Below are 72,089 nucleotides of genomic sequence, written 5' to 3'. Positions count from 1 at the left end.
CGCTTAGTGTGACAGGGCCTTAAGTGCCAGAAAATGCGCATCTTACAGCTGCGCCTTTTGAATCTACAGTACACAGACCTGTAAGTGACACATTGCTGGAATCAGTGTCTCAGCCCCTATCTCATGCTGCCCTCAAAGAGAGGTTGGTAACTAAGCAGATTGCAGACCCCTGATCCTATCCACACAACTAGCAGTAGCCGTGGAGTGTACCAATAATGATCCTAGACGCCTCGTCACAGCCGGAGAACTAAATAAGCCTAAAGCAAGAAAAGGGGAAATCTAAACTGCCCCAGAGCAGACCCCAAAGCAATAGACAGCCTCCAAACATGTATTGTCGGTGAGACAAGATGAAAACACAATCACAGACAGAAAAATAGGCTGAGCAAACGATGGGGCCCACACTAACTGGTAAGCAGCTTTTTTATATATATAAAATTGTTTTTAGATGATATGTGGGCGTTTTCACAGGAAATGATGTCAAAGGAAGGTGTATTTGCAATGATTTGTGTCTGTATATATATCTAAAACTTGTGATTATTCCTAAGGCCATGATGAAGTGGCTGGTTTAAGCCACGAAACGCGTAGGCTCATTAAAGGATTTTTTCTGTTACCTCTGCTGCGGAAGGTGTGTTTCTGGTCAGCGCGGTTTTAAGAAGCCCGGCTTTTTTTTCCATTCCTTTGGATTTTTTCAATGAGAAAGAAAGAACATAGGAAGAAAGAAACAGAGAGAAAGAAATAAAGAAAGATTCTATAAAGATACTATAGCAGCCCGGCTGCCATTGTAGCGCCCACCTGAGCCTCCAGGTACAGGACATATCATGATCCGCTCACATGGCCGGCATCCCCGATTCAAAGACGATCCTGCTATCTGCGCTGTCGGAGGACATGGTGATGGATCTGAAGCATTCCTATTTCCGTTACAATCTCCTCATGAAATTATCTCATTTCCGGTCAGCTTCCAGCACATCACTTCCGGTGGAACATCATGTGCGAATTTTAAAATGCTCATCGGGGATCTGCCATGTACTCCTGAGTCCGTGGCAAATGCCCACTTTGTATGCCTCGTACACACTTGGCTCCGCTCCATACATCCCGCACACATATGGCTCCACTCTGTACACACACGGCTCCGCTCCGCATATCCCATATACACGCGGCTCCACTCCGTACACCTCGTACACGCGGCTCCGCTCCGTACACCTTGTACACACATGGCTCCGCTTCATTCACACACAGCTCCGCTCAATACCTCATACACACGTGACTCCGCTCCGTACACCTCGTACACACGTGGCTCTGCTCCGTACACCTCATACACACATGACTCTGCTCCGTACACCTCGTACACACATGACTCTGCTCCGTACACCTCGTACACACATTGCTCCGCTCCGTACACCTTGTACACATGTGGCTCCACTCCGTACACCTCATACACATGCGGCTCCGCTACGTACACCTCGTACACACGCGGCTCTACTACGTACACCTCGTACACACACAGCTCCGCTCCATACACTTCGTAAATGGCTGCACATCCAGTTGGAAGAATGTCTCAAGTGGGGTACCACAGGGCTCTGTCCTGGGCCCTGTATTGTTCAACATCTTTATCAACGATTTAGATAAAGGAATTGAGGGTAAACTGATTAAATTTTCTGATGACACAAAACTAGGAGGGATAGCTAATACTAGAGAAGAGAGAGAGAGGATTCAAAAAGATATAAATAAACTGGAGAAGTGGGTAGCAACTAACAGAATGGTTTTTAACAGGGAGAAATGCAAAGTACTACATCTGGGCAATAAAAATGAAAAAAACATATACAGAATGGGAGGAATAGGGCTAAGTGACAGCACATGTGAAAAAGACTTGGGTATACTAATAGATCACAGACTGAATATGAGTCAACAGTGTGATGCAGCAGCAAAAAAGGCAAATGCAATTCTAGGATGTATTAACAGAAGCATACAGTCTAGATCACGTGAAGTCATTATTTCCCTCTACTCCTCTTTGGTCAGACCTCATCTGGAATATTGTGTCCAGTTTTGGGCACCACATTTTAAAAAAGACATCAACAAACTGGATCAAGTTCAGAAAAGAGCGACCAGAATGGTGACTGGTCTGCAAACCCTGTCTTATGAGGAAAGGTTGCAGGATTTGGGAATGTTTAGTTTGCAAAAGAGAAGACTGAGAGGAGACTTAATAGCTGTCTACAAATATCTAAAGGGCTGTCACATTGTAGAAGGATCAACTTTATTCTCATTTGCACAAGGAAAGACTAGAAGCAATGGGATGAAACTGAATGGGAGGAGACAGATTAGATATTAGAAAAAACTTTTTGACAGTTAGAGTGATCAATGAGTGGAACAGGCTTCCACGAGAAGTGGTGAGTTCTCCTTCAATGGAAGTCTTCAAACAGAGGCTGGACAGACATCTGAATGGGATGATTTAGCGAATCCTGCTTTGAGCAGGGAGTTGGACCAGATGGCCCAGGAGGTCCCTTCCAACTCTACGATTCTATGATTCTATGATTCTAAACACGGCTCTGCTCCATACACCTTGTATGCACATGGCCCTACTACACCCACCCTGTAAACCCCTCCTGACCCCACACATAAACTTTACCTCATCCAGCAGTGCACCATGACAACCAGGTCGCCAGAGTCCTGCATACACTGAAGCCCCTGATCATGTGACCCTTGACTCCTCCCTTCCTGTGACCTGCGCACAGAGCAGCCAATTGCAGCCTGAGAACGGACTCCAGAGCTGCCTGCGGGGGGGGGGTGTCAGAAGCACTGCAGGGCAGGCACAGCCTTCTCTCTGATGAATAGATCATGTGACCTCCGTCCCTGCTGGTATTCTGATCCCACCCACACATTGATCATATGGTCATGATGTCACAGAAGGTCCTTTTGCTTTCACTCATATTTAGCTATTACCGGCTTCCTGCAGCTTCCATAACAACAAGAAAGGATCGAGCGGCCCACTACAGGCACCGGCCCTTCTGGCATTTGCCAGAAGCGCCCCATGCTCAGTCCGGCCCTGGCTGAGAGGCATCTGGGCAGAGTAGAGCATGGGATGGCAGAGCGCTTTGACAGGAGACCGTCGACTGAGTACCGCTCAGACACCGCTGTCCCAGCCGACATCACTGCCCTCGCTGAGACCACTGACACAGCCCACAATGCTGCCACTGCTGCCCCTGCTGGCAGTACTGACCGTGAGAGACAAGGTCTGTGAACAGGACTTAGGCATGTGTCGATTCGGCACAGCGAACCAGGCTGCCCATAGTAAACTTTGTTTGGGCAGTGCTGCAAATCTCTGTAGTGTTGGGATACTCACCACTGAGGATAAGGACGTAACCCTCTTCATCACCTGATCTGCTGGACCCAAGACCCGCATCAGCATCGCGAGGATTCGCCTCCATCTTCAGGACTATGGGAGGACACCGCCAACGTCAAAAGATACTACAGTTGTGGCCAAAAGTATTGACACTCCTGCATTTCTGTCAGATAATACTCAGTTTCTTCCTGAAAATGATTGCAAACACAAATTCTTTGGTATTATTATCTTCATTTAATTTGTCTTAAATGAAAAAACACAAAAAGAATTGTCCTAAAGCCAAATTGGATATAATTCCACACCAAACATAAAAAAGAGGGTGGACAAAAGTATTGGCACTGTTTGAAAAATCATGTGATGCTTCTCTAATTTGTGTAATTAACAGCACCTGTAACTTACCTGTGGCTCCTAACTAGAGTTGAGCGATACCGTCCGATACTTCAAAGTATCGTATCGGATGGTATCGGCCGATCTTTAAAAAAAGTATCGGTATCGCCGATTCCGATACCGGAAGTCCCATTCAAGTCTATGGGACTTCCGGTATCGGAATAAGAAAAACCCTTTCCTGCCCTTGTACAGCCTCTCTGGGGTCTGTACGGGCCTTTCGGGGGGCTGTGCCGGCCTGCCAGGGGGTCTGTGCAGGCTCCGGTGGTCTGTGCCGGCCTGCCGGTGGTCTGTGCAGGCTCCGGGGGGCTGTGCCGGCCTGCCGGGGGGCTGTGCCGGCCTGCCGGGGGGCTGTGCAGGCTCCGGGGGGGCTGTGCCGGCCTGCCGGGGGGCTGTGCCGGCCTGCCGGGGGGCTGTGCCGGCCTGCCGGTGGTCTGTGCAGGCTCCGGGGGTCTGTGCAGGCATCGTCCGATGGGACTACAAGTCCCATCGGGCGATGCCTGCTACCATGACAGTGATTGACACATTAGCCAATGATGGGACAGTAGTAGTCCCATCATCCGGCTAATGTGTTAAATGTAAAAAAAAAAAAAAAAAAAAAAAAAAAAAAAAATTACATGCTACATACATACAACATGCATACTACATACATGCTACATTCATACTACATACTACATACATGCTACATTCATACTACATAAATACTACATGCAACATACATACTACATATATACTACATGCATGCTACATACATACTGCATGCTACATACATACCACATATATACTACATACATACTACATGCATGCTACATGCATGCTACATGCTACATACATAACACATATATACTACATGCATGCTACATACATACTACATGCTACATACTACATATATACTACATGCATGCTACATACTACATGCTACATGCATACTACATATATACTACATGCATGCTACATACATACTGCATGCTACATGCATGCTACATACATACTACATACATACTACATGCTACATACATACTACATATATACTACATACATACTACATACATACTACATGCATGCTACATGCATGCTACATACATACCACATACATAACACATATATACTACATGCATGCTACATACATACTACATGCTACATACATACCATATACATACTACATGCATGCTACATACATACTACATGCATGCTACATACATACTACATGCTACATACATACTACATATATACTACATGCATGCTACATACATACTACATGCTACATACATACTACATATATACTACATGCATGCTACATACTACATGCTACATACATACTACATATATACTACATGCATTCTACATACATACTACATGCATTCTACATACATACTACATGCTACATACATACCACATACATACTACACACAGTATATACTACATGCATGCTACATACATACTGCATGCTACATGCATGCTACATACATACTACATACATACTACATGCTACATACATACCACATATATACTACATACATACAATACATTCATACAATACATACATAGACATACAGTACATATAACATAGAGTAACATACTTACCAATACTTGTCACATTGTTCCCCGAAGCCATTGTCTTTTCCGGAATAAATATTAACATAACAAACCACAAAAATACTCACCCACGATCCGAAGCAGTCCACGAGTGTGTCCCACGACGATCTTGGGTAGAGAACTGCAGCATCAGCTGTTGCTGCCGTTCTCTACGGGCTGCAGGAATCCAATGACGGAAGGTAGGTATCCTTCCGCACTGTATTCCTCCGCCACTTAAAAAAAAAAAAAGTCCCTAGTCTCACTTTATGCCATTGCTGTGTGGGAAATTCCCACGCAGCAATGGCATAAAGTGAGACTAGGGACTTTTTTTTTTTTAAGTGGCGGAGGAATACAGTGCGGAAGGATACCTACCTTCCGTCATTGGATTCCTGCAGCCCGTAGAGAACGGCAGCATCATCTGATGCTGCAGTTCTCTACCCAAGATCGTCGTGGGACACACTCGTGGACTGCTTCGGATCGTGGGTGAGTATTTTTGTGGTTTGTTATGTTAATATTTATTCCGGAAAAGACAATGGCTTCGGGGAACAATGTGACAAGTATTGGTAAGTATGTTACTCTATGTTATATGTACTGTATGTCTATGTATGTATTGTATGAATGTATTGTATGTATGTAGTATATATGTGGTATGTATGTAGCATGTAGTATGTATGTAGTATGTATGTAGCGTAGCATGTAGTATGTATGTAGCATGCATGTAGTATATATGTAGTATGTATGTAGCATGCATGTAGTATATATGTAGCATGTATGTAGTATGTATGTGGTATGTATGTAGCATGTAGTATGTATGTAGCATGCATGTAGTATATATGTAGTATGTATGTAGCATGTAGTATGTATGTAGTATGTATGTAGTATGTATGTGGTATGTATGTAGCATGTAGTATGTATGTAGCATGCATGTAGTATATATGTAGTATGTATGTAGCATGTAGTATGTATGTAGTATGTATGTAGTATGTATGTGGTATGTATGTAGCATGTAGTATGTATGTAGCATGCATGTAGTATATATGTAGTATGTAGTATGTATGTAGTATGTATGTGGTATGTATGTAGCATGTAGTATGTATGTAGCATGCATGTAGCATGCATGTAGTATGTATGTAGCATGCATGTAGTATGTATGTAGCATGCATGTAGTATGTATGTAGTATGTATGTAGTATGTATGTAGCATGCAGTATGTATGTAGCATGTATGTAGTATGTATGTAGTATATATGTAGTATGTATGTAGCATGTAGTATGTATGTAGCATGCATGTAGTATATATGTAGTATGTATGTAGCATGCATGTAGTATGTATGTAGTATGTATGTAGTATGTATGTAGCATGCAGTATGTATGTAGCATGTATGTAGTATGTATGTAGTATATATGTAGTATGTATGTAGCATGCATGTAGTATGTATGTAGCATGTAGTATGTATGTAGCATGCATGTAGTATGTATGTAGCATGTATGTAGTATGTATGTAGTATATATGTAGTATGTATGTAGCATGTAGTATGTATGTAGCATGCATGTAGTATGTATGTAGTATTTTTTTTTTTTTTTTTTTTTTTTAACATTTAACACATTAGCCGGATGATGGGACTACTACTGTCCCATCATTGGCTAATGTGTCAATCACTGTCATGGTAGCAGGCATCGCCCGATGGGACTTGTAGTCCCATCGGACGATGCTTGCACAGACCCCCGGACATCAGCACAGCCCCCCGGCAGGCCGGCACAGCCCCCCGGCAGGCCGGTACAGACCCCCACAGGGTGCACAGACCACCGGCAGGCCGGCACAGCCCCCCGGCAGGCCGGTACAGACCCCGGGCAGTCCACACAGCCCCCCGGCAGGCCGGCACAGCCCCCCGGCAGGCAGGCAGAGACCCCCGGAAGGCCCGAAATGACGGAGCATCATGATGCGCACACACCGCGCATCATGATGACGTCAGGCCGTCAATCAACTGAACTTCCGATTCCGATGCCGAATTCCGATATTGAAAAAATATTGGAAGTCGGTATCGGAATTCCGATACAGCAAGTATCGGCCGATACCCGATACTTGCGGTATCGGAATGCTCAACACTACTCCTAACAGGTGTTGGCAATAACTAAATCACACTTGCAGCCAGTTGACATGGATTAAAGTTGACTCAGCCTCTGTCCTGTGTCCTTGTGTGTACCACATTGAGCATGGAGAAAAGAAAGAAGACCAAAGAACTGTCTGAGGACTTGAGAAACCAATTTGTGAGGAAGCATGAGCAATCTCAAGGCTACAAGTCCATCTCCAAAGACCAGAATGTTCCTGCGTCTACCGTGCGCAGTGTCATCAAGAAGTTTAAAGCCCATGGCACTGTGGCTAACCTCCCTAGATGTGGACGGAAAAGAAAAATTGACAAGAGATTTCAACGCAAGATTGTGCGGATGTTGGATAAAGAACCTCGAGTAACATCCAAACAAGTTCAAGCTGCCCTGCAGTCCGAGGGTACAACAGTGTCAACCCGTACTATCCGTCGGCGTCTGAATGAAAAGGGACTGTATGGTAGGAGACCCAGGAAGACCCCACTTCTTACCTCGAGACATAAAAAAGCCAGGCTGGAGTTTGCCAAAACTTTCCTGAAAAAGCCTAAAATGTTTTGGAAGAATGTTCTCTGGTCAGATGAGACAAAAGTAGAGCTTTTTGGGCAAAGGCATCAATATACAGTCATGGCCAAAAGTTTAGAGAATGACACAAATATTAATTTTTACAAAGTCTACTGCTTCATTTTTTCTAATGGCAATTTGCATATACTCCAGAATGTTATAAAGAGTGATCAGCTTAACAGCAATTACTTGCAAAGTCAATATTTGCCTAGAAAATGAACTTTATCCCCCAAAACACATTTCAACATCATTGCAGCCCTGCCTTAAAAGGACCAGCTAACATCGTTTCAGTGATTGCTCCATTAACACAGGTGTGGGTGTTGATGAGGACAGGGCTGGAGATCAATCTGTCATGATTAAGTAAGAATGACACCACTGGACACTTTAAAAGGAGGCTGGTGCTTGGCATCATTGTTTCTCTTCTGTTAACCGTGGTTATCTCTAAAGAATCACGTGCAGTCATCATTGCACTGCACAAAAATGGCCTAACAGGGAAGAGTATCGCAGCTAGAAAGATTGCACCTCAGTCAACAATCTATCGCATCATCAAGAACTTCAAGGAGAGAGGTTCCCTTGTTGCCAAAAAGGCTCCAGGGCGCCCAAGAAAGACCAGCAAGCGCCAGGACCGTCTCTTAAAAGTGTTTTAGCTGCGGGATCGGGCTACCAGCAGTGCAGAGCTTACTCAGGAATGGCAGCAGGCAGGTGTGAGTGCATCTGCACGCACTGTGAGGCGGAGACTCTTGGAGCAAGGCCTGGTCTCAAGGAGGGCAGCAAAGAAGCCACTTCTCTCCAGAAAAAACATCATGGACAGACTGATATTCTGCAAGAGGTACAGGGAGTGGACTGCTGAGGACTGGGGTAAAGTCATTTTCTCTGATGAATCCCCTTTTCGATTGTTTGGGACATCTGGAAAACGCCTTATTCGGAGAAGACCAGGTGAGCGCTACCACCAGTCTTGTCTCATGCCAGCTGTCAAGCATCCTGAAACCATTCATGTGTGGGATTGCTTCTCAGCCAAGGGAATGGGTTCTCTCTCAGTCTTGCCTAAAAACACAGCCATGAATAAAGAATGGTACCAGAATGTCCTCCAAGAGCAACTTCTCCCAACCGTCCAAGAGCAGTTTGGCGATCAACAATGCCTTTTTCAACATGATGGAGCACCTTGCCATAAAGCAAAGGTGATAACTAAATGGCTCAGGGAACAAAACATAGAGATTTTGGGACCATGGCCTGGAAACTCCCCAGATCTTAATCCCATTGAGAACTTGTGGTCAATCATCAAGAGACGGGTGGACAAACAAAAACCTTCAAATTCAGACAAAATAAAAGCATTGATTTTGCAAGAATGGACTGCTATCAGTCAGGATTTGATCCAGAAGTTGATTGAGAGCATGCCAGGGAGAATTGCAGAGGTCCTGAAGAAGAAGGGTCAACACTGCAAATATTGACTTGCTGCAATAACTCATTCTAACTGTCAATATAACCTTTTGCTACTCAAAATATGATTGCAATTATATTTCTGTATGTGATAAAAACATCTGACAAACACACATAAAAACCAGAGGCCAGCAGATCATGTGAAAATATAATATTTGTGTCATTCTCTAAACTTTTGGCCATGACTGTAGAGTTTACAGGAGAAAAAAGAGGCATTCAAAGAAAAGAACACGGTCCCTACAGTCAAACATGGCGGAGGTTCCCTGATGTTTTGGGGTTGCTTTGCTGCCTCTAGCACTGGACTGCTTGACCGTATGCATGGCATTATGAAGTCTGAAGACTACCAGAAAATTTTGCAGCATAATGTAGGGCCCAGTGTGAGAAAGCTGGGTCTCCCTCAGAGGTCATGGGTCTTCCAGCAGGACAATGACCCAAAACACACTTCAAAAAGCACTAGAAAATGGTTTGAGAGAAAGCACTGGAGACTTCTAAGGTGGCCAGCAATGAGTCCAGACCTGAATCCCATAGAACACCTGTGGCAAGATCTAAAAATGGCAGTTTGGAGAAGGCACCCTTCTAATATCAGGGACCTGGAGCAGTTTGCCAAATAAGAATGGTCTACAATTCCAGCAGAGCATTGTAAGAAACTCATTGATGGTTACCGGAAGCGGTTGGTCGCAGTTATTTTGGCTAAAGGTAGTGCAACCAAGTATTAGGCTGAGGGTGCCAATACTTTTGTCTGGCCCATTTTTGGAGTTTTGTGTGAAATGAGCAATGTTTTGCTTTTTGCTTCATTCTCTTTTGTGTTTTTTCATTTAAGACAAATTAAATGAAGCTAATAATACCAAAGAATTTGTGTTTGCAATCATTTTCAGGAAGAAACTAAGTATTATCTGACAGAATTGCAGGGGTGTCAATACTTTTGGCCACAACTGTACGTCATTTACCTCCGGATTGTGACAGTCCCCCACTGCGACACAATCTATGCAGCACCAGTCACAGACAGAAGTTCTACCGTGACTTGCTCTGAAGTGATAAGTTATATTTTATTGTATTGTTGGCTTTACTTGTTCCTTAAGTTATCCCCACTAGCCTTTGCTGTATTAGGGAATATTATCCCTCCATTTTCTCCCTGCGTGGAGTCTCTACTGTATAATAAACCTCTTTCACCCTTGGTCTGTGTACAGTCCGTTACTGCATCCTACGTGCCTGCAGTCTCCTCACATCTACATGCACATATCTTTCTAAAATGACCAGGACTGGTGAAAAAACTTCAGAACAGTTATTAAGGCAAGAAATTTAGCAATGAAAAAAATGCCATTACATGTGAAATCTGGGTGTATTTCGAATCCCTATACATTTTCTGAAAGCTGAATATCTGACAATTGCATTAGTCATGACATGATGCTGGCAGCTGTGTTTTAAAAATAATTTTACATATCTAAGGGAAACTCATTTAACCCCCTTCAGCCCCAGCCTCTGTTCATCTTCCTGACCAGGCCCATATTTCTTTAATTCTGACTAGTGCCACTTTATGAGGTAGTAACCCTGGAACGCTTCAACAAATCCTAATAATTTTGAGGATGTATTTTTGTGACGTTATACTACATGGTCGTGGGAATTTTTGGTCAATATGGTTTGTGTTTATTTATGAAAATATAGAAAATTTGATGAAAAATTTAAATATTTGCAATTTTCAAACTTTTAATTTTTATACCATTAATACAGATAATTATACCACATAAAATAGTTAATAAATAACATTTACCACATGTCTTCTTCACAGCAGCAACATTTTTTAAATATAATTTTTTTTGTTAGGAAGTTAGAAAGGTTAAAATTTTATCAGCAATTTCTAGTTTTTCTACCAAGATTTACAAAATCAATTTTTTTATGGGTCACAAATAGAGTTGAGCGATACCGTCCGATACTTCAAAGTATCGTATCGGATGGTATCGGCCGATCTTTAAAAAAAGTATCGGTATCGCCGATTCCGATACCGGAAGTCCCATTCAAGTCTATGGGACTTCCGGTATCGGAATAAGAAAAACCCTTTCCTGCCCTTGTACAGCCTCTCTGGGGTCTGTACGGGCCTTTCGGGGGGCTGTGCCGGCCTGCCAGGGGGTCTGTGCAGGCTCCGGTGGTCTGTGCCGGCCTGCCGGTGGTCTGTGCAGGCTCCGGGGGGCTGTGCCGGCCTGCCGGGGGGCTGTGCCGGCCTGCCGGGGGGCTGTGCAGGCTCCGGGGGGCTGTGCCGGCCTGCCGGGGGGCTGTGCCGGCCTGCCGGTGGTCTGTGCAGGCTCCGGGGGTCTGTGCAGGCATCGTCCGATGGGACTACAAGTCCCATCGGGCGATGCCTGCTACCATGACAGTGATTGACACATTAGCCAATGATGGGACAGTAGTAGTCCCATCATCCGGCTAATGTGTTAAATGTAAAAAAAAAAAAAAAAAAAAAAATTACATGCTACATACATACAACATGCATACTACATACATGCTACATTCATACTACATACTACATACATGCTACATTCATACTACATAAATACTACATGCAACATACATACTACATATATACTACATGCATGCTACATACATACTGCATGCTACATACATACCACATATATACTACATACATACTACATGCATGCTACATGCATGCTACATGCTACATACATAACACATATATACTACATGCATGCTACATACATACTACATGCTACATACTACATATATACTACATGCATGCTACATACTACATGCTACATACATACTACATATATACTACATGCATGCTACATACATACTGCATGCTACATGCATGCTACATACATACTACATACATACTACATGCTACATACATACTACATATATACTACATACATACTACATACATACTACATGCATGCTACATACATACCACATACATAACACATATATACTACATGCATGCTACATACATACTACATGCTACATACATACCATATACATACTACATGCATGCTACATACATACTACATGCATGCTACATACATACTACATGCTACATACATACTACATATATACTACATGCATGCTACATACATACTACATGCTACATACATACTACATATATACTACATGCATGCTACATACTACATGCTACATACATACTACATATATACTACATGCATGCTACATACATACTACATGCATGCTACATACATACTACATGCTACATACATACCACATACATACTACATATATACTACATGCATGCTACATACATACTGCATGCTACATGCATGCTACATACATACTACATACATACTACATGCTACATACATACCACATATATACTACATACATACAATACATTCATACAATACATACATAGACATACAGTACATATAACATAGAGTAACATACTTACCAATACTTGTCACATTGTTCCCCGAAGCCATTGTCTTTTCCGGAATAAATATTAACATAACAAACCACAAAAATACTCACCCACGATCCGAAGCAGTCCACGAGTGTGTCCCACGACGATCTTGGGTAGAGAACTGCAGCATCAGCTGTTGCTGCCGTTCTCTACGGGCTGCAGGAATCCAATGACGGAAGGTAGGTATCCTTCCGCACTGTATTCCTCCGCCACTTAAAAAAAAAAAAAGTCCCTAGTCTCACTTTATGCCATTGCTGTGTGGGAAATTCCCACGCAGCAATGGCATAAAGTGAGACTAGGGACTTTTTTTTTTTTTAAGTGGCGGAGGAATACAGTGCGGAAGGATACCTACCTTCCGTCATTGGATTCCTGCAGCCCGTAGAGAACGGCAGCATCATCTGATGCTGCAGTTCTCTACCCAAGATCGTCGTGGGACACACTCGTGGACTGCTTCGGATCGTGGGTGAGTATTTTTGTGGTTTGTTATGTTAATATTTATTCCGGAAAAGACAATGGCTTCGGGGAACAATGTGACAAGTATTGGTAAGTATGTTACTCTATGTTATATGTACTGTATGTCTATGTATGTATTGTATGAATGTATTGTATGTATGTAGTATATATGTGGTATGTATGTAGCATGTAGTATGTATGTAGTATGTATGTAGCATGCATGTAGCATGTAGTATGTATGTAGCATGCATGTAGTATATATGTAGTATGTATGTAGCATGCATGTAGTATATATGTAGCATGTATGTAGTATGTATGTGGTATGTATGTAGCATGTAGTATGTATGTAGCATGCATGTAGTATATATGTAGTATGTATGTAGCATGTAGTATGTATGTAGTATGTATGTAGTATGTATGTGGTATGTATGTAGCATGTAGTATGTATGTAGCATGCATGTAGTATATATGTAGTATGTATGTAGCATGTAGTATGTATGTAGTATGTATGTGGTATGTATGTAGCATGTAGTATGTATGTAGCATGCATGTAGTATATATGTAGTATGTAGTATGTATGTAGTATGTATGTGGTATGTATGTAGCATGTAGTATGTATGTAGCATGCATGTAGCATGCATGTAGTATGTATGTAGCATGCATGTAGTATGTATGTAGCATGCATGTAGTATGTATGTAGTATGTATGTAGTATGTATGTAGCATGCAGTATGTATGTAGCATGTATGTAGTATGTATGTAGTATATATGTAGTATGTATGTAGCATGTAGTATGTATGTAGCATGCATGTAGTATATATGTAGTATGTATGTAGCATGCATGTAGTATGTATGTAGTATGTATGTAGTATGTATGTAGCATGCAGTATGTATGTAGCATGTATGTAGTATGTATGTAGTATATATGTAGTATGTATGTAGCATGCATGTAGTATGTATGTAGCATGTAGTATGTATGTAGCATGCATGTAGTATGTATGTAGCATGTATGTAGTATGTATGTAGTATATATGTAGTATGTATGTAGCATGTAGTATGTATGTAGCATGCATGTAGTATGTATGTAGTATTTTTTTTTTTTTTTAACATTTAACACATTAGCCGGATGATGGGACTACTACTGTCCCATCATTGGCTAATGTGTCAATCACTGTCATGGTAGCAGGCATCGCCCGATGGGACTTGTAGTCCCATCGGACGATGCTTGCACAGACCCCCGGACATCAGCACAGCCCCCCGGCAGGCCGGCACAGCCCCCCGGCAGGCCGGTACAGACCCCCACAGGGTGCACAGACCACCGGCAGGCCGGCACAGCCCCCCGGCAGGCCGGTACAGACCCCGGGCAGTCCACACAGCCCCCCGGCAGGCCGGCAGAGACCCCCGGAAGGCCCGAAATGACGGCGCATCATGATGCGCACACACCGCGCATCATGATGACGTCAGGCCGTCAATCAACTGAACTTCCGATTCCGATGCCGAATTCCGATATTGAAAAAATATCGGAAGTCGGTATCGGAATTCCGATACAGCAAGTATCGGCCGATACCCGATACTTGCGGTATCGGAATGCTCAACACTAGTCACAAACCATTTGAATTGACTTTGAAGGGCCTATGTGACAGAAAATACAAAAAGTTAAACCATTTTAAAAACTAAACCCCTCAAAGTGCTTAAAGTCACATTCAGAAAGTTTATTAACCCTTAGGGACATCACAGGAATTAAAGCAATGTGCAAGAAATAAAATTTAAATTTTCCTTTTGTCCTACTGCACTGGAGTTCAAGTCCTCTTTCTCTCTGAAGACACAATCTGTATATTTAATTTCCCAGAGGAACATGCAAGGCATTTAATTCTCCTCATACTGAAGTGTCAAACATGGCATATCACTCCCTACAAGGCATAACCTTACCCTTTAAGTCCCAGTCTCAGCCCCTCTCTTAGACAAATTAGATCTCATACTTTGCACTGAAGAGGGGTAATAACCCAGAAACACCGTGTCTGCAAACTGAGATTCTGATTTGGCTTTTACCTTAAGTCATATTGTAAGACTCGTTAAAGGGACAATATAGACTTGTAAGATTGCTACTTCCAATAGATGGCATGAGAATTCAAGTCCTCTTCCTCTATGAACAGACAATTTGCATATTTAGTTCCCCAGAAGAGCATGCAATGCATTTAAGTCTCCTCATACTGGGAGTGCCAGACTTGGCATGTCAGTCTCCAGTCTCGAGAAACCATACTCGTTAGATCACACTTTTTCCTGCAAAATTATTACTTTTTGAAAACATTTAGAGGAGAAAATGGACCACACAATTTGTTGTGCAGTTTCTCCTGAGTACACCCAATATGTAGTGGAAAGCTACTGCTTGGGTGCATGTCAGGGCATGGAAAGGAAGGAGAACCATTCAATCTTTGGAGTGCAAAATTGACTGGAAAAGATAGCGGGCGCAAAGTTGCATTTGTAGAGCCCCTGATGTGCCTAAACAGTGGAAAATACCCACAAGAGACCCCATTTTGAAAACTACACCCCTCAAAGAATTTATCTAGAGATGTGATGAGCACTATGAACTCACAGGTGCTCCACATAATTGTATAATGTTGATCCAATGTTTAAGAGGGAAAAAGTGCCAATCGAATTTTGGAGAGCAATTTAGCTGGAATTGATTGGGGATGCAATGTCCCATTTGAAGAACCCCTGAAGTGCCAGAATAGCAGAAACCCCCACAAGTTATGCCATTTTGGATGCTACACCTTTCAATGAATTCATCTAAGGGTTCAGTAAGCATATTGACACCACATGTACCTTAGGCTAGATGCATATTGCGTTGCGGTCAATGCGCTGACGGCATCCATTACATAGCGGCACTAATGCTACATAACGGATGCGTTAATGCCGCCATTGCCAGCAATGATAAGTACTGTGGAACGCACCAAATAATATGAAAGGAGATATGAGGTGCGTTCGCAGTCCGGGGTCCACCGTGCAGAGATGGAACTTGCTGCTGAGTAATGGCGGAACAAGATGGTGGCTAAATGCTTGCTTACACGTGGGTTAACTTCACCCAGTGTGAATAGAGGCGAACTCTGTTACTCTACAGAGCCGCTGAAACAAATGCCGGAGCCTGTTGAACTCACAGAGCTCGGTTCAGTGAGCGCTAATTAGGGTTACAGAGCCCTGTCCTAGAGACACCAGACTAGAGCTCCTCTAGACCATCAGCGCTCGGCGCCGCGGCTGCGGTGTCAGCCAAAGGTAATAATATATTTAATCGCACAGATTGCACACAGTGCCGCTTCGGCGGTTGCCACTAACCACCCAGGACGGGGAGGACGGCGCTAGAGGTGCGCACGGTGACGCATGGTGGTCACAACTACCTGGTGCGGTACAACAGTGCCAGTAGCAGGGAGGCACAGTCGGACACTAGTGTGTGTAGACTACTGGGAGCACAGTGGCTTGAGCATAGCCACCCATTGGCGCTGATTCTCATTCTGAATCCCTAACCAACATGTGTATCAAAGGGAGGGGAGTTTTAAGGAGTCAGTCACCAGATACATGCATCCATCATCATACACACAAATCAGCATAAGAGTCTATACTAGCGCATGGCCGTGCGACCATGCGGCTCTTTTATAGCAACGTCCTTCCGGGACCTTCCTGACCTTCCTGATGGTTCAATCCGAGCTGGAGAAGGACCTGAGCATGTGACTACAGATCTCCAATGAGAGATCGTCCCAAGAGCATGTTCAGTGGACAGAAAGAAGGACTTAGTCCCTGGAGTAGCTCACTGCTGACCAGCATGCGTTGCTGTAGCTGGACCAGAGGTGGCAGCAGCAACCAAACCTACAGAGCTGGTCTGAGCAGAGTGCCTGGATCGATGAGTCTGCTGAGCAGCCTCCTCTGCGGCCAGAGAGGAATGGGAGACTGCCGAATGCAAGGCTTGGGATCTCTGTTGTGCAGCTACAGAAACCCGACGCCTAACACGCAATGATAGTAGTGCATCCTGACGCATGCCAAAATCAGCATACGTTAGCGATGATGCGTTACTTCATGACACACCCTCGAACACGGTCTGCAGCGTCTGAGAGTGTGTTGGGTTTAGTGCACAGCGAACAGACATGTTCGCTGTGCATAGTCCTGTATGGGCTAACGCATAGTAGCACATGGTAACGAAAAGCTGCCATGCGTTAGCACATATGTTAGCGCTAGTTCACAAAAGATGTCAGAAATGACATCTGTGTTAAATGGATGCCCCTAACACAATGTAAACCTATCCTTACAGAATTTTATACTGTTGAGTGATTAAAAAAGAATAATTATATTTTTACCACTAAAATGTTGTTATCTGATGCATAACGTGTAGCAGTGTTATAAATAATGTAAGGTGTAGCATTGTAGGATAGGTAATGTAGGATGTAGATAGTTGAAGATTAGGTAAATAGGAGTTAATGTTTGAGACTAGCCTATAATTACAAGGATTAGTGTTAGGGAGAGTGGCTGTTTCCTGTTAGGTAGGCAGATATGGTCTGGAGCGTGAAGTGAGCAGAACTGCATAAAAGGGGGAAACTGAGCGATGAGACTAAAGATGTAAGAATAGTGAGATCCTGAAATAAAGAGATAGAAAGAGGCAGAGTGGCCTTCTAGAGATGGTTCATTTGAGAACATGCTGAGTCATGACCCCGAGAGCTTTCAACGCAGAAAGTAATGGGCTTAACAAGACTAAGTACATAGGACTAGTAGAGGTACCGAGTGCAAGGGTTCCAGGGAGACAGTAGTGGAAGAAAAATAAGATGCGGAACCAATGAGCAAGTAAGGAGACTTACTGATCAGGACTGTAGAGTCAAAGCTGGGATATGACGAAGTAGGGAGAAACAGTGTGCGGCACTAGCACCGGAGTATACTACAGAGGAAGGATACTGTGTTGAAAATATTTCATACTGTAAAGGAAACATCCATAAGACTTTGTACCAACTCTTCCTTGAATATAACCCCTTACCATTCAGTAAAGAGTTTATGTGGTCTCCCTCATTGAACTGTGCAACATCTTGTCATGGCAGGCCCACAACACCAGCTACTTGGGGTCTACATGGGCATAAGGCCCGTACACACCCAGCCAGGACCCACACTTTCAAGTACTGTGCCGCGGCACTGAAGATGAGTGCCTTGCCCGCGGCACCAGCAAGGCTCTGTGCTGCACACAATCGCCATTATATAACTATATGTCATGGGTGGGGCTGGAGAAAACCCAGTGGTGATGGCAGACTTTGGTACCAATGACAAAGTTAGAGTGAGGTTTACAGGGAGCTAGGAGATAAGATGAAATACAGGACCTTTAAGGTGGTGTTTTCAGAAATACTGCCAGTGCCACTGGCATCACTAAAAAGACAGCGGGAGCTTAGGGAGATAAATATGGGGCTTAGAAATTTGTGCAGGAAGAAATACTTTGGGGTCATGGAGAAATGGGCTGACTTATCTGTTGGCTACAAGCCCTACAGTAGGGACAGGTTGCACCTCAATGGGGAGGGTGCAGCTGGGCTGGGAGAAAAAGGGTAGACAGAGAGTGAGACACTAGGGCCCAAAGAGGATTTAGGGGGGCTGGAACATGAAAGGAAAGTAGGAAGGTGAGTAGGAGTAATAAATGTGCTAATAGCATTAAATGTTTGCTGGCAAATGTAAGAAGTTTTGCAAACAAAACAAATGAATTGGAGACTCTTATGTCAGCCATAGATTACGATGTGGTGGGTATTGCAGAAACCCAACTTGATGGAAGCTATGACTGGGTGACAAATGTAAAGAGTTACACTGCATTCAGAAAGGACATGAAGAACAAAAAAGGTGGCAAGGTGTGTATTTTCAGTAAATCCAATTTAACCCCTTAATGTCTAATGATGGACATACCTCGTCATGGCAGGATGTCAGTTCCCGCTCCAGGATGGACTATACCCGTCATACATTTAAACACGCAGTTACAGTTCAGTACCAACAGCTGTCTGTGACAGCTGAGAGGCACGGGAAGAGGTATTAATGCCGTCAATGTACCAATGTGTACCCTGAGTGGCATATAGATGCTTCTATCAAATGTCTGATACTAGTGGAATATTATAACAGCAAGTGTTGCTACAGGATATTTTATATGATCTCATTATTCCTGATCTATAACTATTGTAATTATGTTGGACTTTATGTCTTGCGTCCTTCACATCGCTAATTTGTTTATATAACTTTTTATAATGTATTATGTAATCAATATTCATGAATATATTCAATAAATTTAATACGATTTATATATGGTGTTTGATACTCCTTAGGCCTCTTTCACACTTCAGTTTTTTACAATCAGTCACAATCCGCCAGGTTTTGAAAAAAAACGGATCCTCAATTTTCTTTTGAGGATCCGTTTTTTTCCCCATTGACTTTCATTAATGGCGGATTGTGACGGATTGCTGTCCGATGTATCCGTTTTTTTTGAGGATCCTCCAAAAGTTTCTGTCCGTCACCATCCTTTAAATTTCCTCATTTTCAGGTTCCGTCTGAAAACGGATCCTGTGGCATCCGTTCACATCAGTTGAGAACGGATCCGCTTGTCTGACTTTTTGGCGGATTTGAACTGATGCAAAAAACTGAAGTGTGAAAGAGGCCTTAGTTTCCTTCTTGTTTGCAAGTATTATTGGAGTATACCTGCTGATTGCTTTTATTGTAAATTTTAACCCCTTTTTTTTCTGGAACTTTTTATATAATGTTAGAGACAGCGGTAAGATAATCACTGATGTTTTCTAAAAAGGCAGGTGTGACATCAGGAGAAGAAGTCTATAATTGGGTGTCATCAGCATAGAGATGGTACTAGAAACCAAATCTACTGATTGTTTGACCAATAGTGGCAGTATACAAAGAGAAGAGGAGGGGGCCTAGGACTGATCCTTGAGGAACTCCAACAGTAAGTGGAAGATGAGAGGAGGAGGAGCCAGCAAAAGATACAGTGAAGGAGTGGTCAGAGAGATAGGAGGAGAACCAGGAGAGAACGGTGTCCTTGAAGCCGATGGTGCGGAGCATAGTGAGGAGGAGCTGATGATCCACAGTGTCGAATGTTGCAGAGAGATCCAAGAGAATTAGCATGGAGTAGTGACCATTAGATTTAGCTGTTAGGATATCATTAGAGACTTTAGTAAGTACACATGTTTGGTATGGCTGTATCCAAAGCAATCCGTTCTATAAAGTGTCACACTAGTTAACCCCTTCAGTGAACACAGTAAAAAAACACAAAAAAGAGGCAAATTATGCTTTTTCATCATACAGCTTGGAAAAAGTGGAATAAAATGCGATCAAAAAGACGAATGTAAATAAAAATAGTAGCACTGAAAACGCCATCTTGTCCTGCAAAAAACAAGCTGCCATTCAGCTCCATCAGTGGAAAAATAAAAAAGTTATAGCTCTCAGAAAAAAGCAATTCAAAAATAATTATATTTTCTATAAAAGTTTTTATTGTGAAAAAGTGGCAAAACATAAAAAACAATATTAATGTGGCATCACTGTGATCATACTGACCTGAAAAATAAAGGTGTCTTACCAATTTTACCACATGAAGAACGGAGAGAAAAAAAAAAAAAACAATTCCTGAATTGCTCGTTTTTATTAATTCTGCCTCCAGAAAAATCGGAATAGAAAGCGATCAAAAAAGTAATGGTGTCATTAAAAACCTCAGCTCGTCCCTCAAAAATCAAACCCTCACATGACTCAGTGGCCAAAGCAGGGCCACTTCCCCTCCACAGAGATATAGACTTCAGTCTAAACAGAGGATTTTTCATAGGTTCCTATTCAGATGGAGACTTCAGTCTTAGTGAGGATTGGCATAGACAGGGACCTGGAAAATGAGAAATGCCTTAACGTAGCTTCCAGGTACACATAACCTGGCCATTTTATGCGCTAAACTGTCTCAATTTTTCATATTTCTAATGCAGTAATGCAATTCATTTTTCATTTTTCATATTTGCATGTTATGGCGCTACAGTGTGCTTCCTTTTTTGCTTGAATTAACCTACAAAGTGGCTTGGTTCTTAAGGGGTTAAGACCTGTGCTCAATTGTGACATTGGAGGTAGCTTCAAAAATGTAGAGTCAGTATGGGTAAATATACACTCACTGGCCACTTTATTAGGTACACCATGCTAGTAAGGGGTTGGACCCCCTTTTGCCTTCAGAACTGCCTCAATTCTTCGTGGCAGAGATTCAACAAGGTGCTGGAAGCATTCCTCAGAGATTTTGGACCATATTGACATGATGGCATCACACAGTTGGCGCAGATTTGTCGGCTGCACATCCCTGATGCGAATCTCCCGTTCCACCACATCCCAAAGATGCTCTATTGGATTGAGATCTGGTGACTGAGGAGGCCATTTGAGTACAGTAAACTCATTGTCATGTTCAAGAAACCAATCTGAGATGATTCGAGCTTTATGACATGGCGCATTATCCTGCTGAAAGTAGCCATCAGATGTTGGGTACATTGTGGTCATAAAGGGATGGACATGGTCAGCAACAATACTCAGGTAGGCTGTGGCGTTGCAACGATGCTCAATTGGTACCAAGGGGCCCAAAGAGTGCCCAGAAAAAATTCCCCACACCATGACACCACCACCACCAGCCTGAACCATTGATACAAGGCAGGATGGATCCATGCTTTCATGTTGTTTACGCCAAATTCTGACCCTACCATCCGAATGTCGCAGCAGAAATCGAGACTCATCAGACCAGGCAACGTTTTTCCAATCTTCTACTGTCCAATTTCGATGAGCTTGTGCAAATTGTAGCCTCAGTTTCCTGTTCTTAGCTGAGAGGAGTGGTACCCAGTGTGGTCTTCTGCTGCTGTAGCCCATCTGCCTCAAAGTTCGACGCACTGTGCGTTCAGAGATGCTCTTCTGCCTACCTTGGTTGTAACGGGTGGCAATTTGAGTCACTGTTGCCTTTCTATCAGCTCGAACCAGTCTGCCCATTCTCCTCTGACCTCTGGCATCAACATGGCATTTCCGGCCACAGAACTGCCGCTCACTGGATTTTTTTTCTTTTTCGGACCATTCTCTGTAAACCCAAGAGATGGTTGTGCGTGAAAATCCCAGTAGATCAGCAGTTTCTGAAATTCTCAGACCAGCCCTTCTGGCACCAACAATCATGCCACGTTCAAAGGCACTCAAATCACCTTTCTTCCCCATACTGATGCTCGGTTTGAACTGCAGGAGATTGTCTTGACCATGTCTACATGCCTAAATGCACTGAGTTGCCGCCATGTGATTGGCTGATTAGAAATTAAGTCTTAACACACAGTTGGACAGGTGTACCTAATAAAGTGGCCAGTGAGTGTACATTGGGATGGCAATAATGGAAAAATGCTAAATGGAGTTTGCTATTAGCCTCCTAATATACAGTGGGGAAAAAAGTATTTAGTCAGCCACCAATTGTGCAAGTTCTCCCACTTTTTAGATGAGAGAGGCCTGTAATTGACATCATAGGTAGACCACAACTATGAGAGTCAAAATTAGAAAACAAATCCAGAAAATCACCTTGTCTGATTTGGCAAGATTTATTTTTCAAATTATGGTGGAAAATAAGTATTTGGTCACCTAAAACAAGCAAGATTTCTGGCTCTCACAGACCTGTAACTTCTTCTTTAAGAGGCTCCTCTGTCCTCCACTCATTACCTGAGCTAATGGCACCTGTTTGAACTTGTTATCAGTATAAAAGACACCTGTTCACAACCTCAAACAGTCACATTCCAAACTCCACTATGGTGAAGACCAAAGAGCTGTGGAAGAACACCAAAAACAAAATTGTAGCTCTGCACCAGGCTGGGAAGCCTGAATCTGCAATAGACAAGCAGCTTGGTATGATGAAATCAACTGTGGGAGCAATAATGAGAAAATGGAAGACATACAAGACCACTGATAATCTCTCTCGTTCTGGGGCTCCACGCAAGATCTCACCCCATGGGGTCAAAATGATCACAAGAACAGTGAGCAAAAATCCCAGAACCACACGGGGACCTGCATAGAGCTGGGACCAACGTAACAAAGGCTACCATCAGTGACACACTATGCTGCCAGAGACTCAGATCCTGCAGTGCCAGACATGTCCCCCTGCTTAAGCCAGTACATGTCCAGGCCCATCTGAAGTTTGCTTGAAAGCATTTGGATTATCCAGAAGAGTATTTGGAGAATGTCATATGGTCTGATGAAATCAAGGTAGATTTGTTTGGTAGAAACAAAACTTGTTGTGTTTGGAGGAGACAGAATGCTGAGTTGCATTCAAAGAACACCATATCTATTGTGAAGCATGGATGTGGCAACACCATGTTTTGGGGCTGTTTCTTTGCAAAGGGACCAGAACAACTGATCAGTGTACATGAAAGAATGAATGGGACCATGTATCGTGAAATTTTCAGTGCAAACTTCCTTCCATCAGCAAGAACATTGAAGATGAAACATGGATGTGTCTTTCAGCATGATAATGATCCCAAGCACACCACCAGGGCAATGAAGGAGTGGCTTCATAAGAAGCATATAAAGGTCCTGGAGTGGCCTAGTCAGTCTCCAGATCTCAATCCCATAGAAAACCTTTGGAGGGATTTGAAAGTCCGCATTGCCCAGCGACAGGCCCGAAACATCATTGCTCTATTGGAGATCTGCATGGAGGAATGGGCCAACATGCCACCAACAGTGTGTGCCAACCTTGTGAAGTCTTACAGAAAATGTTTGACCTCTGTCATTGCCAACAAAGGATATATAACAAAATATTGAGATGAACATTTGATAAATAACCAAATACTTATTTTCCACCATAATTTGCAAAATAAATCTTGCCAAATCAGACAAGGTGATTTTCTAAATTCTCATTTTGACTCTCCTAGTTGTGATCTACCTATGATATCAATTACAGACCTCTCATCTTTTTAAATGGGAGAAATTGCACAATTGGTGGCTGACTAAATACTTTTTTTTTACCTCTGTAGCTGAACATGTAGAGGATGAAATGCTACAATAAATAAGAAAGGCAGCAAATAATAATAGGGTCCTTATTATGAGGGATTTTAACTATCCAGACATTCAATGGGACATAGAATTTTCCAGTTGTACTAAAAACCACAAGTTCTTATCCAAATTTTAAGACAATTACCTCTCTCAGTTAGTAGATTAACCAACCAGGGGAGATCATTTTCTGAATCTGATCCTGTCAAATAGACCAGATGCGATTTCAGATCTACAGGTCCGGGAACATTTGGGATGCAGCGATCATAATATGGTAATTTTCAACAAAACTTTTCAAAGGGGAAAAGAAAAAACTGTAACTTTAGGAAAGCTGATTTCAACAATTAATGTAAGATCTTAATCGTGTAGACTGAGACCAGGTCATATTAACCAGAGATATCGATCATAAATGGGGCATGTTTAACGATATACTAGTAGAATCCTGTAGAAAACTTATATCCTCTTGTAATAAAATAGCTAGAAATAAAAGAAACCATTATGATAAATAAGACAGCAAAAAGTTTAATAAGACAAAACCAAACACCATTCAAAATTCTTAGGCCGAGATAAGAATACAGAAATACAGAAATAGCATTTCAGGAGTATAAAGATCTCAATAAGAAATGTAAGAAAAGAAATTAAGCTTGTGAAATTAGCCATAAATCAGCAGCAACACTAAAATAGATCCCCAAAATTTTTATAAATACGTACATCAATGCTAAAAAGGAAAAAAAAGTATGGTATCGGCCCCTTAAAAGATGGTGATAATTATAGAGGACAAAGAAAAGGATGAGATATTAAACAGGCACTTTTTATCCACATTCACCAATGAACTGACTTTTCCAGGAATCATTCAACAAGGTAAAAAACAAAGTTCACCACTTGATATAACTAGTTTAACACAAGAAAAAGTATACCTGCATCTGAGCAAATTAAACATTAACAAATCCCCCAGGCCAGAAGGCATTCACCTACGGATTTTGAGGGAATTTACCTCATATTCTTGGACTCTCTTGTAACAGTGTTGGTGCCACAAAATTGGAGGATGGCTGATGTGGTACTGATATTTAAGAAATGTAAGAAGGTGGATCCAGGCAACTACCATCCAGTAAGCCTGATATCAGTAGTGTGCAAAGTTTTTTAGATGACCTGCAAAGTTATATTGCAGAGAATGATATAATAACTGTCAGGCATCATGGATTCATGAATAATAACTTGTGTCTAACCAACATGTTTGATTTCTATGAGGAGGCAAGTGCAAATCTGGATGTTGGTAATGCGGCTGATGTGATTTATCTGGACTTTGCCAAGGCATTTGATATTGTATCACAGAACAGCCTTATACTGAAGCTTCAGAAGCAAGGACTGGGGGAACCTATGTCAAGATGGGTAAGGAATTGGCTAAAAGACAGAACACAAAGAGTCGTCGTAAATGGTACGTTCTCTAAATGGGATATAGTCAGCAGTGGGGACCGCAGGGATCTGTGCTAGAAGCGAATCTTTTTTAAGTAACGAGCTTAACAGGACCGAGTATATAGGACTAATAGGAGTACCGAGTGCAAGGGTTTCAGGGAGACAGTAGTGGAAGAAATAAGACGCGGAACCGATGAGCAAGTAGGAAACATGCTGATCAGGACTGTAGAGTTAAAGCTGGGATATGGCAAAGTAGGGAGAATCATTGTGCCGCACTAGCCCTGGAGTATACTACAGAGGAAGGATACTGTGTAGATAATGCTTCATACTGTAAAGGAAACATCCAAAAGACTTTGTACAAACTATTCCTTGTATATAAGCCCTACCAAGTTACCATTCAGTAAAGACTTTATTTTTGAATGGTGGTCTACCTCTTTGAACTGTGCAACATCTTGTCATGGCAAGTTTCTATTTTGGGTTTCTATGAGGAGGTAAGTGCAAATCTAGATGTTGGTAATGCGGCTGATGTGATTAATCTGGACTTTGCAAAGGTATTTGATACAGTTTCACATAACAGTATTATACTGAAGCTTCAGAAGCAAGGACTGGGGGAAACTATAGGCAGATGGGTAAGGAAATGGCTAAAAGGCAGAAAACAAAGAGTCGTCATACATGGTACATTCTCTATATGGGATATAGTCAGCAGAGGGCTACAGCAGGGATCTGTGCTAGGGCCGATTCTTTTGAACCTCTTTATTAATGACCTTGTGGATGGGATTGAGAGTAAAGTGTCAGTCTTTGCTGACAACCACAAACTTTGTAGGATACTAAAAACTGACCTTGGAAGCATAATATTACAAAACGATCTGGATAAGATGTCTTAATGGACAAACACTTGGCACATGAGGTTTAATGCTGATAAATGTAGAGTAAAGGCCCTGTCACACTAAGCGATATCGCTAGCAATATCGCTGTAACGTCACTGGTTTTGTGACGTAGTAGCGATATTGCTAGCGATATCGCTGTGTGTGATAATTACCTCCAACCGGCTTCCCCACTGATTATCGCTGATCGCGCGAGAACGTCCTGGACCATTTCTCGTCGTCAACTTCCTGCTGGGCTTCCTGTGGCGCCGACGAGTGATGCGTGGACGCGGGCGGGAGGACGTCAGGATCGCCACGTCTGACAGGTAAGTAGCGACCCCGACCGCTGCTACGTCGCTGGTGAGATCTGCCTGTGTGACAGCTCACTAGTGACCACTTAGCAATGCACCAGCAATCCTGACTGCATCATATCCCTGGTCGGGATCGCTGGTGCATCGCTAAGTGTGACAGCACCTTTATGTACCTAGGACAGAGTTAATACTACTGTTGCACAGGGCCGGCCTTTGGCTGAATGTTGCTAGGCTGAATGTTGCTATGTGCAAAAATGCTCTTCAGTGCCCCTCACCTCATTGTTTGTTTACTTAGAATACTAGAATACATGAACGTGCATGTTTGTATATGAGAGGAACCCCTACACAGTGTATGGAGCTCTGATTTGCTTCACTTCTGGCTGCAGAAAGATTTGTGTAAATCTGAACATGGGGTGTCAGACCCCAAATCATATGATAAGGATGACTTTGGATGAAAAGGTTCTGGCAACCACCCTTTGATTAGCATGCACAACATACATCTAAGAGTGAGTGGATGCAAAATATAGTCTGTTTCAATGAATAGCTGCTTAGTGTCAACCCAAATTGCAAGTGTGATATTGTTTGCAGAGACTTTGCGTATAAGGCTTTATGCACACAACATTTTTTGACACAAGCAAAAATGCCAATTTTTTTAGATGAAACTGCTTCAGGAAGCCATCCCACTTTGAGGAGTTATTAACTTATTGTTCTCCCGGAGATCAGCCGACATCCAACAAGTCACCTGGCTGTTTTATCATAGAAGGTATAGGAGTGACTGGCTGAGAGACAGCTTCTGTGTTTGAGAGAGTCATCTGAAATGACTGTTTGGCGGAAGCATCACTCGGCTGACTACCATCTAAGGTACACTGAGGCCTTTACTGTGCAGCTAGAGTGATAGTGTTTATTGTAACTCAGGAAGCGTTAAAAGTGTTGTACCAAGTATACATATTCACAGAATAGCGGATAACTTTATGATTGCTGAGGGGCCAACCATTAGAAGCCTCATTGATCCCGAGCATGTGTAAGGAAGGGACAGGACTGTAGTCGTGACCTGTATTCTGGTAGCAGCTGCGTCCAGTCCTTCCCCTACATGAAACAATACTCATTTCCTCGGCATACCTACATCTCCAGATTCAACTTCACCCGGGAACTTCCCAGGCCACAACGGTCCTTCTTCTAGGCGAACCCCATCAATGGAGACACAGTTCGAGACAAATTTAACACTTTCTTTACTTAGGATTTCGCACGTTACATCCACAATTGGTACATCATAACATTTGTTTGCTTCCTCATCTTTCCCTTGCTTGTTGTCCTTTCTGTGCCGTACACGCCCGGACTGGACCGTACTAGACTGTTTCCCAGTTCCTTCCTGGCCTGACCTCACTATAACGAAATTTCCTTCAGCCTGTTTCGCCCAGACTTGAATCCATCAATCACTAAGTTTGGTGGCCCCTGGTGAAGCACCAGGCCCGTCTGTACCGACCTCGTCGAAGCTCCAACTCCTTTCATTTCCTTAGTCCAGCCAACTTTTACCCTAAGAGCATTGGCCCAGGGGGTAAGACGCCACATCTTCCTTTTCCTGTTCTGACCCACTGTTAAGACATGCAGTGGCCGTGGGTAACGTGCGCTATAACTACTTAACGTTACGTGGCTGCCGAGCTGTCCGGGCCTATAGCCCATGTGGACACTTGGGCGCCCTGGACCAGCCTCACTAAACCACTGTTCAGCAATAACCTTAACTCTCAGCAGCCCCTCCTACAATTAACCCTCTATGAACATTCTATCAGGCCCCACTAGTATGCCCCATCTAGTGGCCCGCAACACAACTACACCTACCCGGTCTATGGGGAAACTATGTACTAAGCATGCCCTCCTCTACTGTCCCAAGAAGGATGCACTAACTTTCACTAATTGTACATATATAAAGGACACATAACATATATTCAATACTATAATACAGGAATACAATGCAATATATAACAGTCTTCTATATAATGGTTACACATTCAAGTAGCAATACCATAAGTAATGAGCGGTAATACATAGTTATACATGTAGCAGTACTGCAGGCAATTATCATAAAACACATCTGTAAACATCAAGAACCCGAAGACAATCAGAGGGAAGGTAGACATGAAAGACATTATATCTTACTCCCTTACACATGAACACCTCTACTCCATTTATTCTTACTGGAAGTGCTAAAAAGAGATTAGAGTAGCACTCACTTATCTCCTGCAGTCGTATTGGAAATGGATGTAGTGCTGGTGCTCATGCTCAACCTCAGTTCCATTCACACAGCTTTCTTTGGAGACCCATTCTCAAGATCAGTGAGTCCCAGTGGTCGGACATCCAACAATTGACAAGTTATTCAATATCCTATGAAAGAAAATAACTTTCAACCGATGTAAAACCCCTTTATTTCCCCCCGATAGACATTGGACAGCTATGGGATAAGTTTGTTTGGCCAAGCACTACTATGTTCTCTATGAAACATCTGCTGTGAGACACCTCTGTCCCCTCCAGATTGTTCTGGCAGTGGCTTATTGCCTGGGGAATAAAAGGAAATCTGACTTGCTGGATCTTTTTCTGGATGGTTCCTATTCACATTCGACTCTTGGCTGATCTAGTGTGTAAATAAATTTTTACGGATCTAAGAAAATGTCAACAGAAACAAAGTTTAATTTTTTTCTGCAAAGTTCTGATTTTTTTAACCACATAACTTGACATGACTTTGGGAGGCTTATGTGACAGAAAATACCCAAAAGTGACACCATTCTAAAAGCTGGACACCTCAAAGTTCTCAAAACTACATTCAAGAAGTCTATTAACCCTTGAATTGCTTCACAGGAACTAAAGCAATGTGAACAGAAAAAATAAAAGTTTTACTTTTTCTCACAAAAATTTTACTTTGGCCAAAAATTTAGTATTTTCACAAGGGTAGAAAATGGCCCATATAATTTGTTGCACAATTTCTCCTGAGTACACTAATACCCCATATGTGGTGGAAAACTACTGTTTGAGTATGCGGCAAGGCTCAGAAGGGAAGGTGCACCATTCGACTTTTGGAACTCAAATTTGGCTGGTATTGGTAGCAGATGCCATGTCGCGTTTGAAGAGCACTTGATGTGACCCCATTTTGGAAACTAGGCATCTCAAGGAATTTATATAGATATGTGTTGAGTACATTGAACCCCCAGATGCTTCACAGAAGTTTATAATGTTGAACCAAGAAAATAAAAAAATCATATTTTTCCCACAAAAATGTTGCTTTAGCCTCAAATTTTGCATCTTCACAAGAGTAAAAAGAGAAAATGCACCATACAATTTGTTGTGTAATTTCTCCCAAGTATGCCAGCACCCCATATGTGGTGGAAAACTACTGTTTGGGTGCTCCATTTGACTTTTAGAATGCAAAATTATCTGGAATCTGTAGTGGACACCATGTCGCGTTTGGAGAGCCCCTTGATGTGCCTAAAGAGTAGAAAACTCTACAACTGACGACCACATTTTAGAAACTACACTCATAACATTTTTTATCCATGTGCATAATGAGAATTTGAACCCACTAGTACTACATGCAATGTGATAACTGAAATTTTTTAGCGAAAATGTTGTTTTAGCCCTAAATTTTTCACTTTAGTAAGATATAACATGAAAAAATGAACTACACAGTTTCTTACTCACATGTGATCAAAAAACATTGTTTGAACAAATGGCAGGCCTCGGAAAGGATGGAGCACTATTTGAATTTTGGAACACAAATTTGGTTAAAATAAAGTTCTTTACATGTCAAAACAGCAGAAAATCCACAATTGTTTGCTAAACTGCACCAAAAAGCTGCCAAAACAGCTAATATTAGGAGCAGACACCAGGAAAAGTGGCATCTGTTGACCCATCAATTGCTCTATAAACAAATAATTTTAAAAAATTGATGTGGATTCCCCTTAATTTCTGATAACCAGCCAGGCAAAACTGACAGTTGTGGGCTCCAACCCTCAGCTGCCAGCATTAGCAAGGCTGGTTATCAAGAATAGAGGGGTTCCCATGCTATTTTTTTAATTATTTAACAACCATTTTTGACAACCATCCAAGCTAAAGCTGACAGCTGAGGGCTGGTATTTTCAGGATGGTAAGAAGCCAGGCTGAAAACCACTAAGGAATGAGCAGCATCAGTGATTAACGTTGATGTCATCAAGCTTTCCACCGTTCACTGAGGCTGCATTCCCAATGTGGCCCCTGGACTGTAGTTACCTCAGTAACATCACCTCTAGCACAGTGATAAAAAGTCTGATGGTGCAGCGCTGATCTCACCGAGGTCCCCGTAGTTCAGGGGCCCAGCTGCGAATGCTGTCTCAGTGACCAGCGGTAACCTCAATGACATCACTACTAGTCATAGAGGCTGAGCTTGCAGCAGCTCATGTATTAGTGGTTCTCAGCCTGGACGGTCACATTTTGGTATCGTCCAGGTTGAAAACTGTTTGTCCCCAGACATGGATTACGGCATGGGATAGAACGTCAGACAGGTGAGGGTTATGTTTTTTTTTATTTTTGTTTTGTTACAGAGGAACATTGCTTCAGTGGAATGGGGGATGACGTGAGATAATAGTGCAAGTGCAGGGTGCAGGCGTGGGATTATGGCACCACAGCTGCACGTCACAGGGCAGTGTGATGTGCATGGGAGGGAAGTGGTATGATAATGAAGAGAGGAGGCAGAGATTTCTTCCAGGCAGTGCACACGCCCTGAAGCCTGGAAGAAATCATAAACACAAAAGATTAAAACTCAATTTCTTTATAACTAGACCACAGTTATGAGGCATAGAGGAGAGACTATTTTAACCATTTTATTACTTGCATGCACATAGTAATAGCTTAAAAGTGTATCAGGGGTGACAGATTCCCTTTAAGACTTGCATTGTGCACACTAGTCTTAATGAAGGGGTGTTGTGGAGAAAGACCCACCTAATTCATTTAGAGGCATATGCCACTTAATAAATTAGATGCATTTTACAAATGCAGTGTGCAGTACATTTTTGGGAAAATGTAACAACACCTTTTCTGACCCAGATCTACCTATTTTGGCAAAACTGGTCTGAAAACACCAAAAGTCACAGTACATTTGTGCATCTTCTCGCTAAGGTGTTTTACACAAGAATTCTGACAAAACACCTTAATGAATTGGGCCCTCAGTTTTCCTATCATAGAGCTTCCCATCCCTTAAAGATCTGCAGGTCTGTAACAGAGAGCTACTATTAAAATACTTAGATAATAAGCAGAGACCAAAATTGATGTTCAAGAACAGATATTCAGGTCACTCTTTCTTTGCCAAGAATTTTGGTACATTTTGCATATATGGGAGCCTTAACAATTTTCAAACATTTTTGACATATACAAATAAAATCTTAAGTACAAAAAAGCAGCCTAAACCCCCATATCCATATATTTTATGAAAGTAGACATCTGGCACATTGTCAAAATGTCAATTAACACTTTATACACACAGATAACTTCATGCAGTTTTGCGTCAATTTCATATTTGTGGCTAAAAGTCTAACGCAAGCAGAAAATTAGATAAACATCACCTCCTAAACATGAAAATTTAATATGTGCAGCATTCATACGGACACCTAGACATGTCTATATACACATACTGTATCTTTATAAAGTTGGCAAAATCTTTTAGCAAATTCTGGGTGATTACAGGGCTATTTAGCCCTCTGACAAATTTCAGACCATTGCCAATTGTAGCTGTAACCACTATGCCATTGTCCAAGTAGAGCATGGAGGGGTGTGATTAGGTGAGCACTTGACATTTAAATAGATCCTCTGATGATGGGATTAGGCTTGGCTCCCGATGAACTCCAGGTGCTACTTCAGGAGAGAAAATGGACGCATAGCAGCTGACCCCCAATGGACTAGTAGCTGGAACGGCCAGGAAGGTGAGGACAGAAGATGCAGGCAGGCACTGGCAGGAGTAGACTGGTACAGATGATACACAGGTGGTTGGCAAGGCAAGTGCTTGTGAATCTGGCTGATGTTACGACTGGCACGGCAGGTGCAGGCGGGTCCGGCTGTTATACAGACTGGCATGGTAGGTGGATTCTGCTGATATACAGAATGACACGGCAGGTGTAGGTGGATCTGACTGATATATAGATTGGCACAGCAAGTGCAGGCGGGTCCGGCTGATATACAGACTGGCACGGCAAGTACTGAAGGATCCGGCTTATATACAGACTGGCATGTCAGGTGCTGGCGGATCCGGCTGTACTACAGACTGACAAGGCAAGCACTGGAAAGGGGGTTAGGGATGGACAAACACTAGCAGAAACTAGCACACTGGGATCTGAGAACTAGCAAGCGTGTTTGGGAACAGACTAACAACATTGCAGAGGCACCTCCATATAGATGGAGGTGCTTTAAATAATAAGTGTCTCCTTGCCATTGGATGGGGGCACTTTAGGATGTCGCACATGGCTCATTTAAGAAGGGAGAGTGTGCACAGTGATCTGTGCGCCAAACTCATGCCCCGAGCAGCAGCAAATGTGGAAGCAGAGCTGGATGGAAGGCGCCATGGTGAGTAAGTAAGCACCCCTGCTGGGGAGAGGGGCAGCGTACCAGGACACCAGTGCTACTGTAGCTTTGCTCAAGTGATGTGTGTGTCTGCTCTGTTCTTTAAGTTGCATTCTGATCTCTGTTGCTGACCTTAGATTTACCTTTGACAATCCGTTTGACTTACAGCTTTGTCTTGATCTGCTATCTTCCTAATACCTCAGACTGTTACCTGACTACACTTTTGTCTTTTCCTTTTGTCTATTACGAGCTCTCTTGGTACTGACCTTGGACCATTTGACTATCCTGTCTCACGGTAAGTCGCATTGAGCAGCAACTAGCGTCACATATCTCTAGTTCATATACACTTATCGTCCAACTTTGAATGATACAAAAGATGGACACACACTGTGATGTGCAGAGAGATCCATGTGATCTTTTATTAAGCCTGTACATTACCCCACAATGTCTGATGCTCCTCATGAGACTTATTCTCATGATGCAGCGCTGAGCTCAGTGAGTCATCACAGTTCATCGGCCCGGCTGGGAACACAGCCTCAGTGACCTGGGGTAATTTCAATGATGTCACTGCTAGTCACTGAGACTGAGCTCACAGCAGCTCATTCTCCAGTGGTTTTCAGCCTGGATGGTTGCATCTTGGCACCGTCCAGGTTGAAAATTATTTATCCCTGACATGGATTACGACATGGGACAGAATGTCGGACAGGTGAAGGGAATGTTTTTTTTGCTTTTTTTCAGGAAACCATGGCTTCAATGGAATGGGTGTTAGGTGAGTATAACTGTGTTTATTATTTTTAAATAAAAACTAAAAGTGTGTTTTTTTATTTTAAATGAAGGCCTTTATTCGGGCTGTGTGTTTATTTACAATATAACTATAGGATTAGTAATGGATTGGTGTCTTATAGACACCTCTCCATTACTAAGTCGTTGGCTTGATGTCACCAGACAATACAAAGGTGACATCAACCCTATCTATCTAATAGATGTGCCTTTTCTGGGGCAGCTGGGGGGGCAGTATCCATGGCCTCTCGATAGCCTGAGAATACCAGACCCCATTTGTCTGCTTTAGCTTGGCTGACTGTCAAAAAAGGGGGAATCCCATGCTGTTTTTTTTAATTATTTATCTAAATAATTTAAAAAAATGGCATGGAAGTCACTGTATTCTTGATCACCAGTCATGCTAAAGCTGACATCTCTGGGTTGCAGCCCACATCTGTCAGTTTTTCCTGGCTGGTTATCAAAAATACAGGGGAACCCATGCCATTTTTTAAAATTATTTATCACGCAGGTGCTGGCTGATGAATACTCCCATCAGCTGCCACCTGCTCTTGCTGGTATTAGCGGCAGCTGGCATAGGTTGATGTGAGTAGTAGTCTCATCAGCCGATGCTTGTGACCATAGGTAAACTTTTTACCTCCATTCACAGCTGCAGGGCAATGCTGTCATCTGACAGCAAGGGAGTCACAGGGCTCTGATTGATGGTAAAAATCTTACCGCTAATCAGAGGCAGTGTTTGCCACGCTGTCATGCACATGACAGCATGAGAAACACACGATGTTCAGGGGTCCAAACTTGAACAGTAACATGGACTTTCTTTTGAAATCCATGATTGGGTCCATGCTTAAACAGTAGGTGTGCAGTACGGATCCCAAACATTACTGTTCAGATTCGCCTATCTCTACTGCAGACAGCAGGGCTGAGGAGAGACACATGGAAGGAATTTGTAATCCATAAAGAAGCCAGGAGTTTGAGTTTGTAAGCTACGGCATTAATTTGTTTGAGAATCTCGAATGGACCAGTGAAGCAAGGACCCAATTTATTTGAGGGTAGCTTGAGATGAGCATACTTTGAAGAAAGCCAAACCTTATCCCCAAGATGAAAGAGAGGTGGGTCGACATGTCTCTTGATCTGTTTGGAGGATCTCATAAAAGTGGACTTGGTGTCTTCCCAGATCTTAGAAAAGCAGTTGATGAGAGTTTCAGCAGCAGAAATATGGGTGGTAGTAGACACAGGAAATGGAACATTGGGTTGTTGACCGTAGACTACGAAAAATGGGGTTTTGGCAGAGGATTCACTCACATAGTTGTTGTATGAGAATTCAGCCCAAGGCAGGAGTTCAGCCCAATTACTGTGGTGAGCATTGATGAAGTGCCACATGAAGTTGGTCAGAGTCTGGTTCATCCGCTCTACCTGGCCATTTGATTGAGGAAAGTAGGCTGGTGAGAATTCCAAGGTGACTCTTAGGAATTTGCGGTAGCTCTCCAGAAACGAGACGTAAACTGGACGCCTCTATCAGAGACTATATGGAGAGGTAAGCCATGGAAGCAAAAAATATGCTGGATGAACTTCTCGGCAAGCATAGGAGCAGACGGGAGACTGGGCAGCAGAATAAAATGGATCATCTCAGTGAAGTGATCCACAACTACTCAGATGACAGTACATCCGACTGTTACTGGAAGATTGGTAGTGAAGTCCATTGCGATGTGCTGCCAAGGGGCAGATGTTATGGGCAAGGCAAGTAACCAGCTAGTCAGAAGCTGCTTTCAGAGTCTTATTCTGCACACAGGAGGGACAGGCCAAGATGAAATCCACAATATCTTTGCGTAGGGACGGCCACTAATAATGCCGTGAGATGAGAAGAGCCATTTTCTTCTGTCCGGTATGACCAGCCAATTTAGAGGAATGACACCAGTGAAGATCCCGCTTCCTGTCCTGTTCAGTGACAAAGTTCTTTCTGGATGGGACCCAAGTCTCATCGAGTGGAGCGACAGTAACTATTTTGGAAGACTCAATAATGTGTTGAGGCTCTTCCACCTGGTCAGAAGCTAGAAAGGACCTCAAAAGTGCATCGGCCTTGACGTTCTTGTGTGCCTGCCAAAAAATTTCAGAATAAAATTGACAGCTGCAAAGAACAGAAAACACCTGGCTTGACATGGATTTAGCTGATTTGTGGACTGCAGATAGGCTAGTTTCTTGTGATCACTGTTAATTATATCACTTCCTCAAGCAAAAATTGCCACTCTTCCAGAGCCAGCTTTATCACCTATAGTTCTTAATTGCCTATTGAGTAGTTGCATTCTGGAGTTGAGAAGATTTTGGAAAAGAAATCACAGATCATCATATGGCTGGAAGGAGACTTCTGGGGGGAGGAGAGCTTCAGCTCCAGAGGAAGAAGCATCTACCTCCAAAAAGAATTGCTTATTATTGTCTGGTTGGTGCTGCACCGGAGCATAGGAGAAGCTCTGTTTTAAGGAGACAATGGTGCTTTCTGTTTCCAGAGTCCATAACTTTGAGTTAGCCCCTTTGTGGGACAGCGCAGAATTAGGAGTGATCCGAGAGAAGAAATGCAGAATGAACTGGCGGTAATAATTAGCGAATCTGAGAAATCACTGGATTGCTTTCAGGATGACAGAGCAGGGCCAATTCAGGAAACCAGACACCTTCTCAGGATTCATCCTCAGGCCGGTCTCAAAGATTATGTACCCTAGGAATGGAAGAGAGGCTTTCTCGTAGATGCACTTCTCAAACTTGGAGTATAAACAGTTCTTCCTCAATCTCTGCACAAACTGGTGATCATCCCATCCCTCTTGTGTGTGGGCAAATCACAAGAGAACATCAATATGTAGAGAATATATCATTCACAGTTCTTGGAAGACTGCTGGGGGATTACAGAGCCCAAATGGCATTACGCGATATTCATAAAGTCATCACAGATGTTAAAGGCAGTCTTCCACTCATACCTCTGGCAAATTTGGAACAGGCTATACACCCCCACAGGTCTAGTTTCATAAAGACTCCAGAACCCTTGAGATGATCAAACAACTCTGAAATGAGGGGTGGAGGATATTTATTCTTGATCATTATCTGGTTGACACCCTTAGAATTAATACAGGGTTGAAATGAGCAGTTTTTTTTCTTTGCAAAGAAGAATCCTGCTCCAGCTGCAGAGAATGAGTTCAGGATAAATCCCCTGACTAGATTCTCTTTGATATATGAGGACATAGTACAGGATGGGACAGGGGGGTAAATATGGCCTTGTGGAGGAGAAGAGACAGGAAGGAGGTCTATAGGACAGTCATACGGCATATGAGGTGGTAGCGTCTCCGCCTCCTTTTTATCAAAGTCATCAGTGAATGTTCAATAAGCAAGAGGTAAGCCAGGTAAATTTGTTGGAGTAGCCGGAGGTTGAGCAGGACAGATGGGAACTAGACATCTCTCATGACACACCTGACCCCAATGGAGTACTTCACTGGATCTCCAATCTAAGACAGGCTCATGTCTTCATAGCCATGGCAGACCTATCAGCAGAGGATGATACAAACCTCATAGCACATAAATAGGGATCTCCTTTGAGCACAGCATTCCTATCCAAATTTCCACCAGCTCGAAAACTAAAAGGCCGGTCTTGGATAGAGGTCTCCCATCCATGGACGATACCACCAAAGGATTCTCGAGACATTGCATGGGGATCTGATACTGTTCCACAATGGCCAATATAAAAAAAATAAAATTTCCTGGTGATCCAGATTCCACATAGACCGATTCAATGAAATGGATGTTGCCACTATGAATGGGCAGATGGGAGGAAAGGAGTAGTCATCACCCAGGGTAGCCTCTCCAACAAACCCTAGGCTTTGTAGACTCCCATTTTTTCAGGACAGGAATGGATTAATTGATCGGGATGGGTCCAAAGAGAAACACCTCCCCTCAGCACGATGGACCTTCTGACCATAGTAGCCAGCTTCACCTGATCGAGGTCTGTGGCATGATTGGTCTTTGAAAGGTAGGAACCAAGTTCATAGATCTTCTCTAGCGGGTCACCTGCTTGGAGCACTCCTGAAACCTGACATTGATCCTGGTATCCAAGGACACCAGGTCATCCAAAGAAGTGGGAATATCATGGCCAGTCAACTCATCCTTAATTCTTCCAGAAAGGCCCTCCCAGAAGGCGGCCACCAGCGCCTTGTTGTTACAGGTGAGTTTGACAGACAGGGCACTGAAACGTACAGCGTACTGCCCACTGTGGGGTTACAATGGCGTAGCCTGATAAGCAAAGATGCTGTGGTGGAGGAAACACGGCCAGACTCATCAAAGACCTTGCGGAAGTCTTTTAAGAAAGTCTGGAGATTGGAGGCAAGAGGATCCCCTCTCTCCAATATGGGATTGAGCCATGCCAGAGCTTCGTCATTGAGATGGGACATGATGAAAGCCACCTGATCTGAAGTGAACTGGTGTGCAAAGAGTTCAAGATGCAGCTTACATTGGCTCATGAACCCTCGACATAAAGCAGGATTACTGTCACGACATGGTGGACTCGACAGTTGGGGTCTGGAACCAGGAACATAACAGGCAGGCTGGAGGGGCATGGCTGAGGTTTTCGCAGTTTGGAGAGGAGTGGATATGGCAGCATATGTCAGTGTGTCCAGGTGGGTGGTAATTGTCCACATGTAAGAGAAGATCTTGTTCTGTTGTTCTTTCTGGCAGGAGACTTCCTGGTATAGGTCAGAGATAGAAGATGATTGAGAGCCTGCAGATTCCATGACCAAGAGCAAGTGCAGGTAGGTATGGCAGGTACTGGCAAACACAACTGGTACGCAGGCAGGCAGGTACTGATAGACACGGCTGATATGCAGGTCGGCAGATACTGGTACTTATGGCTGATATGCAGGCAGACAGGTGTTGGCAGGCATGGCTGATGTATGGACAGGCAGGTGTTCGCAAACACGGCTGATATGCAGGCAGGTGCTGGCGGGCAGGGTTGATATGCAAGCAGGACAGGTAAACTGACTGGCAGTAATTGTGACCTAAGCACTAGCAAGCAAGCAGATTACTGACATAACATGTTGCTCAGGCACCTGCCAACAGGTGGACATGACTTAAATAATAAGCATCTCCCAGCCAAATTCTCAATCACTGTAAACATCAAAAAATAAAGAGCCCAATTCATTAAACCCTTTATCAGCTTAAACGTTTCGATAAATCTAGTTTAGAAAGTACTCCCCACCTTGAACATATGGCTACATCATGGTGATTTTGCGTGCACAAAAGCTGTGTGCGCGCGATTGCCGCCGGGTGTTTAGCCGACATGATAGCTGACATCCGGCACTCACCCCTCCGACTGGTGTTGCTGCAATGTCATTGAGAGAGGCTAATTGTTGCTATGGTGACCTGATATTGGACAGTCACAAGAGCAAGCAAGCTTGTGTCAGTGCAGCAATGACAGTTTTAAAGCATAGCTATGCTTTATAAATGGAAAAAGAGATGGGAAAAGGAAAGTCCCATAGTGGAGCTATGTAAAAAAAATTGAAAAATTTTTAACAATATTTAAAAAAATCACAATATAATAATTATATTTATAAATATATAAATATTTGCGCTACAAAATGTGTCCTAAAGTCCAAAGATAAACGTCCTAAAATATAACATGCAAGGCCCATAAAAAATATAATAAAGATAGAGCACTAATGTGCCTAGAGAAATAGACTTAGGATAATTTAAAAAAAAATAAATAAATAACAAAAAAAAAAAAAAAAAGGAGCACACAATTATATTAACCAGACAAGTACCTTTCAACACCAGGATAGGGCCATGTTCAGACGGTGCTCTGTAGTCCCAATGCAAGGCTAAATGCGCAGAGTAGCTGCATCCACTGGGAGCCAAAGGTCCTTGTGCTGAAGAAATGTCCCGTTGTAATCCAAGTAAAAAATAAATCCAAAATCAGTATCGAGGGTTAATTGATGAAGTGCCCCTAATGTGATGGCAGGTAAAGGACTATCCCCCCGGCCAGTGACAATCGCCCACCTTGTTAGCAAAATCACACCGCTGCACAGCGACAGAAGCGTTGTGAAGGAGCTGAAAGCTGGCAAGGAACAGGACCTTGCGTGACGTCACAATCAAGTGATAGGTCACGTGATTGGCTAAGGAGCGCTAGAAGGACCAAATTTCCTACGCGTTTCAGAAGACTACAGCTTCCTTCGTCAGGGATGGTCCTTGTCTCAGAGATAGCGCTTAAATACCTGCCCCACATACAGAGGAATATTAACCATTAAAAGCAAATAATTCTATTTCACTATTTAGTCCATTTGGCATTAAAGTATTAATTTTAAATATCCACTCGCTTTCTTCTATGGACATTTGATTAATATAGTTCCCCTTTCTCCAACTTTTTTTTTAACAGTTTTGATCCCGATTACCTTAATGTCTCTAATAGAACCTCCATGGTATGTAAGAAAATGATTAGACAAAGGGTGACCAGTGAACTTCTTTGTAATATTTCACAGATGTTCAGCAATCCTTATGCACATTGGACGTATTGTTCTGCCAATATACAATTTCCCACATGGACATGTAATCCCATAGTTGACTCCTTTAGTTACACAAGTGATAAAGTCCATAATATTAAATTCAATATATTTATTGGCAATTACCATTTGTTTTTTTGTGCCCAATTTTTTGCACGGACCACATTTTTTACATGGAAAAAAGCCGCTAAGGGGTCTTAATTCACCTATATTCTTCCTTGTTGGATTTCTTGGAATTGGAGGCGCAATCAGATTCCCCAAATTATTGGCCTTTCTGAAAACAAACCTCGGATGTGTTGGTAATGTTTCACCCACAATCGAATCATTTTGTAAAATATTCCAGTGTTTCCTGACAAAATTTTTTAATTAATTTGACATTGGAATTATATTGGAGGATAATCGGAATTTCCTCTCTAGAGTAAAAATCATCCTTATCCTTTTCTTTAGGGTTCAAGAGTTCCTCCCTTTGCATTTTACCCACCAATTCTGTAGTTCTTATCAGGGAGTTCATATCATAACCCTTATGTTGGAACCTGATGTTAAGAGATTCAGCCTCTTTAATGAAATCCTGTTTCCTAGAACAATTTCTGTAAGCTCTTATGAGCTGACTCTTAGGGACATTAAGGAGCTAATTCGGGACATTAAGGAGCCAATTCAGAAGGTGGTAGCTATCTAGAGCAATAAAATTATTAGAGTCCGTGGGCTTATGGTACAATTGAGTCTGAATCGTGTTGTCTTCAATAAAAATTCTCAAGTCTAAAAAATTGACCTCCTTATAGCTGGTGGTGGCGGTAAAATTTAAAAAATAATGATTCTTATTTAACTCACTTAAAAACTCATTTAATAAAATGTCACCACTAGTGTTGAGCATTCCGATACCGCAAGTATCGGGTATCGGCCGATATTAGCGGTATCGGAATTCCGATACTTAATTCCGATACTTTTTTCATATCGGATTCCGGGATCGGAATCGGAATAGGAAGTTCCCATCATGCTATGAGCCTGCTTGCTTTGATTAAGCCAATGGGAATCCTCCGAAGTGTGGGCACATCCTGTTAGGCATGTAGGCATGTTAACTATTGGCATGGCTGTGATTGGCTGCCGAAATGATGTCATGATGCACTATAAAAGCCACCGCAGCCGCCATTTCTGGTCACTCTGCTGTGAATTCAGTTAGGGACAGGCTGCTGTAGAAGACTGTGAGGGACAGTTAGAAATAGCGATTCCACCAAACATCTAGTGCTTTACCCAGGCTACATAAACCACCACTGTAGCCTTCTTTGCCCTAGCAGCAGTGTTCACAGCTGTCTGCAAGGGCTGTGTGAGTGCAGCTCACGCTGTGGAGTGGGTCCTGCAGCCACGTCAGGCTGTAGGCCACCCAGTGTGATCACTGCTGCCTCATACATCTTTTATTTTTTGAGCTGCATTTTTTAAATAATTTCAATCTAGTGTGCTTCCATCCGTATCCATATACGTTGGTTGCAAACACTAGTAGTAGACAGCGGAGCCTTTCTGCAGCCTTTCAGTGCTAGTGTCCACTTTGCTGCACTGTTCACGGCTGTCTGAGAGGTCTCTGACTGTGTGTGAGTGCAGCTCACGCTGAGTAGTGTGTCCTGCAGCTACGTCTGGCTGTAGGACGCTCAGCGTGCGTCACTGCCTCACACATATTTTTATTTGAGTGCAGCTCATTTTTTCTTCTATTAGTGTGCATCCATCCGTCTCCATCTACGGTGGTTGCAAACACTATATAGGAGTACACAGCGGAGCCTTTCTGCAGCCTGTCAGTGCCAGTGCCCACTTAGCTGCACTGTTGACGGCTGTCTGAGAGGTCTCTGACTGTGTGTGAGTGCAGCTCACGCTGAGTAGAGTGTCCTGCAGCTACGTCTGGTTGTAGGACGCTCAACGTGCGTCACTGCCTCACACATATTTGTCTCTGAGTGCAGCTCATTTTTTCTTCTCCTATTAGTGTGCATCCATCCGTATCCATCAACATTGGTTGGTTGCAAACACTATATAGGAGTAGATAGAGGAGCCTTTTTTTCTGGCTTGTGCCCTGCCGGCGCAGCCAGATTAGTATTACCCAATTTTTTTGGAGCCTCATCTTTTGCATTGTAGGTTACCTGCCTGCATTGTAATAGCTCCAAAAAGTTGGTGATACTATCAGTTTCAATTCTTTGTTCTCATACTTTGAGTTTGTTTCAAACAAAGAAACCACATAAAAAGTTCACCAAACACTACATTTTGAACTTGTGTAGGCCACATCAGCTCCTATTAAAGTCTAGTCCACACACACACACTTCATAAAATTAGTGTTTCTTGTACCTGTAACCAGCTGTTCAGGAATAAGCACACTAAGGCCCCCCTTTGTACTTTTTTGCCTATCTTAAGCAGTCTTGCAAGATGAAGAAGGCAGGGAGTAAGGCGCGGGGGCGTGGGCGTGGGCGTGGAGTTTCAGCAGGGAGAGGACGTGGGGATTCTGCAGGGAGAGGACGTGGGGATTCTACAGGTAGAGGACGTGGGGATTCTGGGCCTGCTGCGGGCACCAGTGGATCAGCATCCCCCAGTTTTAGCAGGCAACAGTCCTTTATGCGCAGCTTTGTAGGACCTCAACGTACCCCACTGCTGCGGGAGGAACAAATTGAAGCCGTTGTCGGATGGATGGCAGCTAACGCATCGACTTCAATTACTTCCGCATCCTCTCAGGGTCAGAGCACCGAAGAGCAACCATCTGTCTCTTCACCACCTGCCAAAGTGCCCAGGCAGTCAGAGAGACATGGACAGGAGCCATCACAGTCTCTACTTCTGTTCTCGGAATCTGTTGGCTTGGAAAGAGGGGGCCAGCCAAGCAGCATTCCTGAATGTGAAGAAGAGGGAGTATGCAGTGATGCGCAACTTCTTTGTCCCTCTGAATCTGAAGAGGCGAGTGGGCCAGTGCCTATGGTCAGCACACCTCAGTACGCATCAGATGATGACGAGACTCAGTTGCCACTTTCTGGTGCGTACGGTGCTGGCGAGACAACCCCGGAGAAGCAGCTGTTTGAAGAGGGGAGGGAAGATGATGAGGTCCTTGACCCATCATGGCGTGAGCAACAGGAAGGTGGTGGGAGCAGCTCGGAGGAAGAGATTCCCCTACCGGCCAAAACAGGAGGCAGAGGGAGGGGGAAGACTTGGTTGCCTGTACCCTCCACTTCGGCACCCGTTAGGAGCATTCCTCCTTCCAAAGGCAAACCGGGCGCTCACAAGAGTTGCAGTGCGTGGTCCTTTTTTGACACAGTTGCAGATGACATTTGCTTTGTCAAATGCAAGCTGTGTCATCAGAGAGTCAAAAGAGGGAGAAATGTCAGCAACCTCAATACCACAAATATGTGGAAACATGTGCGCACCAAGCACGAGTTGGAGTTGCAGAGACACCCTGAAGACGTAGGCCAACGTACAGCACCACCTACCACCTCTTCAGTTCGTGTTGGGCCCTCTTCCTCCAGCTCACACACTGCTGGTTCGGCTTCCTCACAGGATCGCCAAGGAAGAACCTCTGCCACTGTTGTCCGGAGACCCTGTCAGATTCCACCCATAACAGCACGTTCCCATCCATCACAGCCATCGGTAGCACAGGCATGGGATAAAAGGCGCCCTTACTCGGCAAACCATCCCCGAGCACAGTCTCTGAATGCTGGCATTGCCAAACTTCTGGCAGTTGAAATGCTGTCATTCAGGCTGGTGGACACTGACACCTTCCGGGACTTAATGGCATTGGCAGTCCCCCAATACAACGTGCCCAGCCGCTTTTATTTCAGCAGGCGAGCCGTCCCTGCCCTGCAGAAACATGTTGAGGGCAAAATAAAACATGCGCTACTAAACGCCGTTAGTAGCAAGGTCCACCTGACCACCGATGCGTGGACCAGTAACCATGGACAGGGACGATACCTTTCCCTCACTGCCCACTGGGTCAATGTTGTGGAGCCGGGTACGGATCTGGAGAGTGGCGCTGTACGTGTTCTTCCAACGCCACGGATTGCAGGACTCCAGTCTGTACACATAGACTCCTCCTCCTACTCAAGTTCCTCAGAAACAGCAGAGCAGGAGCCTGTTACGACCGATATGAGCACAGCCGTGGCCAAACGTCAACAGGCTGTACTCAAATTAATTTCTTTGGGGAATCGAAGCCACACAGCGCAGGAGCTCTGGAATGCTATCAAGCTGGAGAGCGATGTGTGGTTTGGGCCAGCGAATCTCCAGCCGGGCTTGGTAGTGTGTGACAATGGCCGAAATCTGGTGGCAGCTCTTGGCCTAGGCAACCTCACACACATCCCATGTCTGGCACATGTTCTTAACTTGGTCGTGCAGAGCTTTCTGAGGGACTATCCGGATCTTGCTGCACTGTTGCACAAGGTCCGCATAGAGTGCGCTCACTTGCGACGTTCCAGCACGGCAAGATCGCGCCTCGCTGCTCTGCAGCGACGATTTGGCCTTCCGGAACATCGCATCATATGTGACCTACCCACCCGGTGGAATTCAACGTTACATATGTTGGAGCGGTTGTGTGAGCAGCAGGCAGCAGTCATGGAGTACCAGCTGCATCAGGCGCAAACAAGTCGCACTGTGCGCCGTTCACACTTCAGCACCATTGAGTGGGCCTCTATGAAGGACATCTGCCTCGTTTTGCGTGCCTTCGATGAATCCACGCGGATGGCGAGTGCAGACGATGCACTAGTCAGCATGACTGTCCCCCTTATCTGCCTGCTTCAACAAACACTGCAAGCACTAAGGGATGAGGTTTCAGAAGAGGTGGAGGATGAGGAGTCCCAAATGCCATCTGCTTCTGGACAGTCTGCGCTACGTGTTTCCTCACAAAGGCCTAGGCAGGGGACACTTTGTGAGGAGGATGAGGAGGAGTCGATGGAGGAGGAAGACATCTCTCCAGAGGAGGGAGGTACACAAACCTCTACTCAGTATGTACAGCGAGGGTGGGGTGATGCAGAGCAGGTCGAGGTCACGCCTCAAACAGGGGACAGCGGTTCTTTGGCAGTTGGGAGTCTGCAGCACATGGTTGATTTCATGCTGCAGTGCCTGAGAAACGACCGCCGCATCGCCCACATTCTCGTCTCGGCTGATTATTGGGTGTACACCCTCCTAGATCCTCGCTACCGGGACAGCGTACAAAGGCTCATACCAACGTTGAACCGGGAGCGTAAAATGCGGGAGTACGAAGAGTCACTGGTGCAGTCCATAATGTTTTCCATTCCACCCGACAGCATTGTTGCTAGTGCTTTACAAAGCAGCTCTGTGCGTCGAGGCAGTGGAGGAAACTCTGCACAAAGAGGGAGCAGAGGCAGTGCCGCAGCACAAGGCAAGACCACTATGGCCCAAATGTGGCAAAGTTTTGTGTGTCCACCACAATTGTCTACACCATCAGCGACGCCTCGAGTCAGCAGGAGGCAACGCTTCCGTCAGATGGTGTCAGACTACATGTCTTGCCCTGTCGCTGTACTCCCAGATGGCTCTTCCCCCTTCAAGTTTTGGGTCTCTAAGCTGGATACATGGCCAGAGCTTAGCCAGTATGCATTGGAGGTGCTGGCTTGCCCTGCTGCCAGTGTATTATCGGAACGTGTCTTTAGTGCCGCAGGTGGTGTACTAACAGACCGTCGCACGCGACTATCTTCCGATAATGTTGACCGGCTGACTTTTCTGAAAATGAACAAGGCCTGGATCTCCAAAGACTTTGCCATTCCTCTTACAGACTAAATTAGTGGTTGGCAACTGTATCCAGGTCTGCTGGTGTGTTCATTTTTCTACCACCTGAACTATAATCCCTGTGCTTCAACACAGCCAGTTGTCGCTCAGATGTGTCGTCTGCACAGAGAAACACACTAGCTCCTGTGTTACTGGGGTTCAGTAATGCCAGCTGATCCCCTGCTGTGTGGACGGCAGAGTCACCAGCTCCATCAACATTCAAACCACTACTGATTTTTAACCGTGCCCAACTTAGGTCTCTGGCTCCACTGTCTCTACTATTTCCCCTGACCTCCAACCCCGCCATCTACATCTCTGAAGTGGCGTCAGCACAATCTACACTTGTTCCTGTGTTCCTGTGGCTCAGTCCCATCAGTTTATCCCCTGATGTGTGTCCGGCAAGGTCTCCTGCTCTGTCCACATTCCCATAACCAGTAGTGGGAATGAGGACAGAGCTGGCGAACTTGCCGGACAAACATCAGGGGATCAACTGATGGGACTGAGCACCAGTAACACAGGAACAAGTGTAGATTGTGCTGACGCCACTTCAGAGATGTAGCTGGCGGGGTTGGAGGCCAGGGTAAATAGTAGAGACAGTGGAGCCAGAGGCCTAAGTGGAGCATGGTTAGAATCAGTAGTAGTCCACAACCTCCATAAAAACCGATGCCCATTGGCCTCTGCATGCGGCATGCGTAATCCTGGGCTCCAACAGCGTCAGTTGGTGTTCAGAAGTGTCGTCTCCACAGAGCCAAACACATTTGTTCAAGTGTTAGTGGGGTTCAGCACTGCCAGCTGTTCCCCTGCTGTGGAGATGGCAAGTCTCCTGCTGCATTCACCTGCCAAAATCCAGTAGGCCCCAGCCTGCTCCTCGCCTAATCCTGGGCTCCAACAGCGTCAGTTGGTGTTCAGAAGTGTCGTCTCCACAGAGCCAAACACATTCGTTCAAGTGTTAGTGGGGTTCAGCACTGCCAGCTGTTCCCCTGCTGTGGAGATGGCAAGTCTCCTGCTGCATTCACCTGCCAAAATCCAGTAGGCCCCAGCCTGCTCCTCGCCTAATCCTGGGCTCCAACAGCGTCAGTTGGTGTTCAGAAGTGTCGTCTCCACAGAGCCAAACACATTCGTTCAAGTGTTAGTGGGGTTCAGCACTGCCAGCTGTTCCCCTGCTGTGGAGATGGCAAGTCTCCTGCTGCATTCACCTGCCAAAATCCAGTAGGCCCCAGCCTGCTCCTCGCCTAATCCTGGGCTCCAACAGCGTCAGTTGGTGTTCAGAAGTGTCGTCTCCACAGAGCCAAACACATTCGTTCAAGTGTTAGTGGGGTTCAGCACTGCCAGCTGTTCCCCTGCTGTGGAGATGGCAAGTCTCCTGCTGCATTCACCTGCCAAAATCCAGTAGGCCCCAGCCTGCTCCTCGCCTAATCCTGGGCTCCAACAGCGTCAGTTGGTGTTCAGAAGTGTCGTCTCCACAGAGCCAAACACATTCGTTCAAGTGTTAGTGGGGTTCAGCACTGCCAGCTGTTCCCCTGCTGTGGAGATGGCAAGTCTCCTGCTGCATTCACCTGCCAAAATCCAGTAGGCCCCAGCCTGCTCCTCGCCTAATCCTGGGCTCCAACAACGTCAGTTGGTGTTCAGAAGTGTCATCTCCACAGAGCCAAACACATTCGTTCAAGTGTTAGTGGGGTTCAGCACTGCCAGCTGTTCCCCTGCTGTGGAGATGGCAAGTCTCCTGCTGCATTCACCTGCCAAAATCCAGTAGGCCCCAGCCTGCTCCTCGCCTAATCCTGGGCTCCAACAGCGTCAGTTGGTGTTCAGAAGTGTCGTCTCCACAGAGCCAAACACATTCGTTCAAGTGTTAGTGGGGTTCAGCACTGCCAGCTGTTCCCCTGCTGTGGAGATGGCAAGTCTCCTGCTGCATTCACCTGCCAAAATCCAGTAGGCCCCAGCCTGCTCCTCGCCTAATCCTGGGCTCCAACAACGTCAGTTGGTGTTCAGAAGTGTCGTCTCCACAGAGCCAAACACATTCGTTCAAGTGTTAGTGGGGTTCAGCACTGCCAGCTGTTCCCCTGCTGTGGAGATGGCAAGTCTCCTGCTGCATTCACCTGCCAAAATCCAGTAGGCCCCAGCCTGCTCCTCGCCTAATCCTGGGCTCCAACAACGTCAGTTGGTGTTCAGAAGTGTCGTCTCCACAGAGCCAAACACATTCGTTCAAGTGTTAGTGGGGTTCAGCACTGCCAGCTGTTCCCCTGCTGTGGAGATGGCAAGTCTCCTGCTGCATTCACCTGCCAAAATCCAGTAGGCCCCAGCCTGCTCCTCGCCTAATCCTGGGCTCCAACAGCGTCAGTTGGTGTTCAGAAGTGTCGTCTCCACAGAGCCAAACACATTCGTTCAAGTGTTAGTGGGGTTCAGCACTGCCAGCTGTTCCCCTGCTGTGGAGATGGCAAGTCTCCTGCTGCATTCACCTGCCAAAATCCAGTAGGCCCCAGCCTGCTCCTCGCCTAATCCTGGGCTCCAACAACGTCAGTTGGTGTTCAGAAGTGTCGTCTCCACAGAGCCAAACACATTCGTTCAAGTGTTAGTGGGGTTCAGCACTGCCAGCTGTTCCCCTGCTGTGGAGATGGCAAGTCTCCTGCTGCATTCACCTGCCAAAATCCAGTAGGCCCCAGCCTGCTCCTCGCCTAATCCTGGGCTCCAACAACGTCAGTTGGTGTTCAGAAGTGTCGTCTCCACAGAGCCAAACACATTCGTTCAAGTGTTAGTGGGGTTCAGCACTGCCAGCTGTTCCCCTGCTGTGGAGATGGCAGTCTCTCCTGCTGTCTCCGCATTACAAAGACAGTAGGCCTCTGCCTACACCCTCCTATTTCCTGGGCTTCAACACAGCCAGTTGTAGTTCGGAAGTGCCGTCCACACGGAAAGAGATACTTGCTCCCGTGTCTCAGTGGGGTTCAGTAACGTCAGCTGATCCCCTGCTGTGTGGATGGCAGTCTCTCCTGCTGTAAACTCATTCAAAATACAGTAGGCCTCTGCCTACACCCTCCTATTTCCTGGGCTTCAACACAGCCAGTTGTAGTTCGGAAGTGCCGTCCACACGGAAAGAGACACTTGCTCCCGTGTCTCAGTGGGGTTCAGTAACGTCAGCTGATCCCCTGCTGTGTGGATGGCAGTCTCTCCTGCTGTAAACTCATTCAAAATACAGTAGGCCTCTGCCTACACCCTCCTATTTCCTGGGCTTCAACACAGCCAGTTGTAGTTCGGAAGTGCCGTCCACACGGAAAGAGACACTTGCTCCCGTGTCTCAGTGGGGTTCAGTAACGTCAGCTGATCCCCTGCTGTGTGGATGGCAGTCTCTCCTGCTGTCACCTCATTCAAAATACAGTAGGCCTCTGCCTACACCCTCCTATTTCCTGGGCTTCAACACAGCCAGTTGTAGTTCGGAAGTGCCGTCCACACGGAAAGAGACACTTGCTCCCGTGTCTCAGTGGGGTTCAGTAACGTCAGCTGATCCCCTGCTGTGTGGATGGCAGTCTCTCCTGCTGTAAACTCATTCAAAATACAGTAGGCCTCTGCCTACACCCTCCTATTTCCTGGGCTTCAACACAGCCAGTTGTAGTTCGGAAGTGCCGTCCACACGGAAAGAGACACTTGCTCCCGTGTCTCAGTGGGGTTCAGTAACGTCAGCTGATCCCCTGCTGTGTGGATGGCAGTCTCTCCTGCTGTAAACTCATTCAAAATACAGTAGGCCTCTGCCTACACCCTCCTATTTCCTGGGCTTCAACACAGCCAGTTGTAGTTCGGAAGTGCCGTCCACACGGAAAGAGACACTTGCTCCCGTGTCTCAGTGGGGTTCAGTAACGTCAGCTGATCCCCTGCTGTGTGGATGGCAGTCTCTCCTGCTGTCACCTCATTCAAAATACAGTAGGCCTCTGCCTACACCCTCCTATTTCCTGGGCTTCAACACAGCCAGTTGTAGTTCGGAAGTGCCGTCCACACGGAAAGAGACACTTGCTCCCGTGTCTCAGTGGGGTTCAGTAACGTCAGCTGATCCCCTGCTGTGTGGATGGCAGTCTCTCCTGCTGTAAACTCATTCAAAATACAGTAGGCCTCTGCCTACACCCTCCTATTTCCTGGGCTTCAACACAGCCAGTTGTAGTTCGGAAGTGCCGTCCACACGGAAAGAGATACTTGCTCCCGTGTCTCAGTGGGGTTCAGTAACGTCAGCTGATCCCCTGCTGTGTGGATGGCAGTCTCTCCTGCTGTCACCTCATTCAAAATTCAGTAGGCCTCTGCCTACACCCTCCTATTTCCTGGGCTTCAACACAGCCAGTTGTAGTTCGGAAGTGCCGTCCACACGGAAAGAGATACTTGCTCCCGTGTCTCAGTGGGGTTCAGTAACGTCAGCTGATCCCCTGCTGTGTGGATGGCAGTCTCTCCTGCTGTCACCTCATTCAAAATTCAGTAGGCCTCTGCCTACACCCTCCTATTTCCTGGGCTTCAACACAGCCAGTTGTAGTTCGGAAGTGCCGTCCACACGGAAAGAGACACTTGCTCCCGTGTCTCAGTGGGGTTCAGTAACGTCAGCTGATCCCCTGCTGTGTGGATGGCAGTCTCTCCTGCTGTCACCTCATTCAAAATTCAGTAGGCCTCTGCCTACACCCTCCTATTTCCTGGGCTTCAACACAGCCAGTTGTAGTTCGGAAGTGCCGTCCACACGGAAAGAGATACTTGCTCCCGTGTCTCAGTGGGGTTCAGTAACGTCAGCTGATCCCCTGCTGTGTGGATGGCAGTCTCTCCTGCTGTCACCTCATTCAAAATTCAGTAGGCCTCTGCCTACACCCTCCTATTTCCTGGGCTTCAACACAGCCAGTTGTAGTTCGGAAGTGCCGTCCACACGGAAAGAGACACTTGCTCCCGTGTCTCAGTGGGGTTCAGTAACGTCAGCTGATCCCCTGCTGTGTGGATGGCAGTCTCTCCTGCTGTCACCTCATTCAAAATTCAGTAGGCCTCTGCCTACACCCTCCTATTTCCTGGGCTTCAACACAGCCAGTTGTAGTTCGGAAGTGCCGTCCACACGGAAAGAGACACTTGCTCCCGTGTCTCAGTGGGGTTCAGTAACGTCAGCTGATCCCCTGCTGTGTGGATGGCAGTCTCTCCTGCTGTCACCTCATTCAAAATTCAGTAGGCCTCTGCCTACACCCTCCTATTTCCTGGGCTTCAACACAGCCAGTTGTAGTTCGGAAGTGCCGTCCACACGGAAAGAGACACTTGCTCCCGTGTCTCAGTGGGGTTCAGTAACGTCAGCTGATCCCCTGCTGTGTGGATGGCAGTCTCTCCTGCTGTAAACTCATTCAAAATTCAGTAGGCCTCTGCCTACACCCTCCTATTTCCTGGGCTTCAACACAGCCAGTTGTAGTTTGGAAGTGCCGTCCACACGGAAAGAGATACTTGCTCCCGTGTCTCAGTGGGGTTCAGTAATGTCAGCTGATCCCCTGCTGTGTGGATGGCAGTCTCTCCTGCTGTCACCTCATTCAAAATACAGTAGGCCTCTGCCTACACCCTCCTATTTCCTGGGCTTCAACACAGCCAGTTGTAGTTCGGAAGTGCCGTCCACACGGAAAGAGACACTTGCTCCCGTGTCTCAGTGGGGTTCAGTAACGTCAGCTGATCCCCTGCTGTGTGGATGGCAGTCTCTCCTGCTGTAAACTCATTCAAAATACAGTAGGCCTCTGCCTACACCCTCCTATTTCCTGGGCTTCAACACAGCCAGTTATAGTTCGGAAGTGCCGTCCACACGGAAAGAGATACTTGCTCCCGTGTCTCAGTGGGGTTCAGTAACGTCAGCTGATCCCCTGCTGTGTGGATGGCAGTCTCTCCTGCTGTAAACTCATTCAAAATACAGTAGGCCTCTGCCTACACCCTCCTATTTCCTGGGCTTCAACACAGCCAGTTGTAGTTCGGAAGTGCCGTCCACACGGAAAGAGACACTTGCTCCCGTGTCTCAGTGGGGTCAGTAATGTCAGCTGATCCCCTGCTGTGTGGATGGCAAAGTCTCCTGCTGCCTACACAGTCGTACCACTACTGATTTTTAACCGTGCTCCAATTAGGCCTGTGGCTACACTGTCTCTCGTATTTCCCCTGTCCTCCAACCCCGCCAGTTACAGCTCCGAAGTGGCGTCTGCACAATCCACACTTGTTCCTGTGTTACAGGTGTTCAGTCCGGTCAGTTAATCCCCTGATGTGTGTCCGGCAATGTCGCCTGCTCTGTCCACATTCCCATTATCGGAATGTGGACAGAGCAGGCGACATTGCCGGACACACATCAGGGGATTAACTGACCGGACTGAACACCTGTAACACAGGAACAAGTGTGGATTGTGCAGACGCCACTTCGGAGCTGTAACTGGCGGGGTTGGAGGACAGGGGAAATACGAAAATCAGTGAAGCCACAGGCCTAAGTGGAGCTTGGTTCAAATTAGTAGTCTACAACCGATCTTAAAATTTCTTCAATGCAGCCTAAGCCTGCTCCGTGCTTGTCCCTGGGCTTCAACACAGCCAGTTGTTGCTCGGAAGTGCCGTCTTCACAGAGTAAAACACTAGCTCCTGTGTTTGTGGGGTTCAGTAACGTCAGCTGTTCCCCTGCTGTTTTGATGGCAATCTGTCCTGCTGCCTCCCAATTGACAGCACATCAGGCCTCAGCCTGCTAAGTGCTTGTCCTGGGCTCCAACATCGCCAGTTGCTGCTCATAACTGACTTTGGCACGGGTACTCCCTCCTGCCCAGCTTGGTTCCAGCCTTGCCTGCTGTTTCCGGGAAGTGTCAATGTCAGTTTGCCACCCCAAGTTGCCATGTCGTGTTGCGGTTGGGTTAGCCGAGGCTAGGGTGCCAGCAGTTTAGGTGCTTCCTATGTGGACTGCGGGTTCTGGTAAGAAAGGTTTGTTCCATAGTGCCAGTAGGACAAGCACCCCCTGTAGGACTGTGTGATTCGGTAACTGCGGCCAGCTTGCGGCATGCCAACTTTGCTTTTCAGGGGTAACTTCTGATACCCCTCCAGGTTCCAGCACCGTCAGCTGGTTCTCATCAGAGCCTTTGGCCTAGGTGCCTCCATCTCGGTATCCGAGTTCCGGCAACGTCTGCTGGTCCTTGGTAGTGCTTTGTAGCACAGGTACCTCCTGCTTAGTAACCGGGTTCCAGCACCGTCAGCTGGTCCTCGGTTGTGCCATTGGCTCTTATTCCTTCTGCTGCCCCTCCGGGTGCCAGCACTGTCAGCTGGTCCTCGCTATTTCCATTTGCTCTTGCAGCTTATGCTACCCCTCCGGGTTCCAGCACCGTCAGCTGGTTCTCGTCAGAGCCTTTGGCCTAGGTGCCTCCATCTCGGTATCCGAGTTCCGGCAACGTCTGCTGGTCCTTGGTAGTGCTTTGTAGCACAGGTACCTCCTGCTTAGTAACCGGGTTCCAGCACCGTCAGCTGGTCCTCGGTTGTGCCATTGGCTCTTATTCCTTCTGCTGCCCCTCCGGGTGCCAGCACTGTCAGCTGGTCCTCGCTATTTCCATTTGCTCTTGCAGCTTATGCTACCCCTCCGGGTTCCAGCACCGTCAGCTGGTTCTCGTCAGAGCCTTTGGCCTAGGTGCCTCCATCTCGGTATCCGAGTTCCGGCAACGTCTGCTGGTCCTTGGTAGTGCTTTGTAGCACAGGTACCTCCTGCTTAGTAACCGGGTTCCAGCACCGTCAGCTGGTCCTCGGTAGTGCCATTGGCTCTTGTTCCTTCTGCTGCCCCTCCGGGTGCCAGTACCGTCAGCTGGTTCAAGAGGACAAAGAACAGGAAGACAACCACCAAGATGCAGAACAACAAGAGAGAGAAGACAAAGAAGCATAAAAAAAACAAAGCAGAAGAACATTAAGCATAAGACTAATACTCTGAGCAAATGATATTATCTTATTTATAAGCAGAAGAAGACTAAGCAGTGTATGGGGGTGAGTCCGTTCCTCCTCGTGGTGCCCCTGGAAAAGGCCTGCTTCTGCAGGCCAAACTGAACGCGGACAAATCCTGTTGTAAATCTTTTGTGACAGGCAGAACGGAAGGTGTAAACTTCTAACTTTTCTAGATAACAACTACAGGAATGCCTGACACAAACAAGAATATGATGAAGAAGAATAGGAAGAAGATGAAGAAGCTGAATATGTAGAATAATAATTGTTGAATAAGAAGAATATGAAGAATGTAAGAAAAGGAAGAAGAAGAAGAAGAAGAATGTAAAAAAAGGAAGTAGAAGAAGAAGAAGAAGAATGTAAAAAAAGGAAGTAGAAGAAGAAGAAGAAGAATGTAAAAAAAGGAAGTAGAAGAAGAAGAAGAAGAATGTAAAAAAAGGAAGTAGAAGAAGAAGAAGAAGAATGTAAAAAAAGGAAGTAGAAGAAGAAGAAGAAGAATGTAAAAAAAGGAATAAGAAGAAGAATGTAAAAAAAGGAAGTAGAAGAAGAAGAAGAAGAATGTAAAAAAAGGAAGTAGAAGAAGAAGAAGAAGAATGTAAAAAGAGGAAGTAGAAGAAGAAGAAGAAGAAGAATGTAAAAAAAGGAAGTAGAAGAAGAAGACATACATGTCTGGCAAAATATAAATGAGGCTAACATAGTCAATATCTTTGTAACTCCTAACATCTTTAAAAAAAAAAGTTTAATTCCTGCTATTCCATTTGATTGGGCTAAACCTCTATGGCTTTAATGTCTCCTCCACCTCCCACAATACATTCTACATTATTCTTAGTTGTTTTTCTTCATGTAGAATTAACCTACAAGGAAAGAAAGGGTTTTTTTTAATTCCGATATTTTGGCCCCATTGACTTGCATTGGTTCCCGGTATCGGAATCGGCGATACCGATACTTTTTTTAAAGATCGGCCGATCCATTCCGATCCGATATTTTCAAGTATCGGCTGGTATCGCTCAACTCTAGTCACCACCAGACCAAATAAAGAATATAACATCAATAAAACGACGCCATAGCACCAGGCTCACCCGCAGATCTCCACCTGGGTAGATGGTCTCATGTTCCCATTTTCCCACGTAGAGCTTCGCGTAACTGGGGGCGAACCTGGTGCCCATAATATAATGATCTTGCCATTCCACCTCCTATAGGAGTCTTAGCATATCGGTACTGTCCTTTAAATAGGCTGGACGTAAGGGAATCAATCTTTGTAGATGACAGTCCACATATTTTGATAAATTGGATGTTAAGCCCCCTATGGCCGATATAATATGTCTTCCTGGTGGGTTAACTAGATTCTTATGCACCTTTGGTAGATAATAAAAATAAGGTACACGTGGATGCTGGGTGCTAATGAAATTTCTCTCCTGTTTATTTAGAAAACCTTTTTCATACCCCCTTTGTAAAAGTTCACCCATTTCCAGGATATAATAGTCTGAGGGGTCGTGGTCGGCTAGCTCATACGTCCGTGTATCAGACAAAATACGTAAAGCCTCCTTTTGATAGTCATCTGTATTCAGAACAACAATACCACCCCCCTTGTCAGCAGGCCTGATAGTAATATTTTTGTTATTCTGCAGTTGCCTAATGGCTCTCTGTTCTTCCCTTGATAAATTATATTTAAATTTCTTACACCTTTTATCTGAAATTTTCCTTATGTCCTGTATTACATTATTTTGGAAGGCATCAAAAGCTTCTGAATACTCCTGAATGGGGTTAAAATTTGATTTATTCCTTAAACCAGTATGTTGGTATGGATCAACAACTTGTAATGCCCCCTCTGAATCTATAGTTGTTACCTTTTTCTTCATATAATGTTTTTTAATGGCCAATTTTCTCATAAACATTTTAATATCCACAAAAGCTTGCAATTTATTAAAACCTGCACTGGGGGCATATTTTAGGCCTTTGTTCAATAGACACACTTCATTATCCACAAGTTTATGATCGCTAAGATTAAAAATTTGTTGTTGTTGAGGAACAGGGGAAGTTATTTGCGGTAATGATTGTTTGTTCTTTTTTTTGGGTTGATTGCCCCCCTACAACCTCTTGAAGTGTTTTTTTTGGGCCAACTGAAAAAAGGGAAGTGACTTTGTTTAGTTTTTAATTGTGTTTTTTTTGTAATTCTTTAAATGTGTCGTGGTTTTACCAATGGTTTCTTTTAGCCATAGGAGATGGATGAGTATGATTCTCTTCTGTGGTAGGAGCACTAGTACCCATACTCTCTAATGCTGTGAATCTATTGTATGTACTGGTATAAGGTAGTGGAGTAGAATTAGCAGAGGGTTCCTCCACATTATTAATGTTTTCTAAATTTAGAATCCATTTCATTAATATTTATGGGTTCAATAGTCCCATTATTGGTAGGATTCTCCATATTGGAGGATAGGTGTATGGAAAATCTCTCACTTGAAGTTAGTGAGGAATTGTCAACCATCTGTACTTCATCAATGGTGACCAAGGAGCTGGGATATTTAGTGGGAGGAAAGATGTTGTTCTGACCCAGATAATTATTATTGGCTGGAATAAAATCTCTTCCAAATTTTTTCCGTTTTCTTTCCATAATCTCTTTTTCTTTGTTATGTATCCTTTTCTTAATATTAGTAGACAAACGGATAATCTCCGGATGTAGTTCATAAGGTTTTATATCTTCAAAGAGTTTTGATATTTCTTGCTGAATTGTCATCAAACCATTCTTTCTTTTTTCTATAATGAATGTTACAGTGCGTTTAGAAAACTCATTGAACATAGCGTCCCACTCAGATTTAGTTTCTGGATCCCCTATATCCACTGTCAGGGGTTTGTGCTCTACCAAACCTTTTGATATGCTATTAAATGCTTAATAGCTTTCCAGTGTAGCTATTTCCCACAAATCCCTCATCTCTTTAATCTTATATTGTTCCAAGGTTTTTAATTTTTTAATAATTACCTCCAAATTTTCATTAGTTGGAATGATAGAAATTTCATGATGGGATAAATGAAAAAATCTTTGTATATTGTATACCCTTTCTTTTCTATCTGCCCAAAGGCTAGTCATTATAATAAGAGAGGATTAACTAAAATGTACTAACCAAAGGCCACGCTGCAGCTGCCAATAAATATATTGAATTTAATATTATGGACTTTATCACTTGTGTAACTAAAGGAGTCAACTATGGGATTACATGTCCATGTGGGAAATTGTATATTGGCAGGACAATACGTCCAATGTGCATAAGGATTGCTGAACATCTGCGAAATATTATCAAGAAGTTCACTGGTCACCCTTTGTCTAATAATTTTCTTACACACCATGGAGGTTCTATTAGAGACATTAAGGTAACTGGGATCAAAACTGTTAAAAAAAGTTGGAGAAAGGGGAACTATATTAATCAAATGTCCAAAGAAGAAAGCAAGTGGATGTTTAAAATGAATGCTTTAATGCCAAATGGACTAAATAGTGAAACAGAATTATTTGCTTTTAATGGTTAATATTCCTCTGTATGTGGGGCAGGTATTTAAGCGCTATCTCTGAGACAAGGACCATCCCTGACGAAGGAAGCTGTAGTCTTCTGAAACGCGTAGGAAATTTGGTCCTTCTAGCGCTCCTTAGCCGATCACGTGACCTATCACGTGAATGTGATGTCACGCAAGGTCACAGTATAATCAGGCCATGGACCCTGCTAGCGCCTCGGCGGCCACACAGAAAGAATTGCTCTTGCATGAAAATCAAACTAGGATAATGTCCTTTATGAAGTCCATGGACACCCGCCTTTCCGCCTTGCAAACTACCGATCCGGGGAACGCCCCGTTACTAGCAGGACTCCAGCAGGAGCTCGCGCAGCAGTGGGACGCCCAGTCCCATATTCTGAGCTACATGGCGTCCGTGGACGACCGACTCCAATCCCTACAGTCCTCTGCGGCCACCTCAGCCCTACTTCAGGACCCCCAATCCCATCCGCCACCACGCCTAGGGAAACCTCCCAGGTTTAGTGGCGACCCCAAGTTGTGTCGGGGGTTTTTAAACCAGTGTCGATTGCACTTTGAGCTCCTGCCTCAGCAATACCCCTCTGATCGGGCCAAGGTAGCTTTCATTGTGTCCCATTTTGAGGGGGAGGCCTTAGCGTGGGTGAATCCCCTGTGGGAGAGAGATGACCCGGTGGTATCAAGTATCCATAACTTCTTGGATACTTTCCGCAGGGTATTTGATGACCCTGGCCGTGTGGCCTCTACCACTGAGGCTCTTTTCAATCTTCGCCAGGGCTCCCTCACCGTGGGACAGTATGCTATTCGCTTCCGGACACTGTCCTCTGAACTGGGGTGGAATAATGAGGCTTTGGTTGGGGTGTTTTGGAGTGGCCTCTCCGGTAAAATAAAGGACGAGCTTGCCGGCCGAGATACTCCTACCACTCTGGAAGATCTCATATCTCTAGCTACCCGTATAGATTTACTGTTTCAGGAACGCACCCGGGAGTCAGTTAGGGAGAAGAGATTTTTTAGGCTATACTAAGCGCCCATCCCCTGCTCCCCGGTGTCTTCTAGTAATTCCACCCCTGAGCCCATGCAAGTAGACCGAGTAAGGTTGTCTGAGCAAGAACGCAGGGAGAGAAGGATGCAGGGCCTATGCCTTTATTGTGGTGGGGCTAATCATTTTGTGCGTACTTGCCCAGTGCGGCCGGGAAATGCCTCCGCCTAGGCCAGGTAAGAGAGGCCTTCCTAGGTGACACCGATTCCTCTCTGCCCCTTACTATTTCGGCTCTAATTGTTTTAGATCAGGAGCGCAGTTCTGTGGAGGCGTATGTGGACTCGGGTGCAGCTGGTAACTTCATCCGGCTCAAAGAAGTGGACCAGCTCCGAATTCCGGTTGTTACGTTAGAGAATCCATGCTCTATCGCCTCCGTGGATGGCAAACCACTACCTGAACCCATCACCATGGTCACTGTCGAGGTGGAGATACAAGTTGGAGCTCTTCACCGAGAAAAAAATCGCCTTTTATGTTTTGCCCAGTTTGTCCCACGACGTGCTCCTCGGCTTACCCTGGCTTTGTCTTCATGAGCCCATTCTAGATTGGCGGTCCGGGGAGATCCTCCGCTGGGGACGCTCTTGCCATGAATACTGCCTGTTGCCTGTATCTCACCCACGTCCGCAGCAAGCTCCTATCGATCTTCCTGGGCTTCCTATGGCTTACTACTTGTACGCCGACGTCTTCAGTAAGAAGGAGGCTGAAACTCTACCGCCGCATCGTGCCTACGACTGCCCAATTGAGCTTCTTCCAGGAGCGACTCCCCCAGGGGAAGAATTTATCCTTTGTCTCTGGCAGAAACCGCGGCCATGTCCGAATATGTCCAGGAGAACTTGGCTCGGGGTTTTATTCAGAAGTCATCTTCGCCTGCTGGGGCAGGATTCTTTTTTGTCCGGAAGAAAGACGGGTCTCTTCGGCCATGTATTGACTACTGAGGCCTGAACAGCCTCACGGTCAAAAATAGGTATCCCCTTCCGCTGATCCCAGAACTCTTTGACCGCTTGAGAGGGGCCCGGATCTTTAACAAATTGGATCTGCGGGGAGCCTATAACTTGATCCGGATCCGCGCCGGGGATGAGTGGAAGATGGCCTTCAATACTCGGGATGGCCATTACGAGTATTTGGTTATGCCTTTTGGTCTCTGTAATGCTCCGGCGGTTTTCAGGAGTTCGTTAACGAGATCTTTCGAGACCCCTCACTCAGTCTTTTGAGCTGCCCCTCTTGGGTCTAGCAGTCGCGGCATCTGTCTTCCGAGGGCCTGCCCCTAACGGCCCCTGTATAGGGGTCGGCACCACCTGGCACGCTCGCCCCTGGGAGCTCCAGTGCCGCGATCCAGAGGGTCCACTCTCAGACGTAGCCTACCCGTGGTCAGTATACGTCACAGGTTTGATGACAATTCGGCAAGAAATATCAAAACTCTTTGAAGATATAAAACCTTATGAACTACATACGGAGATTATCCATTTCTCCACTAATATTAAGAAAAGGATACATAACAAAGAAAAAGAGATTATGGAAAGAAAACAGAAAAAATTTGGAAGAGATTTTATTCCAGCCAATAATAATTATCTGGGTCAGAACAACACCTTTCCTCCCACTAAATCTCCCAGCTCCTTGGTCACCATTGATGAAGTACAGATGATTGACAATTCCTCACTAACTTCAAGTGAGAGATTTTCCATACACCTAACCTCCAATATGGAGAATCCTACCAATAATGGGACTATTGAACCCATAAATATTAATGAAATGGATTCTAATTTAGAAAACATTAATAATGTGGAGGAACCCTCTGCTTATTCTACTCCACTACCTTCTACCAGTACATACAATAGATTCACAGCATTAGCGAGTATGGGTACTAGTGCTCCTACCACAGAAGAGAATCATACTCATCCACCTCCTATGGCTAAAAAAAACCATTGGTAAGACCACGACACATTTAAAGAATTACAAAAAAACACAATTAAAAACTAAACAAAGTCACCTTCCGTTTTTTCAGTTGGCCCAAAAATAACACATCAAAGAGGTTGTAGGGGGGAGAATCAACCAAAAAAAAAGAACAAACAATCATTACCGCAAATAACTTCCCCTGTTCCTCAACAACAACAAATTTTTAGTCTTAGCGATCATAAACTTGCGGATAATGAAGTGTGTCTATTGAACAAAGGCCTAAAATATGCCCCCAGTGCAGGTTTTAATAAATTCCAAGCTTTTGTGGGTATTAAAATGTTTATGAGAAAATTGGCCATTAAAAAACATTATATGAAGAAAAAGGTAACAACTATAGATTCAGAGGGGGCGTTACAAGTTGTTGATCCATACCAACATACTGGTTTAAGGAATAAATCAAATTTTAACCCCATTCAGAAGTATTCAGAAGCTTTTGATGCCTTCCAAAATAATGTAATACAGGGCATAAGGAAAATTTCAGATAAAAGGTGTAAGAAATTTATATATAATTTATCAAGGGAAGAACAGAGAGCCATTAGGCAACTGCAGAATAACAAAAATATTACTATCAGGCCTGCTGACAAGGCGGGTGGTATTGTTGTTCTGAATACAGATGACTATCAAAAGGAGGCTTTACGTATTTTGTCTGATACACGGACGTATGAGATAGTCGACCACGACCCCTCAGACTATTATATCCTGCAAATGGGTGAACTTTTAAAAAGGGGGTATGAAAAAGGTTTTCTAAATAAACTGTCATCTTCAAAGATTGATTCCCTTACTTCCAGCCTATTTAAAGGACAGTACCCATATACTAAGACTCCTAAAGGAGGTGGAATGGCAAGATCATTATATTATATTTTGGGAACTCTCGATATCACCTCATTGTATACTATCATTCAGGGTAAAAAAGCATGTGAAGCGGTTCAACACTTCATATCTAAAAATGATATGGTTCCAAAGGACCAAATTGCATTTATTTTGTATTGTATTGAATTTATATTGACTCATAATTATTTTAGGTTCGGGATGAACTACTACTCCCAGAAGTGGGGTACAGCCATGGGCACAAGGTTCGCCCCCAGTTACGCGAATCTCTACGTGGGAAAATGGGAACATGAGACCATCTACCCAGGTGGAGATCTGCAGGCGAACCTGGTGCTATGGCATCGTTTTATTGATGATATATTCTTTATTTGGTCTGGTGGTGACATTTTTTTAAATGAATTTTTAAGTGAGTTAAATAAAAATCTTTATTTTTTAAATTTTACCACCACCATCAGCTATAAGGAGGTCAATTTTTTAGACTTGAGAATTTTTATTGAAGACAACACGATCCAGACTCAATTGTACCATAAGCCCACGGACTCTAATAATTTTATTGCTCTAGATAGCTGCCACCGTCCGAATTGGCTCCTTAATGTCCCTAAGAGTCAGCTCATAAGAGCTTACAGAAATTGTTCTAGGAAACAGGATTTCATTAAAGAGGCTGAATCTCTTAACATCAGGTTCCAACATAAGGGTTATGATATGAACTCCCTGATAAGAACTACAGAATTGGTGGGTAAAATGCAAAGGGAGGAACTCTTGAACCCTAAAGAAAAGGGTAAGGATGATTTTTACTCTAGAGAGGAAATTCCGATTATCCTCCAATATAATTCCAATGTCAAATTAATTAAAAATATTGTCAGGAAACACTGGAATATTTTACAAAATGATAAGATTGTGGGTGAAACATTACCAACACATTCGAGGTTTGTTTTCAGAAAGGCCAACAATTTGGGGAATATGATTGCGCCTTCAATTCCAAGAAATCCAACAAGGAAGAATATAGGTGAATCAAGATCCCTTAGCGGCTTTTTTCCATGTAAAAAATGTGGTCCGTGCAAAAAATTGGGCACGAAAAAACAAATGGTAATTGCCAATAAATATATTGAATTTAATATTATGGACTTTATCACTTGTGAAACTAAAGGGGTCATCTATGGGATTACATGTCCATGTGGGAAATTGTATATTGGCAGAACAATACGTCCAATGTGCATAAGGATTGCTGAACATCTGCGAAATATTACAAAGAAGTTCACTGGTCACCCTTTGTCTAATCACTTTCTTACACACTATGGAGGTTCTATTAGAGACATTAAGGTAACCGGGATCAAAACTGTTAAAAAAAGTTGGAGAAAGGGGAACTATATTAATCAAATGTCCAAAGAAGAAAGCAAGTGGATGTTTAAAATGAATGCTTTAATGCCAAATGGACTAAATAGTGAAACAGAATTATTTGCTTTTAATGGTTAATATTCCTCTGTATGTGGGGCAGGTATTTAAGCGCTATCTCTGAGACAAGGACCATCCCTGACGAAGGAAGCTGTAGTCTTCTGAAACGCGTAGGAAATTTGGTCCTTCTAGCGCTCCTTAGCCGATCACGTGACCTATCACGTGAATGTGATGTCACGCAAGGTCCTGTTCCTTGCCGGCTTTCAGCTCCTGCACAGCGCTTCTGTCGCTGTGCAGAGGTGTGATTTTGCTAACAAGGTGGGCGATTGTCACCAGCCAGGGCATCATCCTTTACCTGCCATCACATTAGGGGCATTTCATCATTTAACCCTCTATACTGATTTTGGATATATTTTTTACTTGGATTACAACAGGACATTTCTTCAGCACAAAGACCTTTGGCTCCCAGTGGAAGCAGCTACTCTGCGCATTTAGCTTTGCATTGGGACTACAGAGCACCGTCTGAACATGGCCCTATCTTGGTTTTGAAAGGTACTTGTCTGGTTAATATAATTTTGTGCTCCTTTTTTTTTTTTTTATTTAAATTATCCTGAGTTTATTTCTCTAGGCACATTAGTGCTCTATCTTTGTTTTATTATATTTTTTATGGGCCTTGCATGTTATATTTTAGGACGTTTATCTTCGGACTTTAGGACACATTTTTTAGTGCAAATATTTGTATATTTATAATTATTATTTTATTGTTTAGACAAAGAGGTGGTATTGTCTTTTTTATTTGCTGCTTTTGTGCTCCTCACGCAGTGCTCCAAGCTAAGTTATCACCATAATAATTACATTTATATATATATATATATATATACTGCTCTAAAAAGTAAAGGAAACACTATTCCATTTGCAACAGGCTATTTGTGTTCCCTTTATTTCTTTGAGCCACTGTCAAAGTTCTGGAGGGGACATACGTTTCACTACGCCTAATGGCGTCAGTGACATCCCATAGATTTTCCTCCAGCACACTAAGTGCTGTGAGGGGGTAACTACTAATTTACATAATGGACTGGGTTTTATATAGATGACCATAGAGTGGTTGGGAGGTTGACCACCTTATCTCCACCCCCAGGGTGTGGTCTGGTGCTTAAATAGCTGGCTTCCAGAGGCAGTCAACGTTCAGTAGGCTTGGAGAGTGGAGCTCCAAAACGTTTTGTCCTGTGAAGAAAAGCTGAACCTTTGGATCCTGATTTCTCCTCAGTGGGCGGACTTCCCGTACATGAATGGACTGTGTTATACTATTTTGTTTTATTTTCCTGCTTTGCCCTGAGTGACCATGTTTATTTTGACATCACCGTGGTTTATGCTGCATGTCTATAATAAACCCGTGTAAGGACTTAAAAAAGAGTGTTCCTGTGCCTACCTCTGTGTGAGCAGAGTTTTGGAAGAGGGCAAAGTTCCAGGAACACGGGTAGCAGCTGTGGACAAATCATATGTCCTGGGTGAAGGCAGCTACAGGGATGGAACATTGGTCTGATGAAATGGAGGAAATGATCAAGCACCTGATCCTGAGCCACCAGCAACAACACCAGCTGCATCGAGAGCAGCAGCGCCAAGAGCAACAGTACCGTGAGCAGCAGCAGATACAGCAGGAGACAAATAAACTTTTCTTGCAACAGATTCAACAGCAGCAAAAGCAGGTTGAACTGCTGTTGGGAGATGTCCGCAGCAGAGAAACCGGCCATCCCACACATCAAGGTGATGACACGTGCGTCCGAAAAGCAGTAAAAAGAGCGTAGCAAAAGATGACCCCTGGGGATGATGTGGAGGCATTTTTTACTGTTTTTGAGCGGGTAGCGGAGTGAGAGAGACTGTCACCAGACCAATGGATGGAGGTGCTGACCCCCTATCTAACTGGCGAGCCCCAGAAGGCTTATTATGACTTGGTGTGACAAGATGCCCGGGAATATGCCAAACTAGAAACTGAGATGTTGGCACACTCAGGGGCGACTATGTCTGTCCGAGTGCAAAGGGTGTATCACGGGTCGTATTGCGGTGATAAACCTCCTCACTCCCATATGTTCGATTTGCTGCATCGGGTGCAGAAATGGTTGCAGCCGGAGTTCTCCACCCCAGTCCAGATGGTGGAACGGGTTGTAATAGATAGATTTATCTACTCCCTTCCAAGGCTGGTGCTGATATGGGTTGCCCAGGGGGATCCCCGAAATGTAGATGACCTGGTTGGCCTAGTAGAAAGGTACCAGCTGATCGAGAGGTCCCTATGGAAGCCGGGTGGGACTTCCAAATGCCTAAAAGAGGGGTAGTAGAGCCACCACTTGGGGGAGGTCCCAAGGGGTCGATGAGGGGTTGCCAAAGGCTGCTGGTAAAGGCTTGCTATGTTGTAGATGCCATGGTCCTGGACACATAGGCACCCATTGTCCTATGTCCGCCAAACAGATGGACTGTAGCCTACAAAGGCGCTGTTTGTACTATGCCTATCCCACCTGCAGTATGAACTATCATTATGGTGAGGGGCTGCGGTCTTGTCCCATAACAATAAATGGGGTACTGGTATCGGGAATCTTGGACTAGGTGAGTGTGGTGACCCTGATAAGGGCAACACTCCCTCACTAGCTGGTCCCAGGAAAAACTCTGGATATTTATTACATTCATGGGGATGCCAAGGACTACCCTGTTGCCAGAGTGACTATAAAAACTAACTGTGGGGCTGAGTTATATAAGGTTGGGGTGGTTAAGGACTTGCTGCACCTGTTGATAATAGGGTGGAACTTTAGCCTTTTCTGGGACTTATGGGGGAAGGCAGGGATACCAAGTGTCTCAGACAGGAGCCAGCTCAACCCTGATGAAACCCCATCGCAGTCAAAGGTGGATGAGTTCCCCTTGTGTGTCCTGGCTGGTGATTAGGATGAGACGGTGACTAGTGAGGCCCAGATTCTGGAACTGGGAGTTTGTGGTGGAAATTTTGGAACTGCTCAAATGCGGGATCTTACCCTAAAAGGGGCATTGGAAAATGTGACTGTGATAAATGGGGTTGCTCAGGAGTCGGGAGCTGACACCAGGTTTCCACATTTTGCTTCAAATGGAGAGCTGCTATATCGGGTCACTAAGCTGAGAGAGGAAGAGGTGGCTCAGTTGTTAGTACAGGGTCCCTATAGGAAGTCCCCCAGGCCTTTACGGGGTTCTCACCATTCAAGCTATTATATAGATGACACTCTCGGGGACTTCTAGACGTTGCAACACCTTGGAAGCAGAAGTTACATGTCACAAGAGCATCAATGAGCATGTGGTCCAAATGCAGGACAGGATCACAAGGGTGATGCCGATTGTGATGGAGAGCCACGAGGGTCTACAACCGAGCTGCGAGACTCAGACAGTTTAGCCCTGCAGACCGGGTGTTGGTATTGATCCCCACAGTAGAAAATAAGTTCCTGGCCAAGTGGCAAGGGCCAAACGAAGTGGTCAAAAAGTTGAGTGATGTCAGCTACAAGGTCCACCAACCAGGGAGAAGAAAGCGTACCAAGTATACTACATCAACCTGCTCAAACCTTGGTGACACAAAGCCAGGGTCAAGCGTGTCACAGTGGCAGATACACTGTCACTGGCCCAGAAACAACAGTGCCATGAGCTGCTTCATTGAAACCAAGAGCTTTTTACAGAGGTACCAGGTTGTATGCAGGTTGTGGAGCATGTATCACTAAGCTGCCGTGAGAGAGGTCACCGGAGTTCATGATGAACTCCGGTGAACTTATTCACGCTGAAGTTGTGCTGTAAGTAAGATCACCAGAGCTCATAAGCTGATGAACTCGTGTGACCTCTCTCACAGCAGCTCAGTAATACACACACAGGAGCAATTACCTGTGTGTATAGCCGGCAGTCTTTGAGAGCCGTCACATCAGTGATGGCTCTCAAAGTCATCAAGATCGTCGTGGAACATTATGGATTATTATCTTATCTGCAGACAGGTGAGGAATATTGTGTTTTATTATTTTATTATTTGTTTTAGGAGACATTGGTGTCAGTGGATTAGGCCTTCTGTGAGTATGGTTTAATTTAGATTCAATAAAGGAGTCTGTCTTTATTTCAAATAAAGGACTTTCTTCTCACTGTGATCTGCAGTGAAGTCACTGAGCTTGTACTGTGGTGAACTCATTTACTTTTTCCCATGGTGCTGAGGTCATCACAGTTCAGCCCAGCTGGGAACGCAGCCTCAGGTAACCTCGATGATGTCACTGCTAATCACTAAGACTGTGCTCACAGCAGCTCATTCATCAGCGGTTCTAAGCCTGGACGGTCACATCTTGGCACCGTCCAGGTTGAAAACTATTTATTACCAAGACATGGATCACGGCGTGGGACAGAACAATGGGAGGTGAGGGATATGTTATTTTTTATTTTTGTTTTATTACAGAAGATGAGGGATTCAGTGGAATTAGGCGTTAGGTGAGTATAACTGTGTTTATTATTTTTAAATAAAGAAGGAAAAGTGCGGTTAGTCTTACTTCTAATAAAGGACTTTATTATGGCTATGTCTTTATTTACTATATAACTATAGGATTAGTAATGGATAGGTGTCTTATAGCAGCCTGAGAATACCAGCCCCCAGCTGTCAGATTTAGCAAGGCTGGCTGTCAAAAAAATAAAATAAAATAAAATAATAATACATTTTTAAATAATTAAAAATACGGCTTAGGGACCCCTCTTTTCTTTATAACCAGCCTTACTGAACCTTGCAGCTGAAGGTTGCAGCCCCCAGCTGTGAGTTTTTCCTGGCTGGTTATCAAAAATATAGGGGAACACACACCACTTTTTTTATTTATTCTTTTATAGCGCAGGAGCCGGCTGATGAATACTCCCATTAGCCGCTCCTGCTGTCACTGTTATCAGCAGCTGCAGGTGTAGGCTGATGGGAGTAATAGTCACAAAAGCCGCCGCCTGCTTTTATTGTTCTAACTTGAATACAACTCTCATCATTCTCCCCTGCTCGTGCTGATCGCCAGCAGAGCAGGGGAGAATGATGAGAGTCGTCATCAGCACCCGGCGCCAGGGAATAGCGTTTGCCGCAAGTATTATACACACGGACACTGACATCTCTGGTGCCGTTTTGACTTTAGCATGAGCAATGTGAGAAAATTTCTAATGGCGCTTGAGTAATGTTAGATATGGAAAGTGAGTTTATTGGCTGTGAACTCCCAGGACCTTTCTGACAGCAATGGGAGCGTGAGAACTTTCTCACTCAGTGATGTCAGACAGGTCCTACCAGTTCATCGCGAGACTCTGAGCAGCGATAACAGACACTGCCCAGTGTCTCTGCTGGATGACAGGCTGTATAGTCCCCATGAAAAGAACACATAAGCATTTCATCATAAGAATCACACTATCAAAAGCATTTTTATGAATATCAAGAGAATAGTCAATACATAAACAATATGCCCCACGAGCCCTCCACCAATCATCACAATGCATCCGCATATCCATGGCAATAAAACGCCAATCAGTACCGCCGATGCATATCAACTCTGCATAATTATACCCACCAACCGATATTCCCCTTGAAATTGGTGCCATCCCCCATAGCCAATAGCATACCGCCTCTTATCCCATGCATAAGTAGGAGATATCCCTCTCCTTACAATACAACTCACATAGCGAGGCATCATATGCAGGCGCCGGGTCACATGGTCGGCTCAGCCCAATGACGCGCACATCCAGGCCAGCGCGCCTGCGCCACCACCCGACAACTTGCGATCGCATGACGTGCCGGTCGCACGGCACCATGCAAGCGTGGAGCTTTGTCCCAGGCACCACCACGCGAGACACATGTGCCAGAGGAGATACGCATGTGCCGCCATACCAAGAGGTCGCAATCACGTGACCTACCAATAACAGACACCACGCATGCGCAGATAGACATAAGCAGGGAAACACAATATATAGATGCATCAAAAACAAGAAAAACAAGGGTAAAAATACAAACATATAAAAATACAAAATACAATAATATAGCAGAGTAGAGGGCTCAGGGATAACAGACAAATAATTCAAAAATCGACTATATATCTCTCAAATCTTCATATTTCAGGACCGTTAAGTCCCCATGTCCTCCAATTGCTATCATAGAAACCTACAAAAAATATAAAGAGAAAAACAAATAAAACCACAAGAAAAACACCATTAAAAACCACATTTACCCTCTAAAATGAAGGATAATGTCAAGAGACTAAGGGTTAGGTAAAATATGTCTGAAGATTATAATCCAAATTTAAACCCCTTGGCTGTAACGTATCAAGTGTCAATATCCATCTCAATTCTTTTTTCTTCAACATTTTAACCCTATCACCCCCCGTCTCAATATAGGGACTCCATCAATCACCCTAAACCTCAACTGATTAACCGAGTGTCTGCAATCAATGAAATGCTTCGGAATAGGCAACTCCAACAATTTGGTCCTAATAGTACTTTTATGTTTACTAATACGTGCCCTAATTTCCATGGTGGTCTCACCTACATACATCAGCCCACAAGGGCATGAAATTAAGTAAATCACATAACTAGAGGAGCGTGTATACCTCTCCCTTATCAAAAATTTCTTCCCCATACGTGGATGATTAAAACTGTCCCCTTTAAACATGTTGCTACAGCATGCACACCCTAAGCATGGGAAATTACCCATCTTAGGCGGGCACAATGTCCTCTGTGTATGAATTTTAGAAGAACGAACGTCAGATTTAACTAGTCTATCCTTTAAGTTAACACCACGTCTATAAGATAACAATGGTCTCTCCACAAATTCCATAACCTGTGGTAAACCCTTTTGTAGAAGGCTCCAATATTTATTCAGGATTCCCCCCAATCCTGCCACTGACTGGACAGAATGTAGAAACAAATGGAACACGCTTCGTTGATATCTTATCAGACTTACGGAATAAATCCTCTGTTGTCATATTTAAAGCCTTATTTTTATAGAACTTAACTCTTTCCAATGGTAGCCTCTGTTGACAAACTTTTCACACATTTGATTCAACCTCACAGAGGCGTATCCAGGGGGGGCAGCCGGGGCAGTTGCCCTGGGCACAGCCAGCAGGGGGGTGCAGTCGGGCCGCCTAATGCAGCGGTCTGCAGTGTCTCCCCCCCGACAGCTGCGGTCTGCCACTTCCAGTCCTGTGAGTCGGCGGTTCTCTGTGTCAGCTGTCAAGCTGACAGCCGGCACAGAGAAGGAGGCTGTGCCGGCTCCCAGGCAGCAATTGTACTGGCATCTATACAGACGCCAGTACAATTGAAGCTCTGACCGCCGACATCAGCAGAGTGATCAGGTCATGTGATCACGCTGTTGATGTCACTCCCCAGCGCCCAGAGCGAACGCTGGTGGTAAGTGTGCTCCACTGTGGAGCTGAAGAACCACCGAAGATGGGAGATGGGGTGTTGTTCATGAGTGGGGGGGTTAATGAGTGGAGATGGGGGTTAATGTGGGGATGGGGGTTAATGAGTGGTAATGGTGGTTAATGAGGGGATGGGGGTTAATGTGGGGATGGGGGTTAATGAGTGGGGGCTAATGAGTGGAGATGGGGGTTAATGTGTGGGGGAGTTAATGTGGGGATGGAGGTTAATGAGTGGGGGATTTAATGAGTGGGGATGGGAGTTAATGTGTGGGGGGTTAATGAGTGGGGATGGGGGTTAATGAGTGGGGATGGGGGATAATGAGTGGAGATGGGGGTTAATGTGGGGATTGGGGTTAATGTGGGGATGGGGGTTAATGAGTGGACATGGGGGTTAATGTGGGGATGGGGGTTAATGTGGGGATGGAAGTTAATGAGTGAGGGGGTTAATGAGTGGAGATGGGGTTAATGAGTGGAGATGGGGTTAATGTGTGGGGGTTAATGAGTAGGGATGGGGGTTAATGTGTGGGGGTTAATGAGTGGGGATGTGGGTTAATGTGTGGGGGGTTAATGAGTGGAGATGGGGGTTAATGAGTGGGGATGGGTGTTAATGAGTGGGGATGGGGGTTAATGTGTGGGGGTTAATGAGTGGGGATGGGTGTTAATGAGTGGGGATGGGTGTTAATGAGTGGGGATGGGGGTTAATGTGTGGGGGTTAATGAGTGGGGATGGGTGTTAATGAGTGGAGATGGGTGTTAATGAGTGGGGATGGGGGTTAATGTGTGGGGGTTAATGAGTGGGGATGGGTGTTAATGAGTGGAGATGGGTGTTAATGAGTGGGGATGGGGGTTAATGTGTGGGGAGTTAATGAGTGGAGTTGGGGGTTAACGTAGGGATGGGGTTAATGAGTGGGGGGTTAATGAGTGGGGATGGGGTTAATGAGTGGGGATGGGGGTTAATGAGTGGGGATGGGGGTTAATGTGTGGGGGATTTGGGAGTAGGGACGGGAGTCATTGAGTGGGGATGGGGGATACTTAATGTGTGGGGGGATTTGGAGTGGGGATGGGGGGTTATTTAATGTGTGTGAGGGATTTGGAGTGGGGTTGGGGGTTATTTAATGTGTGTGAGGGATTTGGAGTGGGGATGGGGGTACTTAATGTGTGTAGGGGATTGGGGATGGGGGGATTTGGAGTGGGGATGGGATTTAATGTGTGTGGGGAGATTTGAGGACACAAAATGAAGAGTATGTATGTATGAGGGCATGTATGAGGAAACAGTATGCGGGATGGGTGCAGACAGTAAGGGGTGCGAACGGGTAAATGTATGTGGACACAATATGAGTAGCGATGGGAAAAATGTAAGTGGACACAGTATGGGGAGTGAGGGTGATGGGATGTGTGCAGACACAGTATGGGGAGTCGGGGGTATGTGTTAGCAGACAGTATAGAGAGTGAGGGGGTAAATATATGAGGAGACGGTATGGTGAACTGGGGGGATGTTAGAGGAGACAGTATGAGGAGGGAGGGGAATAGTGTGAGGCGACAGTATATTGCAGACATTTTT

The sequence above is a fragment of the Dendrobates tinctorius genome, unplaced genomic scaffold (genome assembly GCF_039654945.1).
Source record: "Dendrobates tinctorius isolate UK_male_01 unplaced genomic scaffold, ASM3965494v1 ptg000177l, whole genome shotgun sequence".
In the NCBI taxonomy this organism is placed as follows: Eukaryota; Metazoa; Chordata; class Amphibia; order Anura; family Dendrobatidae; genus Dendrobates; species Dendrobates tinctorius.
The sequence above is the reverse complement of the archived record's forward strand: the minus strand, read 5'-3'. Positions refer to the sequence as shown.